This window comes from Polypterus senegalus, chromosome 8, assembly GCF_016835505.1.
Source record: "Polypterus senegalus isolate Bchr_013 chromosome 8, ASM1683550v1, whole genome shotgun sequence".
Lineage (NCBI taxonomy): Eukaryota > Metazoa > Chordata > Cladistia > Polypteriformes > Polypteridae > Polypterus > Polypterus senegalus.
The window spans coordinates 128,411,892-128,483,980 of NC_053161.1; positions in this window are offsets into that span (position 1 = coordinate 128,411,892).

The following is a 72,089-nucleotide window of genomic DNA, read 5'->3' on the forward strand; positions in this document are numbered from 1 at the left end:
TCGATACACGGGTATATATATATAAATGTATATATATACCCGATCTACAATACATACTTTAGCATAGACAAGCCACACGCTGTGGCTAATTGTAGAGTCTTAAGCCTCTAACGCCGAGGTTCGATTCGAGAGGGGTGTACTGAGTATGTACGCTAGCTACCGATTCATTTTACCTTCACATCTCCTTGGTTTGGGACGTATGAAAAATATTAGGTTAACGCAGAATCATGTTACGTTATTTTTAAAATTTTCCCTTTCTTAGCACAAGCACAGCTGAGAAGCTTCGATGCATGTACTCCATAACGCGTTAAAAATAACGATTTAATCACACTTTCAATTCCAAGCAAACGGAACTTTTGTCAATGCATGATTTCCTGGTACATCCATTACACTGATGCACACATCACAGCTACAAAAATGTTAGAGTCGGAATAAAGCGCGTTCCTACGACTGATCATTTCGACTACCCGAAATAAGCCTTGATAAAAGCATGGTTTTGTGCACACTGAAAAGCAAGCAAAATTAGATGCATTACAGAAAGCGGACTTTGTGGCTCTTACTGGGGATCATTGGACTTCCGTGACCGTTAGTAATTCTAAATACATCTAATTACAAAATGTTCAATGATCACACTGTTTTAGCCTAATGTACAAAATAATTTTGGCTAATGTTACTCAGAGTTTAAAGAGTAAGCTGGTCAAATTACCTTTTATGTTTCTGACTTATTTTTTAAGAAGAAAACTGCACTTTATGGTGAAATTTTGGTTATTATTATTTAAAGACAATACTATTCTGAAAATGTACTTAAAGTACTTAAACTACCACTTTATTTTTAAGTCTGCCCAATTTTAACCAGGGATGATATTTTTGTTTCTGTTTTGAATTCAAATGCAGTTTAAAAGCTTTTTTCAGAAATTAAAACAGCTTCAGTTTACAATATTCATGTCCATGTCTATTATTTGATTCTGTCCCCACTAAAACCGTTTTAAATAAAAAAAAAAACATTTGCATTTGGGGCAAATTTACGTGCGATTACATACGATTAATCAAGATTAATTCTTACACAGCCTCTAATTAATTGGATTAATTTTTTAATCGAGTCCCACCTAATATATATATATGTAGATATATATATGTAGATTTGTATATATATGTGTATATACAGTATATATGTAGATATGTATATGTTGTATATACAGTATGTATATATGTGTGTGTATATATACAGTATGTGTATATATGTATATGTATATATATGTATGTGTGTATATGTATATATATATAACTGTATATATATATATATGTGTATAGATGTGTATATATATATATATATATATATATATATATATAGATAGATATGACAACAACACTCATATCAATGACAAAACAATTACATTAACAATCATCTTACGTTATATTTAAAATGTTTGCTTTTCTTTTCATAACTTCTTTAACACACTACTTCTCCATGGCTGGTATTCTGCTATATATATATATATATATATATATATATATATATGACAGCAACACTCATCACTCACAACAGTGACAAAACAATTACATTGACAATCATGTTACGTTATTTTCAAAATGTTTCCTTTTCTTTTTCATTGCTTCTTCAACACACTACTTCTCCGCTGCGAAGCGCGGGTATTTTGCTAGTTTCTAATAATTTCGAAAAGTCAGAAGAATTACAACACATGAATGAGAGGCAGGAACGCAATTCTTAAATAAGTAAGAATCAAAATCAGTAGAAAAACAGGTCAAGTAACAACTCCTTCTCAGTCACCATAAGAGTTCAAAGGTATTGCTAGTAGGGAAGTGAGATTAAAAAAAAGAACATCCACAGCAAGTAAATACCTCAAATGAACTTATTTTAGCAAACTGTGGTCCTGGCCAATAAATTCTCACTGTATTTGTAATGTGTGGAAGTGCTTTTGTTTTCTGCCAAGCAGATACGTTATCAGGATAATTGGGACAGCTTAACATAATATTCAAGTAACTTCAGAAACAGAAATATATCTGGTGTGAAACAGCTACGGTAATAAAACAGGATACTACAATAAATTTTTAAGATAAGTATTCCACAGACTTAAACCCAAACTCTTTAATCTCTGGATAATTTAAATGAATCAAACATCTGAGTAGATTCTACAGGCTTTTACTATTGCTTCTCCATCATGACTACATATTCCCTATGTCTTAATTTCACTAGAATGGTCAATATGTGTGTATGATATATTTTTGTTAATATTTCAAAACATTTTCCCATTACTCTTTTTGAATACATGGTCTACAGCCAACTGTTTATGGGTCTGTGGGGTGATGCTAACATTACTGAGCTTCACATTAATGGTTGTTACTTAAATATGAATACATATGAACCTTTCATGATATGAGATTTATCATCAGAGACCAAAGATTAAACTGTCTGACTTAATGTAAATGGCTAATGGTATTGCTCCTAGAAAGTCTAGAAGAGGAATACATTTCTAAAGTGCATTTCTATGTAAAAGAACAATGTTATGAGACAAATTAATTTGTTAGAAAAATGTACTTTGAATTCTGTAATTCCATTAGGTTTACCTTTTACCATTTTATTTTCAAACTCATTTTATATTGAGATATTTTACCAAATTAAAATTCTACTCAAGCACAAATTATTAAGAAATAGAAAGCATAATATTTATCCATCCTATTTTTCTGATCCATCCTTGTGTGTCACTTGGATCACAGGGAGCTGAGGCCTATTCAAGTAAAATCAACAACCCTGAAATGGACATCATTCTCGCACAGGGCACACTCGTACAGATGCAAATCTGCTTTCCCAGAATACACTGTACTTCTGTTCAGCTTCACAAGACTTTGAAACTTTGACCTCTTACCTGAAATCTGTCATTTTGTTATGGATTAGGAGTCCCGAACACAAAAGAGTTCCAAATCACGTAGTCCAAAACATAATAATGTCCACTAACAGGTGATATCACTGTGAGAATAATAATGGATGGTATTGATTATTTATAAAATAAAAGATTTATTTTTCTCAAAAGTATTTTTAATAAGAATGAAGCTCTGTAGGAGCACAAAAGGCAAAATGTATTGCATGTGACAACAATGTCATTACAAAGCAACCAAATCCCAAAAAAGATATTCATAGAATCATCAAAATAGAGTAAAGACTTGAAATATAAAAATCCAATACATCAAATGTAACACAATAAACAGCAAAGAAACTCACCACTCCGTAGCATTCAAACTTAACCACCAGGGACCGTGGGAGACTCTCTGCATTCATAGGGCAGAACGTAGTTACTGGCAGTGATTGGCAGGTGGCCTCACCTCTTGGTAAATGGAACATAACACAGGCAGTTTACATACAGTATGTTGGGAGCATGCACTGTTTACAGCCCATTGCCACACCCACCACATGGAGAGCTACCCGGATTAAGATCCGAGTACAGCCATGCAACGGGTGACGCCTCAGCACCACACTGAACAGTGTGAGGTTTTTTACAGTGGCTGGAATACCAATCCTGCCGTCAACCCCTGGGTTTTCACTGCAAGTTGGATGATCAACTTGCAGGGCTGGATGCAGATTAACGTCATATCCAGGACAGAACAATTGCAGGTTAAGGGCCTTGCTCTGGGGCCCAACGGAGTAAAGTCACTTCTGGTGTTTATGGGATTCAAACCAGCAACTTTCCCATTGGTAGCCACAGAGCCATAAAGCATGAATTTGAACCCCTCGCTCTAGGGTTGAGACATGACATATACAGAGAGGAGGAGGAGCCCATCCAAATGCAGATGGCAACAATCAGGGATAGAGAGCAATGCTAGATCACACAGCATCACTACTTAAATATGGCTTAAAAGCCAAAGTTAAAAGCTTTCAGCATATCTTAGCACAGCGTTTCTCAACCTTTCAGTATTTAATGTTTTTTTGAATGGAGCCCACTAATACCAATTTGTTCATTTTTAATTAATGATATATCATTGATGCATATTTTATTATACCTACTTGACTTTTATTGACATTTATCTAAATCTATATTTATTTTTCTATAGAATGTAGTTTCAGTTAATTTGTTTTGGTTTCAATAGATGTATTTTTCATATTTTCAATTCTTGTTTTCTTTTTTTCACATCTTTGCTCCCCCCTTTTGTTACTTCGCGCCCCCCTAGGGGGGCCTGCCCCACAGATTGAGAACCATTGTCTTAACATAACAGTCAGTGAGCAGAATACCCTATGGTAACCTGGGGGTCCCGTTAGTGCTGCCATGTTGGCTGCACACTGAAATCTTATTTCAGATTGGTACTATATAATATACATTTCTTCTTCTTCTTTTGGCTGCACCCATTAGGGGTTGCCACAGCGGACCATCTTTTTCCATACTATGGAATATACATTTAATTATGTAGAATTCCGTCAATTTGTAAATAAATATCTTAGGTAGACAAACTGCGTCATACATGTATACGTAATCTATAAACAAAAGCCACATCACTTTGCACTTCTGACCGGTATTATGCACAACATACACTTTTCATGATGCATATGTAATTCTGTGCAATAGAGCAGAAGCCAGCAATTCACTCACTGTAGCAGAAGCAATAGTTATTGTTTTGGTTAATTCTTTTTTTCTTTAGTGATATTTCATTGTTCTACTGAAATTTTTGGAAAAGTAAATCCAAAATGTTTTCATGTTGAAGAGGAGTTAGGCTAAATGAAGCATTTGTAGCGAAAATGGATATGTCATTTTGAGGACTGAGATAATTGTGTGCTGTGAACCAATATGTTATACCACTGCCGGCCATAAGTCAACACTGCAGCTCTAGTTAGTTAAGAGCAGACAGGAGCATGACCATTCAAGGGCAGTCCAACCTAAAATAAAAGGAAACGCCTAAACAATGGCCATACCATACCATTTTCTAAGCCGGCTTAATCCTTAATAGGGTTGCAGGGGTCTGGGGCTTATTCCAGCATGCATAAGGTGCAGGGCAGAAAAAAACCCCTAGACAGGGTACAAGTCACATACAATCTAGGAGTAATTTACTGTCACACATTCACGTAACCTGCATGTCTTTAAACTGAGGAATAAAAATGGAGTACCTGGAGAAAACCCATACAGATACGGGGAAAACATGCAAACTCCGCGTAGGAAGGACCCGGGATGTCTTCTTACAGTGCTACCACTTGTCACACACGTGCGCTTAGGAGGCAGCCAACAAGCACAGAGGTGAGTGAAAGTTCACAAGACAAAGGGGTTGTTTCGGGTATTAACACCTCTTTCCTTTCTCCATCAGAATTCAAGAAGAAAAATAATGAACCAATGCACTCACCGGGTATTCTGGATTCCTAAAATGGCTCCTCTTCCGATACATCATCCCCACTTCCATCTCCTGTAGACGATGTCACTTCGGGGTGCCCTCTGATGTCATCGCTTTCGGGCCCATTTTATGATGTCACTTCCTCATCTGTCACTTCCGGTTGCACCCTGATGATGTCACTTCCTCATAGTCACATCCGGCAATGTATCTTCTGGTGTCATCCCGATGACATCTCTTCCGGTCTCCTTTTGATGACTTCATTTCCAGTCCGACAGTTATGACATCATTTCCATCAATACTTCCTTCCGGTTGCCATTTTGTATAAATACCACCTTTCAATGTCTTGTATTATCAACTGTTATGTTTTTGATCATCATTTTTTTCAATCATTTACAAAGAAGATTGCTGGATATTATACGGGGACAATTGCCCCACTCTGATTTTTATCTCTGAGACTAATTATTCCTACACACTATGCCACTAAAATAACAATGACCTTTTTTTGAATTTGTATGTTGCCATATTTTCACTTAAACTCTGGTAAAGAGCACTAACTGACTGATAACAAAATAACATTATTAAAATTTATTTTCAGGTGCTCCACACAATTTTGATTTTGAATTTCTGGGTTCAAAGTCCTGGGATCCCTGCTAGTCCCCATATTTTGCACCTTAATGAAAGGTTATAGTGGAGTGTACTTTGTAATTTGGTTAACAGTTCTATATACAGTATATTCTTTCTAAGTCTATACATATTTTTCCTATTCTATTTTATCTATGTTGATAACTAAGATTATAGTCAGTTTATAAATCAAAAGGCCAGTTGGATATATCTGTCCCAAGGGAACTGGATACAGACAAATAGTGTTGACACGATAAGATGTTTTGTGCATACATTTATGATTAAAGCTTCTGGAACAAGCAGTCCACCATCAGAGTAGCTAACAAGTTAACTGTGTGTAACATCACAGGGTCTGGATCCTCATGTAGGAAAAGTGGCATAAAGGATTGATTGCCAAAGGCTAGGTGAACTCCATCTATTTGGACTTCAGACACCCTGTCCATTCACCAGTCCAACTTCTAAATTGAGACACGCTGCATGAAGACAAGCACCCTCAAACAGATGCTCCCTTTGGTGCTATTCTTCAGCTTGATGGAAAGTACTGTCTGTTATTTCATTGGCGTGAATCTTTTATGATTTTGAAATGCAGGTGAATTTTTATTATGATTTCATATCCAGACTTTTCTGTTATTCATTTATATTATAGCTCTATTTTAACAAATACTACCTGGCATTAAATTTCTAAACCTTGTCTGCACATCTTGAGTGACTTAAGTAATATAAGGCACCTAGTATGGGCAGATTATCATTTCTCTCCCACAGAGATAGGGGCTGAGGAGGGATGCCTTCAATAGTAAGCAGCCTGAGAAGGAGTTGCATTGTTAAGTGCCAATAAACAAGCTGCAACAGCTTCCAATGCCTTGGGGATACCCTTCTGGTCTTCACAAGCCAAAGCAAACAAGTCCCTGCCTGGAGTACTAAGTGACAGGTTGTGCAGGGGTCATTCATAGTGTTTAAGTGAACGTATGTGTAGTTTCTGTGTGTGTGTGTGTTTGTGTGTGTTAAAGCTTAGGCTGCATGAGAGTAGGCAAACCCATAATGAATTTATTGAGCTGCATTTTCATAATACAGTCATGAATGAAATGTACCATATGCTACATTACAAATCACAGGATCCTAAAAACATGCAAGAAAAACTTACAGCATATAATATGATAGTAGCCTGGTAGCATGTCAGTTACCTGTGTCTGTACTGCCATAGATATATGTTTGCTTCCTAGATAGTCTTGGCTAGTTTCTATACTGATAATGGATCCTTGCATGAATTGTGCAACAAGATAGCCTGTAGGGTGCTGGCGTTCCAACAAATGTAAAGGTTTTTGTTGCAGTTCAACAAATGTTACATGTTTGTTTCAAGGAGATGGTTTTAAGATTCACCTTGTATGACATCACACTTTATAAAGATTATATACAGTAAACATGTGTCACACAAGTGCAATTGGAGACTTTTCGAAGGGCTCAGGTAAGCCGAGAAACATCACCACCAGGCAGGAAGGGGTGCTGTCACCAACCATGTCTCTGATTCCTCCACAGTGTGGAGTGTTCACCATGAAATAACACCTACCTCTGTTTCCTCTTGTTGTTGGAGGCTCTACCCAATTCGGGAGCAGACCAATAAAAACAGAGAGCCTGAAGATGGATGTTGTCTTTAGACCTGAGTGATACAATGAGACAGAGCTCTCTGTAAAATCAATTGTGAGATGTATGAGGAGCATTAGTTCTTTTATTTTGGTTTGTGTCCTATGGGCCTCTGATTTACTTTATTATTAGCTTTGTGATACGGCGTTATATATGTGCCCGACCCAACACAGATTGGACATGGAGGCAAACGTATAAAATAAATAAACTTTTATTTTTATTCAGCCTGAGGCCATGTCTTTGCCATGTCCCCCAGCCACAACACAGTCCCAAAGCACCAACACACAAAAGTAACGCACTCTTCCTCTGCACCACCACTCCTCCCAGGCAACCTTGTCCTCCTCCACCTGACTCTGGCCGCTGAGTGGTGGTCACTGGCTCCTTTTATTGGGCACCCGGAAGTGATCCAGTTGCTTGATTGCCGACATCCGGCTGCACTTCCGGGTGTGACGGAACCAGTGCCCAGAAGGGTCCAGCAGTTCCTGCTGCCCGAAACCCCCTGGCGGCGCCTGCGGAACCCAACAGGGCTGCAAAACACTCCAACCCTCATGAAGCCCTGGGGGAGTCCGAGGCACCGTTGCAACCCAGGGAGGCTGCCATCTAGCGTCCAGGGGGAGATATTGTGTTTCCTATGCTTGCTCCCCTGGAATATATGTTGCAGGGGCGTCCCGGCTGGGCATGGGCCCCGGCATTTAAATTGTTCCTTTTTGTGTTCATATATTTATTGACACAAAGAAATTCTAAAGAAATACTGTATATATATATAAAGCTAAAAATAAAATCCAAATAAGTAGAAGGTCAAATTATAAAACAACATTTCCATTAGTTGATAACTGCTTGAAGGAGTTTACAAGCTTAAATCAGACAAAGGATAGTGGAGGTTAAATCAAGCTTTAGTAGAAAAGTCTAATATCAAAGATAAATCTTTTGTGCTTTTTTTTGGAAGAATAGACTTTGAAATTATTGGAGCAGCAGATAAAAGGGTCTCATTTATTTTGAGTATTCAAAGGTAGATGTCAGAAAATCCATTAGTTGTAAGATCCTTTAACCAAAATCAATATAATGTACAATTTGTTATCAAAATTCAAGTTGAAATTGTAACCTTACAAGACTTATTATTTGTTTAGTTTGTTCCTCAGTGTTCTAGAACTAAACTTTAAAATGTCTTTGCCTTGATTATTCAAAATTTAGAAGCCAGTATCTCTGCCCTCCTGTCTTTTAAAGTGACCATGTGATGATATCACACTTTCATCTGATGTCACCTGTCCTAGTTAGCAATGGGAGCCATTGTTGTCAATAACATTTGTAAATATCACATATTTACAATAATAACAACAAATAAGTGACGATTGTCCAGGATATGCATGAGGGAGTTAGAACCCAGGTTAGAAGTACTGCTGGGGTAAAAAACAAGATCCTAGTTAGATTAGTCTTCACCAGGGATCTCCTCTAAGCCCTTACCTTTTTGATCTGATTTGATGTGTTCAGTCATGGGAAAAAAGACCAATCCTCCTGGTGCAAGCTTTTTGCGAATGTTATTGTGTTGTGTTAAACCAGAAAGGATGAAGAGGATAGGAAGTTGGAAGAATGGAGAAGGGCTTTGGAAGACAGTGGGTTTTAGATAAGTAGCAAGAAGACAGAATATCCAAGGTTTAATGAGGGTCATGATTCAGAATTTAGCCTGCAGGGAGATCTGTTGAAAAAAGTGGATAACTTTAAATATATAGGATATGTAGTAGCTAAAGACTGAGAATTAGAGGCATAGATAACCCACAGATTTCAGTGTGGACAGAACAATTGGAAGAAGGTATCAGAAGTATTCTGTGATCAAAGAAATATAGCAAAGGTTAAAGTTGAGGTTTTTTAAGAAAGAAGTAAAAGCAGCAATAATGTGCAAAAACCTTGATTTCACTGAGTCTCTAAATGGAAACTAGAGCAATGGGGTGCTGAGATACCTAGGACCACCAGAGAAGGGAAATCCATAGAAGAAAGGCCCCAGAACCGCTTTGAAGGTGCTCCTGACCTCAGAAGTACTTCTTGCAATTGCACCAGAATACCTCCTGGGTGAGGTTTAAAGGCCACCACTTGACAGAGATCCAAGAAGCACGAAGTCAGCAGGTGAGTAAAGACAAATTCATCACTGATAGAAAAAAAGCTAAACCAGATAGAGAAGGATGGAGGGAGTGATAATGTTTGAACATGGAGGGTGTTAAAGGGACTGGTACTTTGTGAAGGCGAAAAGGAAGAGCTACTCCCACCTGATAGACAGAGTTTCAAACCCATGTGAGAAGCTCCAAAAGGACAATATGTGTGTTAAGCTTAAATAATTAAAACTTAATTATTTTAACCTTTTGCTAGAGTTCTTTAAGCGTTATCAAAAGACACTTGGTGCATGTCATTACAGTATTTTTGCACTTCAGGTATCATCGTGACTTTCTGAAACAAATACTGAAATAGTGTTCAACACATTATATAAAATAGCTGGTTTATTTTAACAAAATAATAAAAAATCTACCATTCTTAGGCATGTCCTTTTAAAAACTAATTTATATTAGGACATTGAGGGTTTATTCAGTATTATTGCAACAGTAATTAAGCTGATTTTTGGATTAAGCTTTCAATGTGTTCCATTCCATAAAGTAAGAAAAAACATATAAAGGTAAAGAAGTTAAGCTTATTATGAACATGTCAAAAGAAACATGATTAGTGACAAACAGTCTGCTTGCTACTTTCAAGTGGTAATGGTAATTTTTGACATTTCATATTTAAATTTCTTCATAGAGCTTTAAGCCTTGCTTCCATTTGCAGAAAACCTGTCAACCCAGAAGCACACATTTTTAGTATATTACGTTATAGTTTTAAAATATTGATAAATAAGAAAGATTGACTGCATACACCATTATTACCAAAACTAATTCAACTAGATACATTCATAGTATTTAGTGGCTATACAGTGAGGTTTTTATGACTCAAATCATACTTTTGATGGCACACTACAGTGATTTAAAAGTCAATAGAAATCAATAATAAACTGTTGCAGTCCTTGGGTTTTACTATACTGGACATGAAACAAACTGCCTAGTGGCATAAGTAAAAACACTACCTTTGAGACTTTCACATTTCGACTTGACCTTTGGTTAGACAAAGAAAATAAATAAGAAATGATGACATGTATTTGGCTCAATGACCTTTCCCTGTCAAAAATAATTTTATTTTATACTATCAAGAGTCAAAGTTTCTCTGTCCTGCAGTGAGCATACTACAGCAGAGAATTAGTTGCTAAGACCACTGCTTAAAAGTTACACTGTTACACTATTAGCTATTAGTGTAAGAATTTTTATACTTACACTTAAATGTGACTTTCTGTATATCTGTTGTTTCACAAACAACAAACCAAATCCAGAAAGAAATAACATACAGAAATGTGCCAGATTTTCCTCATCTTGCACCCTCCTCCATGCCGGAAAAAATATTGCTCAATTTCAAGGACTTAGACACCATCTCTACAATATATAAAATCATTTTACAATCCCTCCCTTTCAAAGATCCAAGAGGACACTGGGAAAAAGATCTCTCAATTAATATATCAGAAAAGGAGTGTAAAGTAGCAATGCAGAGAATTCACTCGAACTCCATATGCGTAAAGCATACAATTATTCAACTCAAAATTATATATCGAGCACATCTAAAACTCTCCAAAATGCTTCCAGGGCAAGATCCAACCTGTGAATGCTGCAATCAAGTCCCAGCCTCACTGGATCACTTGTTCTGGGCCTGCACCAAATTAACATCATTTTGGACCAAAATTTTGAATTACCTTTCAGACAGCCTTGGTCTCACAATCCCTCCTAACCATTAACAGCTGTGTTTGGGGTTCTTCCGGATGGGCTTAAAGTGGAGAAGGACGAACAAACTGTAATTGCATTCACTACACTTTTGGCACGCAGATTTATTTTGCTAAACTGGAAGAATCCTAACTCTTCTCTTTTACGTCATGGGAAACCGATGTTTTATACTATCTGAAATTAGAAAACATCAAATATTCAGTTAGAGGATCTGTACAGAATTTTTTCAAAACCTGGCAGGATCTAATCAATAATATTTTAGAATACGCTCTTAAAGCACAGAGGAAGCAATTATCTCCACATTTCTTTTTCTTCTCCATTCATCTCTACTGCCCTATTAAACTCATCAATTAAGGTATGTTTACAAGCCTTAAGTTTTACTCCATTGGCCATGCTCTCTCTCTCTCTTGTTTTTCAATCCTATTTTTTTGTAAAAATGTATCTATTTGTATGGAATGATTACAATAAAATGAATAAAATTAAAAAAAAGAAGAAATGTGCACATATACCATCATAGCATGGGTATAGTATAACACAAAATAAAAGGAAAGAGCAATATGCACATACAATACATAAACATATGCTATATATACAGTTTATTACTATTTTTCAGTATACTGCTGCTGGATTATGTGAATTTCCGCTTGGGATTAATAAAGTATCTATCTATCTATCTAACATATTAGTGAACCATTCACATTCAATTTAAAAGCTTCTAAAGCTTAATAAGTAAATGTTTAAGTGAGAATGGCCATCACAAACATGTGCAAACCTTGATTGTTGTGTAGTGGCTTGCATGCCTCAGCAATCCTCAGATTTACACCATGTGGGGTCCTAAAACCCCTATTAGGTTTAACAAAGCCAGACAGGCCTTCACAGGGCAGAATCCAGACAAATAGTGCTCCCTAGTCCTCCAGATTGGTGGTGGTATAATGGGCAAACCACCCATTAAAATAAAAAAAAAAAAACAGTGTTGTAGATACACCTACGAGTGTGCAAGACAACATAGTCCTAGACTACTCTTCTGTCAAGCAGGACCATCAACATAGATATCAATTATCAGAACCATGTTTAAGACAGGAAAGACTGCACAAGTTGCAGCAGCGATGAGGAACTGCAATCTAGGCTTGCTTGGGATCAGCGAGAGTCATTGTCTGGACTGCAACAATTCATCTTAAGAGACATGTTGCTGTATTCATAAAAATAAGAAGGACAATACCCCACACAGTCAAGGAGTGGTTCTAATGCTGTTAAAGACAGCAAAGAAAGTGCCTATAGGATGGGAAGCCTGTGGCCAAAGAAGCATTGTAGTATCCTTCTGATCCAAGAAGAAAAGGATCAAGCAAAACCTGAATCACCGTTATACACCAACCAATCACAGTTAAGAAGAAGTCAGTTTAAGAGATTGGACGGAGCGATACTTGATTAAGATCCAGAAGAAAAGTAACCTTTAGCAATCCTGTTAACTGCAGAGGGATCACGCTCCTGTCTGTTCCTGGAAAGGTGTTCATCAGGATCATCCTGGAAGAAATGAAAGACAAAGCTGACACTAAATTTAAAGATCAGCAAGCCGGTTTTCGCAAGAACTAATTGTACACAGACCTGATTGCAACATTACAGATCATCATTGAGCAGTCAGTGGAGTGGAATTCCCCCCTCTACATCAGCATCATTGACTATAAAAAGGAGTTTAACAGTGTAGACAGAGAACTCTTCAAAATCATCAGGAATTCATATGAAAGACTTTGACTTGTGTTTCCGGAGTGTTAGCGGAATAAACCTTTATTTAAATAATTATAAATTATAACGTGTTAGCTCCTTGGAAAATATGCTCTTTTATATTGCGGCTTTTTTCTGTTTTTTGAATAAACCTTTATTTAAATAATTATAAATTATAACGGCGATATCCCTCCTTTCAGCGACTGGTGGCGACAATGTCACAGGAAAGACAGAATATACCTAGCTTGTTTAATGCGGCTGAAACTTGCTCGACGATTGTGATCCTGTACAGACAGGGAAGACCAGCCAGTTTCATCTTTAGCAGTTAATCAGCAAGAGGTCTTTTTAGTTTCTTTTGCTTTTTAGGGGCCCTGTAACTAAAAGCTCGATTGTTATTTTATTAATCCTTGGAATCGCAGACCGGCATCTTGAGATAGAAACTGCTTTTTCTGTCTGCCCTAAATTTAACTGGGAGCCAGTGTAAAGATTTAAGAACGGAGGTGGCTTTTGAGTCAATCGCATTGCCACTCACTCAGGTCCTCAAAGGCTGGCAAGGTGCCAGCCTCTTTGCTGTGATATTCCCTCCAACAATTAACATCTCTGTGTCCACATCCATTCCTTTAATTCACTAACACAACTAATTAAAGACCAAATCCCCAGTATAATTACCAAAGAGAAGGTAAAGTGAAAACAGTAAAGGTCCCAGTACTGAGCCCTGCGGACACCATATTCAACTTCTGTGTATAATGATGGAGTACTGTCAGCACATTTCTGTACATACTGGAATCGATTTGATAAATAAGAACTGAACCAAGCGAGCACGGGGCCTGTAAGCCCAACATCGTTTTCTAGCCTGTGCAGTAAAATAGAATGGTCAATGGTGTCAAACGCTGCACTTAAGTCCAACAACATAATTACAGTGGAATTTCCTTCATCAGAGGATATCAGAATGTCATTTACAACCCGTGTTAGTGCCGTTTCTGTACTATGACCAGTGCGAAAGCCAGACTGGAATTTCTCAAATAAATTGTAATGCTAAGGTGTGACTGAAGCTGACTGGCGACTACTTTCTCTAGTATTTTAGAGAGAAATGGTAAATTTGAAATAGGCCTATAGTTATTTAGTATGTGTGGGTCTAGGTCTGACTTTTTAAGTAAAGGTTTAATGACTGACAAACAATAATGAACTATGCACTTTTACTAGTTTTGTTGGCACTGGATCTAGGGAACTAAGCAGTATTTGGTTTGTACTGTGATGCTGAGATCTGGGATCTTATATTTTTAATTTTCTCATTGAAGAAGTTCATAAAGTCTGTACTGCTCATTTTGCACTGTTGAAATTTAGCCACTGCTCTAAAAAGTACAGGTTTTCGACACTCTAATTTAAGAGCTCGAGTGTTTTCATTAAACAGGTCAAATAACAATCTAGATGTCTGTAATCTGTCCTTTTAAGAAGTGATCGGAAATAACTACATTTAATGGACAAAATCCTACTGAATTTAACAAATAAGTAAAACATTTGCTAAAAGTGTCAGTTTCCACATCAATGTGTACTGACAACAGAAGGTTGCTAAATTCAGTAGGTAGACAAACAAGGTAGACAAACTTGTGCTAAGCATCAAACAGGCAGGTCAAATAACACTTAGTCCTTTTAGGGCTGACAACAGCTGTCACTGTCTGTCTTTATGCTTTGCTTGGCCCAGCAATTCTGACTGCTGACACTCTGTGCTAAATCTGGCTCAGCTCTTCATGGCATAGTACACAGAAAAAGAATGAATATACATTAAAAAGATCTAAAACAGATACAGTGACACAATTCTTAATATTATAACAAACTTATTATAACAACTTGCAAAGTTATCCATGATGGACAAACTTACTAAGGTTTCTTGCTAAGTGAGAACCAACGTAAGACAAGGCTGCCCACTCTAACTGTTTCTATTCCTTCTTGGAGCCACAAATGCTGATGTTAAGGCCAGAATTGGCAAGAGCAACATTTTTACTGCTAAAAACACCTGGAGCACCAAGGAGCTGATGGTAAAAACCCAAGTCAGAATATTTAAAACATAAAATCAGTACTTGTTTATAACTGAGACCTGGATAATGAAAGTTATGACCTTTAAGAAAGTTCATATCTTCATTAACACATGTGTACTGTGATGGATGGCTGGCAGCTCATCCCTGCAGCATGGAGGTGCCCCGGATTCCCGCAGGTCACCATGGGAGATGGAGTTTGGCTTCACAGCCAAGCTGAGTGCCCTGGGTGCCATCATGGGACGGTGCAGGGAGGCGCAGGGATTTTTATTTTCCCGGTAGCCCGGAAGCACTCCCCAGTCACGAAGACGGAAAAACATAAGTACTTCAGAGCTGAAGAAAAGCACAAGTCTTCGTCTGACCCAGAAGTGCTAGGGAATCACATGGACAGAAGAGCAGGAGCACTTCCGGTTCAAGGACTATTTAAAGTACGGTACGGTACTGACCCCTACTCTCTTTTCTGTTTCTTTTTCCGGTTTCTTTGTGGTGGTGGCCTGCGCCACCTCCACCTACTCAAAGCTTCATGATGCTCCAACAATGATGGACGGATTAAAAGGAAGAAGTCTACGTGACCATCATCATCATCAAGCCTTTCCGTGAGAACCCTAAATCCAAAGAGGACTGTTTCATTTATGTTAGGTAGAATGCCCAGAGGGGACTGGGCGGTATCATGGTCTGGAATCCCTACAGATTTTATTTTTCTCCAGCCGTCTGGAGTTTTTGTTTTTCTGTCCCCTGGCCATTGAACCTTACTCTTATTCGATGTTAATGTTGATTTATTTTTTATAATTATGTCTTTCATTTTTCTATTCTTTAATATGTAAAGCACTTTGAGCTACTGTTTGTATGAAAATGTGCTATATAAATAAATGTTGTTGTTGTTGTTGTTGTAAAGTACTGGTTGAAACCCAGCAGGCTGAGCCGGAGTTGGGAGGGAGTGTGACAGAGCTGCTGGGAGTGGAGGATTGGTTATTTGTGATTTATTAATTATTGATTTATTGTTAATGGTGGTGGAGGTGCTTTTGGACACTTTATTAAAGAATATTAAAATACTTCTGGGTGCTTTTAAACCAGTGTCTGCATCTGTCTGTTGGGTTTCACGGGGCAATAGTGCCACCAAGTGTCCATTAACTTACAGTGCAAAGGATCTTCTGGATCAGCAACTATAATCATTTATAAAGAGCAAACCAGGGGCCTCATGTATAATGCCATGCATAGAATTCACACTAAAGCATGGCATATGGATAAAAGTGGAAATATGCATGCACACAAAAAAATGAAAATTCAGAAAACTGTGCGTAAGCCAACTTCCATGCACTTCTGCTCCATAAATCCCATCAGCTTGAAATGTAATGCATGTGCAAGTGCCTGCCACCCCACCTCAACTCCTCCCAGAATTTTGCATATTTTAATGTGCAAATCAATATAAATATCCCCTTCCATTCAGTGTTTGGCTAAAAGATAATGGCAAAAGCACATGAAAAAAAAAGTTTCAGGGAAAGCGAAGTAGAGACAAGGAAAAACGTACTATTTGTTCGCTTAAGCAGTGGTATAAACTACAAAAGCGTGGTGGAAACACTCGAAAGCTCAAGTTCAGAAAATCACAAAGTGTCTGAAATAAAAAAGAAGTGGTCGGATATCACAGTCAACATGAAAATCCGAGTCGCAGCAAAAAGTAAAAGCTGACCCCCATGCAATGGTCAGGGGGTGATTGTGCTGCTGTGCCACTGCATCTGATTACCTGTTTTTACATTCTGCTAATCACATTCAAACAAAGTTGTAAAGCTGTCCTATTTGACTGATCATTTAGTGGGTCAGGGTCAGGTTCATCATACAGCATCTCTACAGATATGGGTAAGCCACGATTGTGTGTCACATTATATATGCAGCACACTACATGCTTGCACAGTGTGACACACGTTTTGTGCACTATAGAGAAGCACATTAATAGAGTGGAAATGCTTGAATTTACACAAGCAAATTTATTCTCTGACGGTGCCTTTATACTTTAGCGTTGGTGCTGAGTGCCACAACAGATTCTCTGCTCTTTATCCTTAAAAGCACAGCTTGCCTTTTGCCACACTAGTTGGAAAAAGCACCTGTGTGTGCAGAGCTGCCATTTTTATAGACACTCCTGCTATATATGATGTAATGCCAGGTCATTGTTTTTAGTGATTCATTCCTGGCTTATGTAACTTGTCTAGTGCTGTTTCAATAGTAATATGTGTGCAGTTGACCACACCGATAACATTTGGAAAAACAGACATTGCTCTCTTTGATATTTCCCAGTTCAATCACAGTGTATGGAAAAGAGGAAGGCCCAAGAGAAGGTTTATAGATGTGGTGAGAGAGGACCTGCAAGTGATGGGTGTAACAGAACAAGATGCAGAGGACAGAAAGATAGGAAAAAGATGATCCGCTGTGACAACTCCTAACGGGAGCAGCCAAAAGAAAAAGAAGAATCACAGTGTAAGGAAATCGTATATACTGTATCTGAATGATAAGCAGATAATACCACCCTATACTTCTGGCTAAAGCGACTCAATGATGACTGAGAAATATCCGATCATTCAACAAGTTCATATTGAAAAGCTCCTGTGGTTAAAAACCCAAGTGGACATAACATGCAAAGGAGCAGGTACAGCACAATTCCTTAAAGTCTGCCTTTGTAAAGCTGGCGCAAGTTCAGCACACAGCTCAAAAAGGATAACTCTTGGAAATCGAAATCAACTTAGAAGCTAGTTGTTATTATATAAATACGCACTCTCTTTGATTTTTTCATTTGCAATGTCTTCCAGCAACGCTAAAGCACTCATGGTAGTTAGAATAGTTTGGCCATTCCGTGCACCATTATATTGTTACAGAATGATTACAATCAAGTGAATTAAATTTTTAAACAATATGCAATTAATTTTGGTGTATTTGATAAAACCCACATCATAGATGTGAATCTAAAAAAGAAAAGCAGACCACAGAAGCCATAGCACTGCTTTGATGCTGGGTGCTGCCAGTTTGCAAAACCGAGCAGAAACTTATGTACGCAAGGGGGGTACCCTGTCTTGAAAATGTGCGTGGCTTTACAGCAAGTTTAATTTTTAAACATCTCAAAGTGATTTTGGAAATGGTTTTTTAAAACATTTTTGTGCTTATGAACCATTTACACATGAGGCCCCAGATGATTACAGAAGCTGAGCTTTTAAAGACGAAATGGGGATGGGTTGAACACACCCTTAGAAAACTACCTACCAGAATCACCAGGCTATCCCAAACCTAGAATCCCCAAGGCAAACGGAAGAGAGGAAGCCTAAGCAACATGCAGTACTGTACCTTGGAGGTAGATAGCATGATGATGATCCTCAATTGCAGCCAACTGGAAAGAAAGGCACAGGACAGAGATGTTTGGAGAACACTTGTCAGCGATCTATATCTGAGTATGGTTAGAAGGTATAAGTAAGTAAGTGAGAATGAAGTAAAATAATTCCCGTTGGCAATGGAGAGGCATAAAGCAAAATTCTGTTACTAAAACTCCTGAGAAAACATACTGGCTGCAAATTTGTGAATATGTTACACAGCACTTAATGTGCACAAAACCAAGTCCAAAACAGATCTGAGGCAATAGGGAAAAGGTGGAGGCTTTTAAAGGGGAAGACAGGAAGTGAGGTCAAAGGGGTCGGGATCATAAGGGTCTTCAGTCATAGGCTCGAGCCTGGACATGACATCATAGGGGCTGGAGCCGGCAAGGTCTTCTTCCTGAGAAAGAAAAAAAGACTTACAACATTATTAGCTTGCATTTCTTTATGAGGAAAGACTGACCTTTGATACTATCAGAAGACCCTGTGAAGATTGTAAGATCTTTTTAGACTATAAGAATGTTTAAATTGATTCTAAGTGTGTAGAAATAGAAGGGTATATTCCTTAGGAATGCAAATGGCTGTTTGTTTCATGTTTTAGGACATTCCAGTATGTCATAACTTAAGATTAACTTTATATGTATAACCTCAGAATGAACTGCTAGGGTTTTTTCTTTTCTAGGATATAAAAGAGAGAACGGTTTTCTTTAGGTATTCTGCTAAAACCCAAATCAGTCGACTGAGTTGGAAAGAGGCAGTCTCACATTTTTTCTACTCACCAAGAATTAAGAATAAAGAAATTATTTTTACTTTAATTGGGTTTGAGTTCTTCCGTTGTTTCCAACTTCAGTGCTCACAGTTTTGGCGCCCAATGTGGGGCAGAGACGCCAAGTGACTCCTTGAGCGATCGTCCAGAGGACGGTTGAAGGACCGATTCCGGTCGGGTCGGTAGGACCAGATCCGCAAAAAGTTAGGACTGGCCTGCCTCTGCCGAGTCCCGCTTGAAGAGCCCTTGTCCTCCTCTGATTTTGCTGAAGTCGAGTGAACTGGGAACTTCCAGACGGGAGGAAAATTCTTGGTGAGTACCTGGGGTTTTCTTAACTGGGAAAGATAGACTTAGCGGATTAAGGCGCTTCGGACGGAAATAAAAAGTGCCAGAATAGTTAGTGAGTACGCCTTGGAATTGAAAGAATTATTAAAGGAAAGGAGGGGTGGAAGAAGAGAAAACTAGAAAGGAGCACCTTTTGATCTGGGCCGAATAAGTGAGGTGTTGAGAAGGCTTAGTTAGTACGCTTCCTGAAACGGGACGGAGTCTTATACCGCTCGGAAAAATAAATAAAAGGCAGGGAGTGGGAAGAATAGATAAAAGGGAAAACACCTCACGGGCGGGACAACAAAGCACTGGTGCGGGAGGCGAGACTCTTTTGCCTCTATAGTCTGGTCATATTCCTGCTCCAACGGGTTAATCTGTTGTGGACACCATAAGCGCTAACTAGTTGTTAGACGACTGGAAAGGGGGTTGGCACTGAACTGTCAAAACCCCAGACTCAGTGGTCAATAAAACTGTTAGTCCGCTAAAACCACGAAGCAGCAGATAGTGATCCGGGAAACGGAAGGGACTGGAGGCAGAAAACTGCAGGGGCTGTAACCTTATATTTTGTAGTATTAGCGCTATCCAAAATGGGAAAAACAAATAGTAAACCAGTCAAGATCCCTTTAGGAATTCAAAAGTCTTTGTTGGAAGGATTGTTTTCGGAAGACTTACCACACCCCAGTATGAGTCCGAAGGGAGGATCACCTAGAAAATTAGTGGAAAAGACAACAGGGCTAGACTTTAAAAAAGCGTGTAAGAAATGGAATAAACAAAGCAGTGGTAGATGGCCAGTTGAGGGAACTGGGGATATTTTCGAAATACAAGAAATTAGAAAAATCCTCTGTAGAAACATGCAAAGCTGCTGGAAAATGGGTCCCTATAGGATGGATATGTTTGATAGATGGGAACTAGTAATTAAAGATCGAGCAATTGAGGCGTGCGAAGCGAAATGAGACGCTTTCTGGAAATTAAGACCGAAAAGAAAAAGAGGAGATGTTACTAGCATTACAAAAGAATAAGACAGAGACAGAGCCAGAAAATAGGCGAAAGAAATCGGATAAAAGAATCCTCTTTACCCAATCATTCACACCCCACCTCCTTATCAACCCCTACCACCTCTTCCTCCTGCTCCAAATGCCCCACCGGCTCCTCTTGTAGCCGATGATTTACCCGGAGCAGATTCACAGTTTCACTATGACTCGTCTTCTCATTCAGACCCGGATGACGAAGACCGAGCGCCGCTTGAGATAATACTAAATCCCAGCCACATGCTTCACTCCAATCCCTATTTCTAGTCATACAAGAAGCCGAACATTACAATCACACCAAAACCCCAATTGGGATGCAGCTTTACTTCCCTAAAGCCGCAGAATTCTGGAGCCAATTTTCATGTCCCTTAATACAAGTCCCAAATCCCAGGCACAACCCCAATCAACCCGCAGGAGCTAATAATCCCACCACTGTTATGATACATCGAAATTGGGACATCCAAGAATTAAAAGATGTGGTGTCAGAACTGCCAGATCCAAAGGGAGTCGGCTTAAAATTTGTTGAATCACTTCAGCAGCTGGATGACATGTATAAACCAAATGCTGCGAGTGGACGAGGTGCTGCGCCGAAGCTAGGCACCACCTGGGCAACAGTAAATCATGGAACCAGAGGGGATGGAAATGCTTGGAGATGGGATGAGTCCTTGAATCGTGATAATCAGGAACCCCAATTTTTAGAACAATGGGAATTATTAAAGACTGCAATTGCAGGAAAATACAAAAAAGGAACAGATTGGTCACTTATATCAGCTGCCAAGCAGCGGAAAGATGAGACGGTTGATGAATGGGCCCAAAGGATTCAAGACCTGATGGCTAATCATTCTGGTTTGCGAGATAACGAAGATCGAAACCGCTACCGTTCCCCTTTTGTTTCGGGTTTAAGAAGTGACATACAGAATAAAGTCAGAACGTCTTGCATAGGCTGGGAAAGTGCTACTTTTGAGGAAGTGAAACGCCATGCTGAGCATGCTGAGAGACAATCCAAACAAAAAGAATATGATACACAAACTAAATTGATAGCGGCACAGCTTCAATATTACACCGGGGGAACGGGTAGGGGCAGAGGATTTCAAGGTCGTGGTCGTGGCAACTCCTTCAGATGGAGAGGAAGTGGAAAGGGAAGAAGACTCCAACCCTCCATGCCTACTGACCAGTTCACCCAGATACCTAAATCATCAGAACAATTTCACACACCTTACACCTGCTACAACTGCGGTGAAGCTGGCCATTTCAGACGTAATTGCCCAAACAAGCGTTCACCTCCACCACTTCCACTCCAGGAACCCAGTGATATTCCCTGGTCATAGGAATTAGCAGGGACCCCAGCCATTTTTTCCAGTTTCCCTTGCTCACTCATCATGCTGATGCAGACCCTTTACTAACTTTGATAGTAAATGGTAAGGAAACTGTTTTCCTTGTGGACACTGGAGCTACCGTTCAACTTTATCATTGTTGGAGGTCCCTGCCTCGAAAGACACTGTGAAGGTCCTCACTGCCTCAGGACAACCTCATACTTTATCAGTATCCAAGCCTCTTCAAGTTCAACTGTCCACTGATAGTTCAATTTTGACACATCGATTCCTGTTAAATCATCTGTGTCCAGTTAACTTATTGGGAAGAGATCTCATGACTAAACTGTCTGTTTCAATCTCCTTATCTGAACAAGGATTCTATTGCTCCATTCCTAAGCTCCTGTGCCAAACTCTCCAACCATCTCGACCTTCTTTTGCTGCCTGGACCCTAAACATTTCCCCACAAAAACTCCTTCTTAATGCCCTCCATGCTTTCCCGTCCTGTAATTTTCCCCACCTCCAAGTCCCTGACACTCTTCACTGTACTGCCCAATATTTCCACACTGAAGTTGATATCCCTTGGTTTGAATCTTTTCTCTCCTCAGCCCCTTGTCCAGAGAGTCTTCACATCCCTTGTATTTTCATCTCTCCCACTAAAGCTGCTGCTTCAGTTCACCTTACACACTTACAAAACACTTTCTATTTAGAAGGTGCAGTCCCCCATGTTTCCCTGGCAAAATCTAACACTGCTCGTTGGGTAGAAATTGGGGACTGGGTTGAACAATGTCAAAATAGGACTGATTGGACATACATTGCACCAGGAATTTTGTCACCCTTGATCACCTGGTTACTAAGGTGATAATCCAAATCGACCTGCCAGTTGTTCGTTCCCTGTGTCACCCGTCTCCTTCTCTGTATTCCTTGCAAAGAGACTCTTTCCTTGGCTATCTACAATTCCTGACATTCTGTGGTCTCAGGGAAAAACGATTTTGGCAGAATCGCAAATTGTGAACCTTTAGTGGTCTTCCCAAAGTCATCCTTCCGCCTCGTGTGCACAATATCCTCTTTCTCCCGAGGCTGAACTTGGAATTGCTGCTGTACACAAAGACTTAGTTGAACGGGGAGCTATAATTCCTATTCAGTATTCTCCTGTTAACTCTCCCATTCTGCCAATAAAGAAAGCGGATGGATCTTGGCGCTTCGTCCAAGACCTTAGACAAGTCAATTCTGCTATCTTTCCTAGAGCACCGATCGTACCTAATCCTTCCACTATTCTGTCTACTATCCCTCCTTCTGCATGTTATTTCTCCGTTATTGACCTTGCAAATGCTTTCTTTTCTATTCCTGTACACGCTGATTCACAATTCTGGTTTGCTTTTACTTTTCAAAATCGCCGCTGGACCTGGACCGTTATGCCACAAGGTTATACGGAAGCTCCTTGTATATACGGACAGGCGCTTGCTCAAAACCTGGAAGGCTTCTGGCCTAACAGGGGAAGTGTATTAATACAGTACGTTGACGACTTATTGCTCTGTAGTGAAACAGAGGAAGCATGCGTGCAAGATACGGAATTATTATTAAGATATCTTGCGGAAAATGGCCACAAAGTCTCTAAAGCAAAGCTGCAGCTAATTAAAACCACTGTCAAGTACTTGGGGCATGACATCACTTGTGGTACCAGAGCTCTGTCGAAAGACCGCATAACTACCATCCAAAATCTTCCCAGACCGGTCACAAAGCAACAGGTAATGTCTATATTGGGCATTCTTGGTTATTGTCGACATTGGATCCTAAATTTTTCCGAAAGAGCACAGCCCTTACAAATTCTAGCTAACACTGTCGACCTTCCTCTTACAGGTCGTGTACAGTGGAATGAGCAGGCTGAGAAGGCTCTGTGTGATTTAAAAAGTGCATTATTTTCTGCCTGCTTTAGGACTCCCTGACTATTCTCGTCCATTCACTCTCTTCGTGGACGAAAAGGGGGGATATATGAATGCAGTATTAACACAGCTCCATGGAGAAAAACAGAGGCCAGTAGCTTATTTTTCAAAAAAACTAGATCCAGTGGCTACAGGACTTCCGACTTGTCTTAGAGCAGTTGCAGCAACAACGGAGGCTGTGCTGGCAAGCACGGATATTGTGCTCATGAGTCCCCTGACAGTGAAAGTGCCTCACGCTGTTCACTCCATTTTAGTCCAGGCCAAAACCTCACACCTCACTACTGCAAGGGCAATCCATTATCAAAATGTACTCTGTACCCTGTCAAATGTTACTATTGAAAGATGCTCAACTCTGAATCCGGCTACCCTACTTCCCACTGAGGGAGAGGGGGAACCACACAACTGCCATAAAGAAATCACAAAGGTCCTGAAACCCAGGCCAGATCTCCAGGAAACTCCATTAGAAACAGGAGAAGTACTTTATGTGGACGGTTGTTCCTTGAGATTGGACGATGGGACACTCTCCACCAGTTATGCAGTGGTCAAAGGAGATCACTTACTTGAAGCAAATCGAATCTCTTCAAACTTAAGTGCACAAGCAGCTGAGTTAATAGCTCTCACCCGAGCTTGTCAGTTGTCCAAAGGGAAGGTCATAACTATTTACACGGATTCCAGATATGCCTTTGGAGTTTGCCATGATCATGGGGCATTATGGAAATTAAGGGGATTCAAAACCAGTACTGGTAAGCCCATACAACACCAGAAATTAGTGGAATCCCTTCTCGAAGCTATAACAGAACCATCAAAACTAGCAATAGTTAAATGCCAAGCCCATACTGGGAAACAAAACCCAGTCAGCCAAGGAAATGAATTGGCTGACCATTTTGCTAAACAGGCGCTTATAATATTACACCAGTCTCTTTATTCCAACAGGAAGATGACAAAGACCCTGATAATCAAATTATTTCTTTACAGAGCTGCCACTGACCGAGAAAGAATAAAGTGGTCCCGAGAAGGATCTCTCTCTGCTGGGGTCTGGATCCATAAGCAAACTAACAAACCTTTCCTCCCAAAAGCTTCTTTTCCAGGAATGGCAAAAATCGCACACGGCCTGGATCATGCAGGGAAAGACACTATGACTCAGGATGTCGAGCGGCATTGGGAAACCACAGGGTTTTCTACATATGCTGAACAATTCTGCCGACGATGTGCACTATGCCAAAGGTTTAATGTAGGTAAAGGTACTCAGGTAAGCCCCGCCATCACTTCTAACCCAATGGGTCCCTTTGAACACCTCCAAATGGATTTCATTGAGTTAACACCGTCTAAAGGCTACCGTTATTGCTTGGTAATTGTTGATGTGTTCTCCGATGGGTGGAAGCTTTCCCTTCTAAACATGCAGATGCCAAAACTGTGGCTAAAGCTCTAATAAAAGAAATTATTCCAAGATGGGGAATACCACAGAAACTGCAGACCGATAATGGAACCCATTTTGTGAATTCTGTAATAAATGAGCTGACTACTTGGCTCCAGATAAATGTGCATCATTACTGCAAATACCATCCCCAAAGTGGAGGTATTGTAGAAAGATGCAATGGTACCCTAAAATCAAAATTGGCAAAAATCTGTGAGCAGACAAACTTAACCTGGCCAGATGCTCTACCCTTGGCCTTGATGGGGTTGAGAGGAAGAACACATCGGCAGTTGGGACTATCACCTTTTGAAATTTTAACTGGACGCCCATGCCTGTTGGCATGGTTATCGAAATGTTACTCTGCATACTGTGGACAATGATCTTCTTTCTAGTCTTGCAGGTCTCCGAGCCTCCCTGAAAGAAGTCCACGAACAAGTTAACAAGGCTTGGCGGACCGGTCCCCCACCAACGGAGTTCAAGATCCCCCTTGGAACCTGGATACTGGTCAGAGACACCCGAAGGAAACATTGGCATCAACCTCGCTGGAGGGGACCATTCCAGGTGCTATTATCTACACCTCACGCTGTTAAAGTCGAAGGACTTCCTGCCTGGATCCACATCTCACATTGCAAAGAATGGCATTCTTAGTTCTATTATTAATAACTTCTTTTGTCCCCTTGAACATGGGACAGCGAACTTATGGGGACCTTCCCACACTAACTTTCCAAGTAGGGAAGACTACCTCACTCCAGATTGACTTTTGTACTGTTGCTCCTTGTGGAACCGGCAGCCATGAACAATGGACTAAGGCTGAAAAATATGTGTGTGTGACTACTGACTCCACTCATTATGGTAGTAATTGTGAAAAATGGCAGTGGGTATTTGCCAATACAGGTACCTATGACTGGGGTTATCAGCCCTGGAAGGCTCAGCAACATGATCTCAAGACAAGGTTCTCTATCATTAAGGGACATACTAGCAGAACATGTTTACATGATAATTGTAATCCGTTAATTATCACTTTAAAAGATCCGTCACCTTATGATGGGGGTATTTACATATTAGGGGCAGATGTCTCTGGAAAAGATCCTCTTGGAAAATTCGTTATTCGAGTCACAGCACCAACACCCGATTCTGTCACCCCTACCTCTTTAACCTTCCCTACCACTGTCCTTCCTGATGACTCTCCATCGCACCCTGTGCAGTATTTAAATATTACCTCCTTGTCCTCTACTTTCGCAGTTGAGACTGGATATGGGGACCAGAACCGATGGCTTCAGTGGGTAATTTACTCTGCTAAACAGGTGAACCAATCAAATTGTTATGCCTGTGCTATGGCCCGACCACATCTGGCCACTACCCCTTTCCCTTAACAGACCTATTGCACCCTGCAGGTCTCTGTTGTGTGTTGCAGCTATTTTCCTCCCCAACTCCCCTAAGGACCCCTTATGTACATCTCTACACCATCTATTCCCTCCTTTTCCCCCTATGACCCCGCCAATGTACCGTTCATACAAGGCCAATTATACTTGTTTTTCGCGAAATGACCCTGATTCCTTGAACTTCGTTGGTAAACTACCACCTGAATGGTGTCATCGGACCTATAATGTCTCCCTCGGCTCAAGCACTCATGAAAATCTTTCTCATTCCTGGTTTTCCTCCCATAATTCCCCACGTGCGATATATGGTGGATGTGTAAAAAGAACATGTTACTCTCAATCCTTCCCCCTGACTGGAGTGGCCGTTGCGCCCTAATCCAATTACTTATGCCTTTCTACCTCTTACCTCTGCACCCTTCTGAGTCAGGTCACCCAGGTAAATCCCGGAAACGTCGTTCTACCCTTGAAATGTTTGATTCTAATGTATATATAGATGGTATTGGAGTCCCCAGAGGAGTTCCAAACCAATACAAAGCACGTGATCAAGTGGCTGCTGGATTTGAATCAATTATATTCTGGTGGTCAACAATAAATAAAAATGTAGATTGGATAAATTATCTTTATTACAATCAACAGCGATTTCTAAATTTTACTCGTGAAGCCATCGAGGGCATCCATGAACAACTAGACAAAACTTCTCTCATGACCTGGCAAAACCGGATAGCACTTGATATGCTTTTAGCTGAGAAAGGCGTGTATGTGCCATGTTTGGGGACAATTGCTGTACCTTCATCCCTAATAACACTGCTCCTGATGGCTCAGTATCTCGTGCACTTGCTGGTCTTACTGCCCTTTCTGTAGAACTTGCAGAAAATTCTGGTATCTCCAATCCCCTTGATGAACTATTTGAACGGTGGTTCGGAATTTGGGCCGGATGGTGTAAAACTATTTTCACCACTGTCCTCATTTCCCTTGCAATCATGGTTATTTGTGGTTGCTGCCTCATCCCCTGTATTCGTGGCCTTCTTCAGAGGCTTATTGACACCTCTCTCACAAAAGCCTATTTTCTTTATGCTCACAGTTCCCAAAACCCTGATTACAACCCTTTGCTTTCGGAACTTTCTCCCTCTTCTGAATATGATGATACTATTCCCGATGATTGGGTCTGATCATTCACATGTGCACATTTTTTGTGCAAAAGGGGGGAACTGAGAAAGAAAAAAATTAAAACATTATTAGCTTGCATGCCTTTATGAGGAAAGGCTGACCTCTGATACTATCAGAAGACCCTGTGAAGATTGTAAGATCTTTTTAGACTATAAGAATGTTTAAATTGATTCTAAGTGTGTAGAAATAGAAGGGTATATTCCTTAGGAATGCAAATGGCTGTTTGTTTAATGGTTTAGGACATTTCAGTATGTCATAAATTAACTTTTAACTATGTATAACCTCAGAATGAACTGCTAGGGTTTTTTTTTCTCTTTTCTAGGATATAAAAGAGAGAACGGGTTTTCTTTAGATATTCTGCTAAAACCCAAATCAGTCGACTGAGTTGGAAAGAGGCAGTCTCACATTTTTTCTACTCACCAAGAATTAAGAATAAAGAAATTATTTTTACTTTAATTGGGTCTTGAGTTCGTTGTTTCCGACTTCAGCGCTCACATTCCATAGGCTCAGACCCTGAAGTGACGTCAAGAGGGCCAGGTGGAATCTCCTGAGAATGGTCTACAGGAAAGGGAGAAAAAGAGTCAGTGCACTCTGCCACATCCCGGTCTGGTCTGGAATTGCCCTTACTCAAGCCCTTCAGCTGCCTACAATGTGCACATGTTTGACTATACTGTATATATATATCCATCCATCCATCTATCCATCTTCTTCCACTTATCTGAGGTCAGATCACGGGGGCAGCAGATTGAGCAGAGAGGCCCAGACTTCCCTCTCCCCGGCCACTTCTTCTAGCTCTTCTGGGAGAATCCCAAGGCGTTCCCTGGCCAGCCGGGAGACATAGTCCCTCCAGCGTGTCCTGGGTCTTCCCTGGGGCCTCCTCCCGGTTGGACATGCCTGGAACACCTCATCAGGGAGTCGTCCAGGAGGCATTCTAATCAGATGCCCGAGCCAACTCATCTGACTCCTCTCGATGCGGAGGAGCAGCGGCTCTACTCTGAGCCCCTTCTGGAGGACTGAGCTTCTCACCCTATCTTTAAGGGGAAGCCCAGACACCCTGCGGAGGAAACTCATTTCAGCCGCTTGTATTCGCAATCTCATTCTTTCGGTCACTGCCCATAACTCATGACCATAGGGGAGGGTAGGAACATAGATCAACTGGTAAATTGAGAGCTTTGCCTTATGGCTCCGCTCCTTTTTTCACCACGACAGACCGATGCAGAGCCTGCATCACTGCGGATGCCGCACCGATCTTCCTGTCAATCACGCGCTTGGATTTGGAGGTGCCCATCCCAGCCGCTTCACACTCAGCTGTAAACCGATTCAGAGAGAGCTGAAGATCATAGCCTGATGAAGCAAACAGGACAACATCATCTTCAAAAAGCAGTGACCCAATCCTGAGTCCACCAAACCGGACCCCCTCAACACCCTGGCTGTGCCTAGAAATTCTGTCCATGAAAGTTATGAACAGAATCAGTGACAAAGGGCAGCCCTGGCGGAGTCCAACTCTCATTTGAAACGTGTTCGACTTACTGCTGGCAATGCAGACCAAGCTCTGACACTGGTTGTACAGGGACCGAACAGCCCTTATCAGGAGATCTAGTACCTCATACTCCCGGATATCTATATATATACATACAGTATATACTGTATATATGGTTAGACTTAGGGTTAGGGCTATGTAATAACACACAGTTGCTCCAAAGACATAATTGTTAAATTAATATAGTAATTCAGAAATTAGTGCTGTTTGAAAGTTAAGAGAGATGATTCTTACCATAGGAGAGCAAGGGTTAAAGATTTAATAATAGCCAAGCACAACCATTTCTACTAATACTGAAAATAAATATAAAGATATATAAATATTTAAAGGTATGTAGAGAAAAAGTACACTGCATGGAAGTGAAGTTCCTCTCAAGTAATATTTTATGCTGTATACTTTTTTTAACCATAAATATGGCTATTACATGCAAAATTTAATTTTCTTTTTTTAATTCACATGTAATACTTTAAACTTCTTTTGTAAGGATAGTGCAAAAAGAAAGTAATTATCTTGTTCCATTTAAAAAAAAAAACTTTTCTCAGATTTGAAGTTCATTGGTTATATTTGCTGCAGCAAATCAATATTAATGTTGGAAAATTATACAAAGTATATTAAAAACACATTATTTCCCTCCAGATTGAGCTAAAAAAGAAAAGAAACACTATTAAGCCTACGCTATCAGTTCTGGATCATTTCCAAGCACTGAAAGTGGCTCAGAGCCGCGTTTGGCGTATAGTTTTGGACTGTGCTTTAAATGCAGGCTCATTCACACTAAGAATGAGAAAACAAACCCCTTCTAGTAGTCTCAGATGATTTTTGTTTTTAAGAGCTCACATATAAAAGCTTCTGTTTATAATAGTTGATTGAACCTGAATATATTTAGAAGTATTCCTGTTTACCCGACATCTGCCAAAGTCTGTGTACAGCACCAATAAAAAATAGATGGAAATGGTGAAGTATTATTTGTTATAATTAAAAATGATGAGAAAACACTGAATGTCATGTCAGATGATCTTGGAATCTGACCATGTTGTGATGATAATCTACCTTTGTTTGAAATATACTTCAATCAACCTACATTTTATAGTAAATTGTTAGTAAAAGAAATCCCACAGCTAGACACATTTTAAAATTTAGAAAACTTCAAAGAATAAAACAAATGAAGTAAAATGGTGTTACCAATATGTCATAACCTACAGAATTACACCTTAAGCATTGTGCTTCTATGAGCTCGCAGTCATTAAGAGTAAATTATTAATTTCAGAAAAACCTTGTTAACTAATACTGAAGTACAAGAAAGTATCTATCTTGAAAATGCTATTTTTTCTGCTCACTAGCATGCACTGCAATAATCAACAGTGTATTAAAAATAAATATAGGCTAAATATGTTTTATATTTACAGTAATGTGCATGGTAGTTACTGTGGTTTATAGAGTGGAAATAAGAAATATTCAACCTTTCCCTCCCCATCTACCTTTTTCATATTTGACTGAGATGACATATGGAAATATAAATGTGTTTAACTGGAATTTGACAACATTTATCAAAAGAAAAAAATGTAGTATCAAAGTCAAAATAAACTTGTATAGACATGATTGAATTATAATGTTTGATTCAAGGGATATTTATGGCACTTCTATCAAAATTTGATTAATATATCCTTTATTAATTTGGACAATGCTGTATTCATATTTTATTCCTTTAGGTTTCCATAAGCTTTTTGGAAACATTCCTGAATAGTACACTATCAACCAAGATAGTCACTTTTATGCACATTCACAGTTGTGCCATATTTAAAAAATATTTATCAAATAATCAATCAACCATATTTTTTTATTGTATACAGCACCTTTGACAGCAGCTGCCATCACAAGGCACTATACAGATGAATATAATGTCAAATTTAATATTAAGTTGGATAAAAAGGGTGTTTTGATCATCGGGCAGATATTTGACTGCAGTATGTTTGATTTCCCAGCTTTGAAACTATGGTAAAGCAACCTAGACATTATGAAAGGGTAGTTATTAGAATGACCCAAGACACAGAAAAAGACAGATGGAGAAACCCCACTTACAGTAGAGTTACTGCAGCACCAAACCTTCTGAATGGATCTGCTGCAGTTCAAAACTGTAGGAGGTCAAAGTGGGCATTGCCCATTTTGCTTGGATTTTTAGTGGCACACACAGCCTGTTAAGACAGCAGACTTAACAGGGATGTCGCTTTACCACCAATCAGCATTCCTAAGAAAATGGCTTAACTGCAGCTCTTACCATACCAGGGTCAGCCTGTACTTCATCTGATGACAAAGGTGTAAATCAGAATTAAAATGACATGTTTGTAGAGGCACCTTCAAAGCAGGAGGCACCAAATCCATATCGAAGTCTGAACAAAGAGTTATAATTCAACAAGTGACAACTGTGATGTATGAAATAACATACCTATGAGCAGACACAAGTTCTGTTACTGGAAGGGACTTTAATCCAGTCATCACAGATTACATCTTCCTTTAAAACAAGCTGCTTCTATCACTGAAACTTCTTACACACTCAGATATCAAAATCTGATGGGGAGCTGAAAGCTGAGATCCACTCTGCCAAGCCAAGCACTTTGGTAATGACTGAGCCCAGTCTGAGAAGGAAGGAAACTTCAGTATGTAAACTTTTGTGCCAGAAAGTGTAATGCTTTTCCCTATGAAGATGCAGAAGAAATCTTAACAGTGAGCTGAGGAAAGCACAGCACACCATGAACAAAGGACCACATCACAAAAAGAATGAGGGCACTCCACAATGCAAAAAGAATCTGCCACTTGAACCCTTAGCAACAATAGCAACAACTCCACACATTGTACATCATCCTTAAAAACCTGACATTGTAAAACTGTTTATCTGTGCCAAGATAAATTAGAACTCTTCTGTGTTATATGTTTGTCTGTGTTGTCTGTCTTTAGAGCAATACAGATGAGAACGGGCCATTCAGCCAAACAACGCTTGCCAGTCCTATCCAATTAATCCTTCCAAAATAACAACAAGTTGGGTTTTGAAAACCCCTAAAGCACCTATTGTCTACCACACTACGTGGTAGCTTATTCCATGTGTCCTTCTAGTGTGGAGAAAAACTAATGTTTGTGTGAAATTTACCCTTAACAAGTTTCCAACTGTGTCCCAGTGGCTTTAGCACTGAACCCTAGCATCCCGACTTAGTTATCATACTTCTATAATTATTGAGTTTATCAATAAGTTGTATTATTCTGTTTTATAAAACGAGTGTTCTTTCATTAGTTTGATACAAGTCTAACGGTTGGAAACTGCCTCCTACAGGTAGGGGAAATAAAGTAAGAGTCTTAGAAAATGATTTAATCAATTACCGGCATCGCAGAAACCAAAACTGATAATTAATTAAGTGAATTAATACATTCCTCCTCTTTCCTACTTTATTTTGGTGGCTCTGGCTGGGCATGTTAAAAAAAGTGGAGAAATGGAGAATACCAAGAAAAACATAACACTAAAATACAAGATAACATTGTCATTTTTGTAGTATATAGTATGGTACTAGTACTGTCTCAGTGAATATGAGATGCTTATACTGGGGAATGAAGGGAGAAACATGTAGAACAGACTGACTTAAGAGCAAATCTAGGAAAGCAGCTTCCTGGAAAAAAGGGGAACAGAGCTGAAGATGTGGGCTTTTCACCAAATACAGTTAAAAGAATGTGACAAATAATGTAGCCTACAGTATGAATTATTTGAGCTTCATAAACTATATTTATTATTGCTAGGTGACCATAGAGCGACTCAGGAGTAGCCAGAAATATCTAATGAATTTTGAAATGCCATGTAAATCTAAACAAAAATCACCTGTTTTCTGAATCCAGTTATTCTTACTGCAATGTATCCCAATGGGAGCTAACCCCTAAGAGTACACAATATCCATGTAGCTGCCCTTACTCACTCATGTAAGTATCCAGAGAAAAAACACGCAGGCATAAGAAGAACAGATAAACTCCACAAAAAAGATGAATGGTCCAGAATTAAAACTCATTTCCATGAAAGTACAAAACAACAGCGTGCCACTGCTTATGCTAAAAACAAAAAAACACTATTGATGTAAAGAATTAAAAGAAAATAAACAAAGTGCAACAGCAGTAATGAAAGAGGAAAAGGCCAATATCACAATTTTTAATTCATTTAAATGCAGTTTTAGGCTTACTTGAAATATATGACCTTATGATCTAATATATTTACCCCTTTACAGTATTATTGTTGTATTTATACTGCATATAGATTTATTTTACTTAAGTCTGGCAAATTATGTTTTCTAGAGTTCCACTAAAAAATTGCAATAAAATTCAATATATGCATCACTGGCTAGGTGATATACTGATCAGTAACAGTTTTGGCATAAAAATTCTGGTGGGACCATGTGAACATGGGAGAGAGATGCTGTTAGAAGAGATGGAGCCAACCTGAGAGCGTGAGTGAGTGTCAGAGAAGAAGAGAAAGAGAGGATCAAGCACTTAAAAAGCAGAACGTACGGGACCCTCTTCTCTGCATGTATCCATTGGCTTTGGTATGTGGCTGCCAACGATCTCAGGAAAGATCCTGACTTGGATCGGCTAAACTCAAGGAGTTCTTCAAAGTGAATGCAGAGGATATTACCTCTGATCTCATGTAAGTGGTGTGAGATGGAGCTGGCCGCATGACTGTGCGGTGAATAGACACCGTAGACAAACATTAATGAAGATATACAGAAGAAGTTGTGAAAGATCAGCTACATTAGGGAGCAAGGGAGAGACACTACTCTCCATAATGTATTTTTGCTATCAAGAACTGTGATGATAAAATGTTAGCAAAAGAATGGCATAAAAAGTCATGCAAAATGAAGAGCTATTAAAATATGTTTGTACAACCACCAAAGGAAAGTATTAAAGGATATCTTAATATCAAATAAAAGAAGAATGCAAATGAATGTTCATAAATTTCCAGTTTTTATTCAGTGGGTAAAGTGCTAAGTCTTATTGTACATAAATAAGCAATGTGGTTTATAATAATGATGATAGCTACTGTAAAATACTAAGAGATATGTTCATGCATGTTTTAAAGTTTGTCACAAAAACCAACCAATATGTCACTTAAAAAGCCACAGGCCAGTGCAGCTTGACATACAGAAAATATCACATACTCCAAAAAGAAATATTTTTCGAGGCAGGAAAATGTAGCTAAATATTCTGAGTACTTTTGATAATACTATAAATTATTGAAATGAGTTTACTAATTAATTATTTGTTGCACAATACCACCAGATTGGGGGAGGCAGTGCCCCATTTGCCTTGAATGCTGAGATGCCACTGGCCTTGACCAGTTTTGATTTTGTTGCTAATAAAGGTTCTGCTTTCTCCCCATTTAAATCAACAAATGCTAATATACTATAGAATTATTATTAACAAGTTTTAATTTATTTTTTCCATCGTTACTAAGTAGTAAGGAACAGTATCAAGTATGCTTAAATAATACTGAAATAACTTTATTTTCATAACAATAGACTGCACATGTTTTCATGTTATAATTATTGAAATTATGTTTATACATAGCAACCAATTACTATTTACTTTTGTGTCCCTTTCCATAATAAAAGCTTATGTCTATGTTTAAATATTGTGAAACTATAGGAGGCATCCCATACTCCAAACCCAGACCACAACTTCATCAGCACAAGTCCCAATGTGTCTGTATTAGTAACTTGATTCAGATTGCAATAAAAGGTATAATACTGCCTCGAAAACATCTTGGCATCTTAAAATAGTTTTGCTAAATATTTACTCTCTTTAAACTGACAATACAGTATTAGATAAAAGTACAAAATGTGATGTGTCCTCTTGCCTGGCTTAATAAATATGACACTATCCCTTTAGCTGAGGTACAAGTAACAGACCGCTAAGGCTATATTTAATGTTAATAATTAAATTTGGCAGTCTTTTATCGACCTTACTGAAACTATAAATTATGAATTAGTGTTGATGGCACATTTTAATATCCACAAAGATCGAAAACTGACATTTTTAGGAAAGCGTTTACTCATTTGCAAAAACGCTAGGGTTTTACCACATTGTCAATGTGCTGACTCATTGTTATAATCACACAGTGGATAATGTATGTCACAGAGTTTAAATTCAATTTTTAAGTATTACCCCACTAAATGAATGTTATGATTGGTATTAAACATTTGCCTCTTTATCTTGGAAGCCAAAACAATGAGGTTATGTCTGATCACTTCTTAATTATGTTTAATTTGTTTTTGCTCTTACCAATACAGCTGCAGATTAAAATGAGGACAATGCAACATCTAGATTGTAACTCTGAATCAAAATTGGTAAATATTCTGGGAAACTCAAACTGATTTATGGAAGATGATCTCAATCAGCTACAACAACAACATTTATTTATACAGCACATTTTCATACAAAAAATGTAGCTCAAAGTGCTTTACATAATAAAGAATAGAAAAATAAAAGACTAAGAAATTAAAATAAGTCAACATTAATTAACATAGAAAAAGATTAAGGTCCGATGGCCAGGAAGGACAGAAAAAAAAACCCTCCAGACGGCTGGAGAAAAAAATAAAATTTGTAGGGATTCCAGACCATTAGACTGCCCAGTCCCCTCTGGGCATTCTACCTAACATAAATGAAACAGTCCTCTTTGTATTTAGGGTTCTCATGAAAGGACTTGATGATGATGGTCATGCAGACTTCTGGCTTTTAGTCCATCAATGTTGGAGCATCATGATGCTTTGATTAGGTGGTGGTGGCGCAGGCAACGCAGAAAAAGAAACAGAAGAGAGAGTAGGGGTTAGTACGGAATTTACAGCCAACCATGAATAGTTATTATAATGAATTGAACATACAGTGTATCAGGATTAAATTAAAGTGAAGTTATGAGAAGGTCATGTTAAAGTAATGTGTTTTCAGCGGTGTTTTAAAGTGCTCCACTGTATTTGCCTGGTGAATTCCTATTGGCAGGCTATTCCAGATTTTAGGTGCATAGCAGCAGAAGGCCGCCTCACCACTTCTTTTAAGTTTTGCTCTTGGAATTCTAAGGAGACACTCATTTAGGATCTAAGGTTACGATTTGAAATATAAGATGTCAGACATTCCGATATATAAGATGGAGCGAGATTATTTAAGGCTTTATAAACCATAAGCAGAATTTTAAAGTCAATTCTGAAAGACAAAGGTAACCAGTGTAGTGACATTAAGACTGGAGAAATGTGTTTGGATTTTCTTTTCCTAGTTAGGATTCTAGCAGCTGCATTCTGCACTTGTTGCAAACAATTTATGTCTTTTTTGGGTAGTCCTGAGAGGAGTGTGTTACAGTAATCTAGTCGACTGAAAACAAAACAAATGCGTGAATTAATTTCTCAACATCTTTCAATGATATAAGAGGTCTAACTTTTGCTATGTTTCTTAAGTGAAAAAATGCTGTCCTAGTGGTCTGATGAATATGCGATTTAAAATTGGGGTTACAGTCAACAGTTAACCCTAAGTTTTTTACTTCCGTCTTGACTTTTAATCCTAATGCATCAAGTTTATTTCTGATAACCTCATTAACCAGGTTTCCATCCAAGGAGTTTTTGCGAAAAAATATTTAGCGCTTCAAATTTTAGCTGATGGAAATGCTAATTATCGATAAAATGTTGTACATGTCGACATAATATTTTTCCGTTTAACTTTAGCGCATAAATTCCAATTGGATACTTCAGATGTCGCAAAAACTACATTGGAAACACTTTTTGTCGGAAAAAAAGGGCTTTAACGCAAATAAATGTGTCACATGGTATATTTTCATCACGTGCAATCAAAACGAGAATAGCGGAGCGGTTTGCATGATCTGATGAAGAGACTCGTTATTTCTCGTGATGAGCCAATGCAGTAGCGGATAGGCTGGGTCTCCTGCTACTAAAAGGGGTACCTGAACTCCCTCCACATCAACTGTAGCCTGGGGGTGTCTCTCAGGATGTCTAAATAATACAAAAACCGCAAAGGTAATTTACTGTGCCAGTCAAAATATTCAATAAACCGTGTGCTTCATTATCTAAACATTTTTTTCTTATTATTAAATGGCAGATGTTTTTGCATATATGAGAAATTCTCTCATTAATATTAACTTTAGTTTTTTTTTTGATTAAACGTTATTTTGTATTAATTAAAATTTCAGTTTTAATTAAAAACCTTAAGGGAAGCAGGTTACAGTACTAATTCAGTTGTTATCACACTGAGAAGGGATGTTGAAAGGTAGGCTCACCTGTACAGATCCGATGCTGCAAACACAGCTGCATCATGGGCACTTCCAGGCACATTTGCCAATGCAAATGTCTCGTATCATGCACCTGTCATCAACAAGGGCCTGGAGAACAATAGATGGCCATCCTTTGCGATTAATGTAATCGCGGTAGCCTTCCGTCGGGGGAAGAATAGGCACATGCGTGCCATCCAGCGCACCGTAAATCTGTGGCACAAGATGTACCAAGGAATTGCGGTATGCAATTTCATTGGCCTCCGCTACAGTCGGAAGTCTGATATAACGCCGCATTAATTTTTCTTTAATAGCGGTGCACACAGCATATACACATCGATGGACGGTAGTTTTACTAACCCCGAAAGTTTCTCCAACTACTCTATACTCGGTGCAGGTTGCTAGCTTGTAAAGGGCGATTGCAATCCGCTTTTGGGTTGGAACCGGTGGTCCGTGGCAACTTGTGATGGGCGCAACATCAGGACTGAAGAATCCACACAACATCTCAAACGTCGGCCGTGTCATTTTAAAATGTTGCAGCCAGAGATTTTCTGTGAAGTGTCTCTCCACCACCTCCTCCCAGAAGGTCTTATTCCATCGTCTCTCCCATACCCGTGGGTTTCGTGACACTGGGGTACTTTCTTCGAGCTCAAGGGCTATCGGAGAAGCAACTGCTTCATTCTGCTGTCGTCTTCGGATATTACATACAATTCCAATTATTTGTGAAACTGAAATAACAGTAAGCTGGCAAATTTCAAAAAACTTGCTGAATAATCTCTCCATTTCTTTGTTTAGTGGAGGGGGTGTAACGTGGAAAACAAAAGGTAGATAATTTGTGACATACACAAAATTATGTATGGAAACGGCTCAAGGGCAGATTTTTTTTCGCGATACAACAAAACTTATGTGACAGTTCATTTCGGGTGGGATGACGTCATCACGCAAACCATTTAATCGATAAAAAGCCAGTTGGATGGAAACAGGCTGGAGACATTTTTTTTAAGTATATTCTGTTTGTCGATAACAAAACGTCGCAAAAAACTGGATGGAAACTTGGCTATTGAATCCATTATTCCCAATCACTAAAATTTCAGTTTTCTCTTTATTTATCTTGAGATAATTACTATTCATCCATTCAGAAATACAAGTTGTATTAAGACAAGACATTGTATTAGTGAATCGAGAGAGTCGGTGTCATCAGGTGGTATTGATAAGTACAGTTGTGTGTCATCAGCATAGCTGTGGTAACTCACGTTGTGCCTCGAGATAATCTGACCTAACGGAAGCATATAGATTGAGAAGAGCAGGGGACCCAGGATAGAGCCTTGTGAAACATCATATAGAATATCATGTGTCTTTGAGTTGTGATTACCACAACTAAGAATTTTCTCCCTGCCAGGTAGGATTCAAACCAATTTAAGATACTGCCAGAGAGACCCACCCATTGACTAAGGCAATTTCTAAAAATATTGTGATCAATGGTGTCAAATGCGGCAATCAGATCTAGGAGGATGAGAACAGATAAATGGTCTGCATTTACCCGCAAGTCATTAGGAGGATCCGCAGTGTTGGGGAGATGTACTATGTTATTTCTAATATTAATTTTTTGATTGAAAATACAGCAATAGCCTCACAGGTTTCACTGGAAGTATTTTGGAGGCTTTCCTTTGTTTTACCTGGGTTTAGCAGACGATCAATCATAGAAAATAAGACTCTGGGATTACTAGCATTGTTATTTATAATCTTAGAGAAATAGCAGCGCCTCTCAAGAAGGACAGTGGCATTGTATTCTGTTATTTTAACCTTCAATATCTCAAAGTGGATAGTTACTTTAGTTTTCCTCCATTTACGCTCAGCTCTGCGAAATGATCTTTTTAAATCAGACACTCTTTGGGTGTTCCATGGAATAACAATGCTAGAAGATTTTTTAACTGTCTTTTTAGGTGCAACTATGTCAACAGCAGCTCTCACTTTAGAATTAAATTTTTCCACCTTACTATTTACATTATCCTCGCTATCGTAGTTAGCATTATAAACAGACTGATTGCTTAGAATGTTTGTAAGTTTTAAAGCTGCTGCTGAGTCAAAGAAGCGTTTTTTTAACAATATGCTTCTCATGAATGTTTTCTATCATTATTTCTATATTAAATAGTAGAAGAAAATGGTCTGATAGACCAATATCAATGATCTGCTTTACATCAACTTTTAGTCCTTTGGTAATTACTAAGTCTAACGTATGACCTGCTTTATGTGTAGGCTGACTAACGAGCTGTCTCAAATCAAAAGAGTCCAGGAGGTTCATGAATTCCTTTACTTTTAGGTCACACTGATTATGATCAGATATGAAAGTTAAAATCACCGACTATTAAGAGTGTGTCATAGTTTGTAATTATAATTGACATTAAGTCTGAGAATTCCTCAAAGAAAGACGCGTTAAATTTAGGAGGTCTATACAGGGATAAAACTAGAACGTGAAAATCTCCATGAATAGCAACGGTGAGATACTTAAAGGATTTGAATTTACCAAAACACCCATCTGACATCTTTACACTTTAACCGGCAGAAATAGATGTTTGCCAAGCCGACCCCCTTTTTTCCCTGGCGATCCGCATGAGTAAAATTTTAATCTGGAGACGCAAATTCGATTAAAACAGCTGTGCCATCTGAGCTAAGCCACGTTTCACTTGGTGCAATGAAATCAATTTTTCTATCACTAATAAGATCGTGTGTGAATTTTTTATGTAATCTATAATCTGTTTTTGCAGTTTTAATGCATTGTTCATCTAAAGCAGTAATTGCAAATAAATTATTGCTGTTTATGCCGCACTGCCTAGATTTTTTATGTGCATTAAGATTGGTAATTAAAGTATTAATGTTGTGCACTTTTACGGAAGACTTTGTTAAGTCATTTTCATGTCCTAGCAAGGCAGTAACATTACGGAAGGGGTTTAAAGTACAAATAGACAGTCAAGATAGACGAATTACCTTAGCAATGTTTTCGGAGAGGACCCAGGCACCGAATCTATTCGGATGCAGGCCATCCCGCTTGAAGAAATGCGGTCAGCACTTTTAAGTCTGGGCTGAAGAATCAGTGCTTTAGTGTAGCATACCCTGACTAGAGCTGCAGATTAGCTGTGCACACTGCATCTCTGTTTGTTAATCATTTTCATAAAAGTATAACTAATTAAATATATATAAACCATTCCTAACCCTACTCTATTTTGTTTCTCTATTTTGTTCCCTGCTTTGACACTTGATGGTACGGCTTTACTTCCAAGCTGTTTTCCCATGATAGTGTAAAATATGTGGTCATCATATAAGATGGCCCAGGACATACTCTACTATGGAATGCCCAGGAGGAGGTGGACGGCCACTTGACCAAGGTCTCCAGGGTTGTGACTGCGTCTGACTTTGTGTGTTGTAACTGACTGTGGACCGTCTAGAAGTGTATTTTCTCCACAGATATTGCTGACTGAAGATTTGGTTTTCCTTTCCTCTACTGTCAACTAGCCGTAGTCCAATGATAATGTTAATGGACAGATACTGTATTGTTGGGTTTCATTGATTATATGCTAATCAGTTTAAAACCAATTTATTTTACTGTAAGTTTAAACAAGTTTGTATCTTTGTGTATACATTACATATTTAGCAATTTGTAAAGTGGTAATTGCATTTTACTTGTGAATGTGTCATATTGCTTTGGGCCTGCACTCAGTGAAGTATACAAAAATAAGCTGGACTGAATTGAACTTTCATTATTTTTGTTTTGATAATTGTTTATTTATCTGCTAATAAGCTTAATTAGTCACTATTGTCACTAGTAAGGGTTCAGGTGAGGATTAGTGAAGAATTCTAGTCTTTTGTGTTTTATTTGTCTTAACCGGGTGTGTTCATAGGAAGGCAAAAGTCCCAGCTTTCTGAGTGCTATCTTTTGGGCTAATGATGTGCCTTTGTTAACATACGTTTCACCCACTATGCCACACCTAATTATTAGATTTGGGAGACAACAAGCATGTTGGAGGCAATCTGTGGTGTGGCTAACTTGGCTGAGGGCTGTGGGTAGATGGTAGCTTTCTTAGCAGTACATAAAGAATTTCTTAATAGTTGGATGCAAAATCTGTTCAAACATAACAATAGAGGAGGCCATTTTGACAGTAGTCCATAATGTAACTATTTCTAAGTCTGTCAGACTATTATAATCATATTTGTCACACCATAGTTAAAACAAAATCTGTAGCTATCATTCCAGAAACTCCCCGAATGCTTAAAAAATTTTGTCTGTTGACAAAACAAAACTTGCATCTCATGCTTTGTAAAAAATGTGATCATGTCATCATATCATATTTAAAAGGTGTATTCAAAAAAGACTATGAGCAGACATTCAAAGATAAAATATTTATTATTGTTGATTGTTGTGGAGAGTATATCAAAGGAACATTTTATTGAAAATAAATGCAAAGATACAGTAAATCGTGATGTTTTCAGTGTGTTTTGCATGCAAAAAAGTCTATCTACTATTTGGTAGAAACAATTACTGGAAAAATGGCTTGGTTGGGACAAAAAAACTAACAGTTGAATCAAGACATCAGAGATAAAATATGCATACAGAAGAAAATTGAAAAATGTCTAAAATGAGTAATTCTGCAACTCTAGCAAACAATTAATCTGCAGAGGATTATTCCTAACAATATAATAGCATACTTCACTCTCAATTTAGCCAAGACAACAGAAAAATCAAGAGACTGTGATATGGCATTGGTATAACTGACAGACCCAAAACTGTTTAAGTCACACACTGCATCCGTCAGTTTACAGTGATGAATAAGTACATTAGGTCTACAAATTAGATATTCATCTTGAACAAAGGATATTTCAAAAATACAGAGGTGCTGTCATCTAAAATGAACAGCATCTGAGACATAACTCCATCAGCAGAACACGGGCCCTATTGGTGAACAAAGCATTCTGCTTAATGTGAATGTAAAATTAGATTATATTTTGGACTTTAATCTACACAATCGATCTAAAAAGTCACCTCACTCAGCAGATGTTACAGGTAAATTCTACACCATGTTTGTGTTTTTGGATGTCACTGAACCTTAACTTTATGCTAATGAGCATAAGCTGTTGCTGAAATGTCAGCATAAAAGATGAAGACAGTTCAAACATTTCGGTCAAACTGTATACTGTATAATACACTACATTGATATCAGATCTGAAATAAAAATGGAATAGGACAAACCAGCTACATTTCAATACAAACAATAATTACCAAGTTCCATTTTCCTCCTGCAAAGCCTATCCATTTTTAAATATTGTTGTAACTAAGACTATGGTGATAAAAGAAGAATTTGCAGTATATTTAAAGCTACCTTTAGAAAGGGAGTGCCCCAGCTGAAGTTACTTTGGGAAGCATGTACTGGTACAGCGCGTTGCCGCACCCACTACATGATGAAACAGCTCAGGATCCTGGGGGTGAGCCCCCAGGCAGACAAGCGGTCCAGTCCCACCCTATGGAAATGACCATGAAGCTCTCATACCCAGGTGTTTTGTTGGCGTCCCCTTTGCTTGGTCGAGCTGCTCAGCTCCTGAACGATGAGGGTCCTATGAGCTGGATCACCCTCAGGGAATAGTGCCACATGGCCATAGTGCCATAACTGACACTACCTCACAATGCAGGTAATGTGCCTCATTTGGGTCTCCGTGAGCAACCGCTCATTCGACACAAAGTCAAACCAGTGGTACCCAAGGATTCCCCAAATAGACACTGTACCAAAGGAGTCCGTTCTTTGTCTCAGGTCACTGGATAGCATCCATGTCTCACAACCATATAGCAAAACAGGAAGCACCAGGACTGTACAAACTTGGACCTTTGTCCTTTTGCAATGATATGAGAAGCGCCACACACCCCTTTCCAAAGACCTCATTACATCCCCATGCTCTCCCAATCCGTCTACTGACTTTATAGGAAGAGTCACCAGAGAAATGAATGTCATTGCTGAGGTAAGAAACCTCTCAACAAGGTTGACAGTCTCTCCACAGACAGAAACACTGCAGAATGCTGTGCCCAAGAGGTCATTAAAGGCCTGGATCTTGGTTATATCCAGGACAGTTGCAAGGCCAGACACTCAGACTCCTCGCTCAGTCTCTCAAGAGCCCTGATCAGAGCTTCCATTAATCACAGCATCGTCAGCAAAGTCAACATCAGTGAATCTTTCTTCACCCATAGATGCCCTCGGCCGCTGAACCCCACAGTCCTCCCGAACACCCAGTCCATGCAAGAGAATAGAGTAGGAGCAAGAACAGACCCCTAATGAACCCCCAAATCAACAGGAAAAAACACAGAGGTTCTGCCTCCACTCTGCATAGCACTTACAGTACCAGTGTGCATTTATATCCAGAAACTTTGGGGGAATCCCAAGAAGTCTCAGGATTTCCCACAGGACAGCTCAATCAGTTGTGTAGAATTCTTTATGAAAATCAACAACGGCTACAAAAAAACCCTGCTGATATTTGCATTTGCACTCCATCAGCACCCTTAGTGCTAGGATGTGGTCAATGGTAGACTGCTTAGGCATAAAACCAGACTACTCCAGTTGCTGGTAGGTGAGCAAGTGATCACGGATCCTATTGAGGATTCCTGTTATCCCCTTGTAGTTGCCACAATCCAGGCAATCACAGTGCCCTTTCAAGATAGGGACAACAAGTCCTCTTTTCCAGTCAGCTGGGACGACACCTATCTTCCAAATGGAAGCAAACATTGGTTGCAAAGCCAGGAGGACAACCTTACTGCCATCCTAGACCCCGGATACCACAGATCCCTGCAGCTGGTTCACAACTAATTGGAGGATCAGCATAAAGAACCCAGAGATGTCCAACACCCTAGCTGGATCAACTTTAGTGAAAGCTGAAGTGAGAGCAGGAAATTGTTAAACTACTTGTGCAATCTGCAGCAAGAAATACTGCCACTAACATCACTGGAGACATGGGACGTGCTAGAAAGACCAAAATGTCAATTCTCCAAATAGAAGGGTCAGGCTGTGATAACCTGAGATAGCTCCATTCTCCCTGGGTGCTTCTGGGACCCTCTTGAACCCGAAACCATTTAGCAAAGGGTTGGTGCAAAATTATTCAGTGCTTTATTTAAAACACAAACAAAAATGAACAGTGTCCAAATAGTGCAGTGTAAAAAGCAGATCTTCAATAAATAAATTATCCATTAAATCAGGTGCCAAAAATGGAATTTAAAATCCAAATAAATATTCAAATAAAAATGAAGTTTAATTCATGGCAGGGTCCTCTAGTAAAAACAGAAACAAGCACAAATGCCTCTCTCTAAAATATGCCGTCACTTCAGCATATCCTATCAGGACTACTTTGCATCATGAGGAGACACCTGCAGACAGGTGCAGTCTTCTATGTATCCTGTGTTTGGGGTCCTACTTCCAGTCTGTCAGCACTGGTAGGGCTCTCCTCCAGACCCAATGCACGTCTCCCTTAGCCAGTCCATCTACTTCACCCGGAAGACTCCAAATCCTTTCCGTAGTTGCACTATGGAGTGTTCCTTACTCTAGCCCTGCACTCAACAGCATGCCTACTGCTCGCTCCCTCAGCACATACTCCCGACCACCTGCCTCCTTTCCAGATGACACAGGATCCTCATTTTCCTGCCCGTCTTTCCTCCTATTAAATCCATCTTTCTTAGATCTCATCTTTAAGTTCTTTGATCTTTCTTTGTTTTGGTCCTCTGCTTACCCTGAGGTTCGAATGAGGCGCCTAACTGATCCACTTGCATTTTCATTTGAGTGCATGATCAGCCAAACACCCCAATCAACCCCAGAGCAAGGTCCATCATACAGACACCGACACCTGTTTGGAGCCTGCACATTTCATGTCCCGTTTATTTAAAATCACTCTTTGCCATGGACCTCTTGTCATACAGGATTGATGAGTATAAGGGAGGTATTAAAAAAAAAGATACCTATCATATGTGTTGCTGATGGGGGTACCTACAGAATGTGATAGAAAATCAGATATCAAGAGATCAAAGAAAAGCAAACACTCTGCAAAATATGAAAAAGGCAGTCAACAAAAAAGGACCCTAAACAAGAAAGAGCTTCCAATGAAGTATTTCAAATATGGTCATTAACAAACTGTAAATCACATGAAAGTTAAAGTGTCAGTTTTTAAAGCATTGTCGGAAAATGACCCTCTTGTGTTTTTCATTGCTGGAAACAGCTTATGTGGATGTTAACAATACTCTTTACTGCCTTATCTGTAGAACAAATAAAAAACAATGGAATACACATTACTGAAGATGGCCGGGTGAGTCTGGTAAATTACCCGATTACTTCCCTGTTCAATTTATGTTAACATTACAGTGGGCAACAGATGTCTCCGTCAGTGCAATAATTATTAGGCTTTTAAGTGTGGTGGTTTATTTGGATGGAAAATAGTTCATTTGGAATGCTGTAATTTTTTTCAAAATATTTTCAGTTGGTGGAGAACACTGAAAACAAAATTAAAGATAAAACACTTTTTGTGGATCATGAAGAGTTTGCTAATGGGTTATGGTCACTGGGAGACATCTTGGGGTCACAAAGCCTTGACACAGCTAAAAATACACCCAGGTTCAAAAGATATTTTGTTTTAAGAAATACCTTAAACAACAATAACAAATTGTTTTTCTTTTCTTTCTCCTCCACTTCTCTCATCTCTTCCTCCTCTCCTGATTCCTACTTCCCTGAATGAGGCAAGGCAGCTCCTTTTATGCTTGACTCAGAAGTACTTCCAGTGCCAACACCTTGCACCGAGGGATGATGCCTTCTAGCGCATTTGGGGAGTTTATAACCATCATAGACAGTCTTTCTCATCCATCTACTGACATTCTTTGTCCATTACATGGGCCTTTTTGGCTTAGCAGGCAGCCATCAATCCCAGTTAGGAAGCCTGTTCATCACTGCCATCCATTACTTTGGATTTTAACCAAAGTATAATTCATTCATTAAAACAGGCAGGTTGAGGTCTGAAATAAGATTTGATGAACCACAAAAAGATTATTATGATTACAGTGATTATGATACTACATGCTGTGTTTCACAATATAATTGAAATGATTATGTTCCATCAAGTTCTGTCAATCATAGTTAAAACCTTACACAAGCCAAGGCAGTAGGCGCTGCCCTCTGAGGTGCTGAGGACTAGGTTTGCAGCAGGATGCCTGACACATGCCATTTTTCTGGATGTGTTTCCCATTTGATAAGATGTAGAAACAGAAACCGAGTCCCAAGCCTCTGTCAGTAATTGTTAACATAGATCGGCATAATAAATCTAAAAAAAGATTAATTGCAATTTATGTTATTGATCATACAAAGGATGAGTTTTTTATATAGCTTTCCTCCAGATGGAAAAATGTTTCTTAAAACCATTATTCCATTTCTCAACAATAATGAGGACTGTATCTTATATAGTTCCATTCAGGTACATTATTTTTCTCCAAGACATCATTGTGTTTTTTGCCTGATTCAAAAAAGCAAATGACTTACTTTGAGTCAGATATTGGACTTGTCTCCAGGTTAAACATCTATAGGGTTGCTAAGTTTTTCATCAATAGGAAATGGGGCACACTAAAAAACTAAAACTGGTCATGTTTAACTTTAAAACATAAAAAAAAAACAGTTGTGTGTTTTCGCTGAGTAATATTGTAATCCTGTTTAATGCATTGCTTTTAAAATTAAATGTTAACAAATGTAGCTGTTTGACTATTGTTATATAGTGTAACAAAGGCGCTATATAGGCACCTGACCCGACACAGATAGACACGGAGGCACGTATAAAAAGTACAAAGACTTTTATTTTCAGCTGTGGGACACGTCTTCCCCGTACCACACAGCCCAAACACAGTCCCAAAGCACAACAAACACAACCCACAATTCTTTTTCCTTGACCACCACTCCTCCTCAAGCTTAGTCCACCTCCTCCCGACTCTGGCTCCTTGAGTGGTGGTGGCTGGCCCTTTTTATAACCCACCCGGAAGTGTTCCAGGTGCTTGACCACCTGGTCCTAATTGCACCTCCGGATGGGGCTGAAGATTTGTCCAACCAGGCTGCTGAGTCCGTGCAGCTCCACCTAGCGACCATCCGAGCCCCCAACCTGGCTGTGGAGGACTCCATCTCCCATGGAGCCCTGCGGGTGGTTGGGGAATCACCGTCAGCCATGGAGGCTGCCACCAAGCGTCCCGGGGGAGGTACTGGAGTGGCCATGGTGGCTCCCCCGGAACATAAGCAGCAGGGGCGTCCCTGCCGGGCATTAGACCCGGCTGTCCTTCACAACAGAAATATGAAATAATGAGACTGGGAAGGGAGTCTACTAAAATACACTACCAGTCAAACATTTTAAAACATCCTCATTTTTTTTTTTTAGTTTTTACTGAAATTTCAGCAGCTCAAGACCAGTGAATAATCTGAAATGATGCAGAGGTAAGCTGTAAATGGCAAGAGGTTAAAAAAAGTTTGTAAAAAAACTGAAAAGTAATGCCATTTCCAGAGTTACACAATAAGGTCTTTTTTAGGGAGCAATTAATGGTATAATTAAGTCTTGAAAGTTGATGCAAACATTTCCTACATGTGTCCCAACTGTTGTTGATTACTTACAAACCCTCTGTCAATATGAAAGCAGTGTTGGAACAAACTGTGTTGTTTCACCCTTATTTGGACAATATTGCACTGTACCTTGCTATCATATATGCGAGAGAAAAGAAATTGACAAAGAGACAGACTGTTATAGCCCTTAAAAGTCTAGGTCTTTCCATTAGAGAAATGGCAATGAAAGCTAAACTGTCAGTGAGTACAGTTTCCTACACCATCAAAATGGTTTTGAAAACTTGTGGAAACTCTTACAAGAACAGGTTTGGGAGACCCAAAATTACAACAGAATCATGATAAGTTTCTGCGGGCCAACAGCTTGCGTGGTACACTCTGGTTATTACGCAGGTATAATGTCAGGATTACCTTGTCTGCTTCAGTCTGAAGCAGTCATACTCAGAGTGTTTTAGACCAAGTATCACTTTGCTAACATCAAATCTAATAGCAGAGCACTTGACCCTGGCAGTCACCTGTAGGCATAATTTTGGTTGATTTTGCAAAATAAATTTGGTAAATGCATTTATGAGAGACATTGTAAGATCCAATATTGGTACATTTCACAAAACAGAGGAGCTATGTAAGAAAGGGCAGAGGAGGCTCTTTGTTCTTGGGAGTAACTGCTTTCCTATACCTTCTACACCTGTGCGCAATTTTCTGTGCTGTGGTGTGCTGTGTTGGTAACATCACTTCAGGAGAGGCCCACTGAATCAACAGGGTAAATACAAGGGCAGGCGATATAGCATACACTCTCGACACCCTAGAGGTAGTAGCAAAGGAAAGAATTAAAACAAAACTGAGTGCCATTATGAACAATGCTGCACATCCTCTCTCTGACACACTAACACTGAGGACTGTCAGCCAACAAATCATTCAGCAGAAGTGTGTCAAGAAACACTACTGGGGCTCCTTTATACCAACAGCAATATGTCTGCATAATGCCTCACTGAGACGGTGACAGTCAAGTCAGAAATTTTCTTTCATTTTATTTTTCTTTCTTTTCAGTCATTCTTGTGTGTGTTTGTGTATCTATCTATCTATCTATCTATCTATCTATCTATCTATCTATCTATCTATTGATTGATTTATTTAAAGAGCTTCTGTAAAATGTCAAATTTTACCCTGGGACAAATAAATAAAGTTGTAAATATTTGCATTTCAAAGTTTCAGTTTTCATCCAGTGATCCATATTAACTATTTCACCATGACAGAAGGCAGTCTGTCATCAGTAATGCACACATCTTCTATGGCAAGGAGTGAATGGACTGTCTTGACCAGAAATAGAATCATCAGGCTGACATCACAGTGAGTTTAGAAGAGAGACCTGTACACTGACTGAGATTGATTGGACTGGAGAGAGAGCCTGATGATGAAGAAGTATTAAATATAAGAGTCTGAGAGAGAGAGAGAGAAACCACCACAATAAAAAAAACATGAGCAGACCAGGGAGGCATGGAATTAAAGTAAAAGTTATTACTATCTTCAAGAAAATTAGATGCTGTGCTCCATGGTGCTACTTTTGGACCCATTTCTCATGTATCTAAGTATATTGATTTTCTAGCACAAATGTTACATAGCAGTCTTGACTAAATTAATGCTTTATTAAGTATGTAACAGATTAACATATGTCTGTGATTTAAAAGTCACTTTGCTTTGATGACTGTCAGCTTGCAGACCACTTGACTCATTCTTGACTGTAATTATCCAGTGAACCGTGGAAATGCAATGACAAGTAATTGACTACTAAAACCAATAAAGACCATCACCATCTCCGTTGTCAATACAAAAAATACAAAATTCAGTCTTTACTTTATATGGCACAATTAATAGCCAGTGCAATCACAAGGCACTTCAAGCAGCAAATATCATTACAATAAATTAGCAAACTACTGATCAGTACAAAAATTAAAATACATTACGGTACTTGCAGGAGGTTGAAAATGATTTAATTTAGAAGTAGAATAAATTAACTTCAAACACTGATCACTGATAAAACTATAGACATTTATTTTACAATATGTAAATACACCTCTAACAGTTTTCAAATGTTCCTATTCAAGGTGTGAGGAGCAGGAGGTTAACTGTGCAGGAAGAGATGCAATGCAGGTACCTGCCTTGGGAAAAACACCAATTCAGTGAAGTTTTGCACACTATATTTATTTTATAACTTAAAAATAATATTACATACATATGTCTTATTTTTATTATAACTTACAGTAGTAATATTTTAGGCACAATATAAAAAATAGACACTTACTTTAATGAACATATTGTACTGTTTATTTAGTTCTTGATCAATAGCAGACAAATTAATTTATAAAGCATTTTTTATAGTGTGTATGATCCCAAGACACTTCACAAGTATAGAGTTATAGTACAATTCATTACAAACACACACACATATGTCCATATACAGTGTGAAGCCAAACCCGGATACACACAGACAGGACAAAGGTTCAAACACAACACCTGGTTTATTTACAGTGAAGTGTGCACAAATCTCCAACACCTCAACACACAGTTCAGTCCCATCCTTCCCGCCAGTCCATCCACCTCCACTTCTCAGACATTGTCCTCTTCCTCCCGATTCTGGACATTGATTGGAGTGAGGTGGCTCCTCTTATTCAGGTCCCAGGAGTGTTTCAGGTGGCTCACCAGTATTACCTGGAATCTCTCCCAGGTATACTGGAGGTCCTTTATAGGCCTTTGCAACTCCCCCTGGCGGCCTCCATGGAACCCAACAGGGCTGTACCAAACTCCAGCTCTCAGCATGCCCTGCAGGTATCCGTGGTCCCACAGCCACACAAGAGGGCCGCCCTCTAATGTCCTAGAGGAGGTATTGCATCATCAATGCCCTCTCCCCTGGTCCTTCCTCTCCATTGGCATCCCAGCCAGGTAGTGGCCATGGCTGCCCATCACTATGCCCCTCGAGAGCAGTTCTATAGGATGGGGATCTGCACACATCCAGGCCTCGGTTCCATCCTGCAAAATATAAATACAAGGGGGACGGGGAGGCACTGCACCGATGCCTTCTCCTGGCTTCTATGAAGATCTTCTCCCAGCAGCTTCTTCACCTGTGATCAACTTGGTGGCACTTGTAATAGTGCCGTTCCTCACCGCACATCCATGTCAGGTAGTGGCCGAGGCCGCCCATCACAATAGTAATGTGCCAAAAGGAGGCCATTTTTTAAAGGTAGTGTAACCAGCAAGAAATGACTCAGGGCTACAGTCCTGAGTAAAAAAATATGTATTTTTTATGGTACCTATTAGAATGCTTCCAAGCTTCTTGCAGGATTTGCCCTAAGTGTTTGACTTTGGCTATAGTTTGTTTTTCCAAATGATCCTGCATGCTTTCAGTTAAGCTGATATCAGGGGTGGCCAATCTAAAGCTATTAGTGTTGTTTTTCACTCCAAAGTCAATTCAATTTATTATTTGTATAGTGGACTCACTGGGTGCAGACAAAGAACTCTGTGACAAGTTTTCAGGTTAATTACAAGTACAGATTGCTTTTTGCGCTCAATAATCTGCCTTTCTCTTTACATTTTAAGTCATAAGCTTAATATCTTCTTATAGTGTCCTACTTATTTTTCTAAGAGTCAAAAAAATTTTGTAGCTACATATTAGTTCTGCTCTTGATAAACTAGATATAAATAAAATGATTACACTTTTCAATGAATCTGCAATCATTAGTAAGCTTTGCTTTTTTCTCTTTTCTTTTCCAGGTTGTCTGTGGTGAAGTTTTGTGCCACCAGCACCCGATCAAACTCTTGTGCATCTGCATTTGATGTCTGAATGAAAGTGGATACCCCAACTTGCCAAGAGACCCACTCTGTTGAATCCTCTAAGACAAAGCCTAAAAAACAAATAAGAATGTCTAATTGGGGATAAATAGTCTTTAGGACCTGGATTTGATCTTTTTCTGAAGCCTAACTGGAGTTTCTTTTAATGTTTTTTTTTCTGCCCTCTCTGCCCATCTGACCTTAGCATCAGACTCGCATTTAGAGACTTCTAAATAATTCTGTAAAGTTTATTCATTATTATTCTCATCTAAGTTTAATGTGTTCTTTCTTTGCTTATAACTTTCTTTGATATTTTGTAAAGCGCTTTGAGCTACATCCAGTGTATGAAAATGTGCCATAGAAATAAATGTTGTGATTACAATTATGTAATTAGAGCATAAAGACACAATGTAGTTTGAAACTGTTTAAGATAAACAGAGTCCTGCACTGTCTGTCCATTAAAAAGCCTAACATATCATAACTATGTTTTCTTTGGGTTGGGGGTCATTATCAACTTCAGACATTACATTTTTGCCAATAAATTATGTTACCAAAGGTACAGCATGATTAACCAGAAGTTGTATACATTTCTTAGCATTAATCATTCCATCAAATTTGACCAGACACCCTACAATCTACACTACACACCCTACACATCTAGACCATGACAGACCAAGCTGGTTTCAATGGTCTTGTCACCAACTCTTCTGACATACTGATGTCATTGTGAACAAAAAAATTAAATTTAGATTTTGTCTCAGTAATCTTTTGTGCCACTTATTGTCGCTCTTGTCTTTTGCATACCACAGTCTCTTGTTTGTTATCGTTCCCCAATAATTATTGTTTTACCATGTTGGGAGGTTTTCCTAACACAAAAGGTACTAACTAACCTCTTTTGTTCTTTTCTTAATGGGGAATGGAAAGAAATGTCAAAATCAGCTATACAACTGTTACTTATAACATCTTACCTGTCTTGCTGTCTCTATTGTGCCATGAACATTCAACCCTAAGGACCTCTACATTAGGTTAAGTGGGATGTCTTTCCTTTTCAATGCTTTACTTCAGCCACGTTTACCACTTATTCATTACTTTATCCTTATCCTTTGTGAGACTTTAAGGGACCACAGTTATGCAAGGAATGATCATGAACTTCTTGGCTCATTAATAGCTAGCATCAGGGACAATGATTAAGCAGCTTTTACTTAAAAAGTATATTTATTAGCATCAATACCAATAGTACTACATTTAGAAGCATTGCAAAGAATTATACAAACTGGGATATGTGACCATATACTGTAAATAAGACTTTCCAGGTGGTCCTTAATTGAAAATGAAAAGAAACATTTCTTGTCAAAGAGGGTCAAGCTCTTTTTGAAAGTGTAGTAAAAACGGCAACTGAATTTAAAGCTCAATGATAATGTCCATGTCATTAACTGAACTGAGAGAACTCTTTATCAAAAAGTTTAATAAATGATAGCCACTCTCACTCTCCTCTTGTCCAAAATGAACACACACACACATTAAACACCCACCTTTTCTTCATTAGCTGAGAGTCTACAGAGAGTCTACAGTTTCACAAAACATAGAGAATCATTATGAATACCTCAAGGATAGTTCCCTCATTGGAAATAAAAGTTTCATGCAGCTGCAAATATATATATATATATATATATATATATATATATATATATATATATATATATATATATATATATATATATATATATATATAAACTGCTCAAAAAAATTAAAGGAACACTTTGATAACACATCAGATCTCAATGGGAAAAAGAAATCCTCCTGGATATCTATACTGATATAGACTGGGTAATGTGTTAGGAACGAAAGGATGCCACATCGTTTGATGGAAATGAAAATGATCAACCTACAGAGCCCTGAATTCAAAGACGCCCAAAAATCAGAGTGAAAAAATGATGTGGCAGGCTAGTCCATTTTGCCAAAATTTAATTGCAGCAACTCAAAATTGTACGCAGCACTTTGTATGGCCCCTGTGTTCTTGTATACATGCCTGACAACATCGGTGCATGCTTCTAATGAGATGACAGATGGTGTTGTGGGGATCTCCTCCCAGATCTGGACCAGGGCATCACTGAGCTCCTGGACAGTCTGAGGTGCAACCTGGTGGCATTGGATGGACCAAAACATAATGTCCCAGAGGTGTTCTATTGGATTTAGGTCAGGAAAGTGTGGTGGCCAGTCAATGGTATCAATTCCTTCATCCTCCAGGAACTGCCTGCATACTCTCACCACATGAGGCCAGGAATTGTCGTGCACCAGGAGCCACTGTACCAGCATAGGGTCTGACAATGGGTCCAAGGATTTCATCCTGATACCTAATGGCAGCCAAGGTGCCTTTGTCAAGCCTGTAGCGGTCTGTGTGACCCTCCATGGATATGCCTCCCCAGACAATCATTAACCCACCACCAAACTGCTCATACTGAATGATGTTACAGGCAGCATAATGTTCTCCATGGCTTCTCCAGACCCTTTCACTTCTGTCACGTGCTCAGGGTGAACCTGCTCTCATCTGTAAAAAGCACAGGGCACCAGTGGTGCATCTGCCAATTCTGGTATTCTATGGCGAATGCCAATCGAGCTGCATGCTGCTGGGCAGTGAGCTCAGGGCTCATTAGAGGACATGGGTCCCTTGGGTCACCCTCATGAAGTCTTTCTGGTTGTTTGGTCAGAGACATTCACACCAGTGGCCTGCTGGAGGTCATTTTGTAGGGCTCTGGCAGTGCTCATCCTGTTCCTCCCTGCCCAAAGGAGCAGATACTGGTCCTGCTGATGGGTTATGGACCTTCTATGGCCCTCTCCAGCTCTCCTAGAGTAACTGCTTGTCTCGTAGAATCTCCTCCATGCCCTTGAGACTGTGCAGGGAGACACAGCAAACCTTCTGGCAATGACACGTATTGATGTGCCATCCTGGAGAAGTTGGACTACCTGTGCAACCTCTGTAGGGTCCAGGTATCGCCTCATGCTACCAGTAGTGACACTGACTGTAGCCAAATGCAAAACTAGTGAAGAAACAGTCAGAAAAGATGAGGAGGGAAAAATGTCAGTGGCCTCCACCTGTTAAACCATTCCTGTTTTGGGGGTCATCTCATTGTTGCCCCTCTAGTGCATCTGTTGTTAATTTCATTAACACCACAGCAGCTGAAACTGATTAACAACCCCCTCTGGTACTTAACTGACCAGATTAATATCCCATAAGTTTCATTGACTTTATTCTATACTCTGATTAAAAAGTGTTCCTTTAATTCTTTTGAGCAGTATATATATATATATATACAAAGCTATCTAATGTCCTGCATCACTTTCTTAATATCTACAATACTCTGAATGCTACCTTGCTTTTCATCTTTACCAGAACACACTGCACATGTTCATCATAACAAGATTATCAAGTACCTGAGATCTGTCAGCTGGAAAGGTTAAAATGTATCCCACACAGTGGTTTACTGGCTGCAACATACCAATAATTTATTTGAAGGCTCCTTCAGACGGATGAAGATTGCACTTTGGTGCTCGATGATTCTATCAGATGCTAAGTAAGCACTTTACTGAATTTCCTTCTGTCCCTTAAGAAACTTTAATCATGATCTTTATGTCTTCTACTGTGTTTTCTGCATTTAACCTGCCCTGACTATAGCCTTAATGATACAAAATTACATTGTTATGTCTGTCAGAGTGTGTTAGTTTGCCAACCTTTGAACACCCCAGTATTTGTGACAAACACACATTTACTTGTGGATGGCACTCCAGCACACCTGGTTTGCCTTATTAATATGTTGTTAACTTCATCATGTTTCAGTCAGGATTCCTTCCCTGTTTAGGGAGGAAATGTCACATTTATATATAATTTGTTCAATTTTTTGTTAACTTTGTTGATAATTTAGTTTCTGTAGATTTCCTTTTGCATGTTCCTTGTGTTTTGTGGGTGGTCTGCTTAGGCAGGGTCAGCTACGCACCACTATAAGGGACTGCCCCCAGACCTAGCTGAGGAAAACCCATGGTCCTTTACAGTTCATTGATTATGCTAGCTGGTTGGTGAGTTTCTTCTGTATTTTGTGATTTTCTTTGTTTCTGTGGCCTTTTGCTCTGTTTTTACACTTTGCCTCTGAGATTTCTTATTGGTACTGTGTTTGGTATTGGTATTGGATATTTTGAAGACAACGTGTATGTACCTTTTATGTTCTTCAGTGCTTCTTGTCAAACAGTGTTTGTTTGAATATTAAACATTTTAATTATAATGATTCTTAATTGTCCTTCTTATTTCTAGCTAGAGGGTAGCTTGATGGTTCTTCCCCCTCAAAAGAACATTTTTGGGATTTTTTGGGACTGGCATGCTTGGAAACTTTGTAGTTCATAGCAAATTTGAATCGGGTGTTCTGTTGGTGGAATCTAATAAATACATCCAGTGACAGAAGTGCCTAAAGTAGGTTTAGGAACCAAATCTATTTTTTCTAGCTGTCTCAAAAGATATAAGTACATTTTTGTAAACAACAAGAAATTCTTATTTTTTAGGATATCAATGTTTCTTTGTACTTACCCTAAAGTTATATAGTGTTTTCATGAGAAAATATTTATATAGATTACAGTAGAACCTCGGTTTGCGAGTAACTTGGTTTAGGAGTGTTTTGCAAGACGAGCTAAAATTTTTTTTTTGAAATTTTATTAATTGTATTGCAATCATTCCATACAAATCAATCAATTTTTACAAAAGTAGGATTGAGAACAAGTCGACCCCCACCCCTGAGAGAGAGAGCAAGCCAACGGAGTAAAATTTAAGGCTTGTAAACATACCTAAATTGATAAGTTTGATAAGCCAATAGAGAGGAATGGAGAAGAAAAAAAATACAGAAATAATTGCTTCATCTGTGCTTTAAGAGCTTATTCTAAAACTAGACATTAAGCCTGTTACAATAACGGGCGCTAGAACAGTGGTGCATAAACATTAGTAGGAACAGTCTATATTAAATGGCAAGGGACCTTGACCTCATTCTGTTTCTTGTCTTAATTTTTTTTTTGTCAAAAATATTTTTTCAAGAAGCCTAAAGTAAAATAATAATAAAAATAAAATAGAAACGTACATGACAATATAGTAAGTATAATTAATATTGCCTTAGTGTAAAACTTTGTAACAATCTGTAAGACACAATATCTGAAGAAGATATTTAGGTAAAATTTTTTTACCTCATGAAATTTTTCTGTACAATTTCATTATAGACAACATTTCTTGCAAATATTCTGCCTGAGTTTGGCAACAGTTTGCCTTGTTCAGGAATCTCTACAACCTTGACAACAACATCTGGAAAACTTCTAACTCTTGATAATGCAACATAAAACTGACCATGGCTGAATTCTGGTTCTGGCAAGTAAATGCCAACCTTTTCTAAGGTTTGCTCTTCTGAGTCTTTCTCTTTTAGCGTTTTTCTGACAGTCATTTTTTTTTTCTTCAATCGATCTGTTTGCTCGTATTTTTCTTTGTCTTTCAGTGTTTATTTTGTTGATGTTTACTTGTTGAGCTGACCGTTCTTCCAGGAGATGTTGCTTATATAGGATTTGATTGTCTGTGTCTTTTGTCCTACTTGACGTGTCCTTTTTTTGGGTGGCATGTTGTTAGTAGATACGTTCGTAATATTTTCTCCTACAGTAATACTGGCTTGTATGTGGCTGTAATATGCATCCTTTAATATGTCTTTAATTTTCTCTCGCAGTAATACTGGTTTGTATTTCCATAAAATGCCTGTAATTTTCTCTGACAGTAATACTGGCTTTGATGACCGTAATATGACTTTAATTTTCTGTCACAACAGTGGGCAATCAGCAGAGTGTCTCCAGCAACTGATGTAATGTGTGGCGTGCTGCTTATAATCGTGCCTGCGGCGTCTCCCCAGCAAGTACTGTGCAGTTCCCCAGCAAGTATTTTAATCTGTGGGGGCGTGCAACTGATTATTTTGTGTGGCGTCTCCCCAACAGCGGATTTTATGTGCGCTGCCGCAACTACCCAATCAGCAATCTCCCCAGCAATGGTGTCCTTTATATCTTATCATGCGTGGCCGTGGCAAGGCCATTCACTGTGTGCCCAGCTTCCAGTGTGTGTGCTTTATTTGCTTATCGTGCGGCGGCGCTAGGCCATTCACTGCGCGCCCAGCTTCCAGTGTGTGTGCGTCCATGTGCCGAGCGCATGGGCGGGGCACAGTACAATGTGTGGCGCGGCCCGCACATGTGCACTTCACCAGAAGACACACACACACGGACACCTGGACGTACACAGGGGTTTTATTAAAGAGGATATTACTGATTAGATCCTGCCATGTTTTGATAAAAATCTGTACAGATCCTCTAACTGAGTACAGTGATGCCTCGCTATATAGCGCTTCAACTTTCGCGGCTTCACTCCATCGCGGATTTTAAATGTAAGCATATCTAAATATATATCACGGATTTTTCGATGGTTCATAGATTTCTGCGGACAATGGGTCTTTTAATTTATGGTACATGCTTACTCAGTTTGTTTGCCCAGTTGATTTCATACAAGGGACGCTATTGGCAGATGGCTGAGAAGCTACCCAATCAGAGCACGTATTATGTATTAAACTCCTCAGTGATATACGTTATGCTTCCCACGCGGTGCTTCGCACACTTCAAAGCTCTAACAGCCCGTATTGATTTTTGATTGTTTGCTTTTCTCTGTCTCTCTCACTCTCTCTAACATTCTCTGTTCCTGACAGAGGGGCTGTTTGCACAGAGGCTGTTTGCTTAGAAGATATGGACGCTCCTCTAAAAAATGCTGAAAGACTACCTTCACATTGATCCCTTCATTGCAGCCGCTTTATCACGGTGCTTCGTTTACTTAAAAGCCCAACAGCCTTATTGATTTTTGACTGTTTACTTTTCTCTCTCTCTCTCTGACATTCTCTGCTCCTGACGGCACTCCTTTGTAGAGGAAGATATGTTTGCATTGTTTAAATTGTGAGAAAGAACTGTCATCTCTGTCTTGTCACAGTTTAAACTTTTGACTAAAGGGTGTTATTTCATGTCTAGAGGGCTCTAATAATGTTAAAAAACGTATTTAGAAGGTTGTAAGCAGGTTTTCTATGCTCTAACTGCGAAAATTTTAGACTTATAAATAAAGAATCCTACTTTGTGGAATTTCATTTATCTGTCTGGAGCGGATTGACTGTGATACATTAGGGTTTACTGCATAACTGTGCACAGAATATTTATAAACAGTGTGGGAGAGTTTCTAAGGGCTTAAAATATATAAAAATAACCATACAAACATATGGTTTCTACTTTGTGGATTTTCACCTATCGCGGGGGGTTCTGGAACGCAATCCCCGCGATCGAGGAGGGATTACTGTATTTGATTTTTTCCAATTTCAAATAGTATAAAACATAAGTTTGCCACTGACTTAAAAGAGGAGAGTTTGGATTCTTCCAGTTTATCAAAATAAGTCTGCGTGCCAATAGTGTAGTGAATGCAATCACAGTTTGTTTGTCCTTCTCAACTTTAAACCTATCTCGAAGACCCCCAAACACAGCTGTTAATGGGTTAGCAGGGAGAGAAAATTTTTAATAAATTTTGACTTGATAAATGAGCGACGTCTTGCAATATGAGTAGTATGTATACACTTTGTCTGCTGAGCTTAATGTAATCACAACTGAGCTGATGGTTCTTCTCTCTCTCTCTCTCTCTCGCTGCAGGATTGTGGGCAATCGTCTCCTATTCTCCATCTGAGTCAGCGTGCCTCATTCATATAGTCAACATCTGTATGAGTGTATAGTGTTTACTACAGCATTGTGACTGTGTGTGTGTGTGCTGTGACATGCGAGTCCCCGTCTTGCACCACCAGCTTTATTCAGCTTGAAACAGCAACAGTGCCGTTATTTATTGTAGCGGGATCTGCCACTCTCCTATACACAGACACAGCAGTCAGGAAGGGTTGTGGCCAAGTAGTACTGCACCCTGCACATTTATAATGTTCCTTGTTCCTTGTATCACCCACTGACGGCAGGCGCTTATAGCATATTTGCGATCTTTCTGGATTTGCTTTTTACAGCGAAGTGCTACAGCACTGGGAGACTGCGATTGCTTTGGGACGTTCTTCCGCATGTCATCCTGTTGGGTGGAATCCCACAAGAATTTAGAAACTCACTCACACCAGCCGTGATTCTTTTCAAAGGTAAAGTGCAGGTTAATTTGTTTTATGTATTTTTACCTTATATTTTGTATTAATTATTTTATATGAATAGTTTTGGGTTGTGGAACGAATCATTTGAGTTTCCATTATTTCTTATAGAGAAATTCACTTTGATATACGAGTGCTTTGGACTGTGAGCACGTTTCCGGAACAAATTATGCTCGCAGACCGAGGTTCCACTGTACTTTAAAAATGTAAGTTTATTGTTAATTATAATTAGAATATGTACTGTGTGTGTATGAATGTGTGTGTGCATGTGTGAACCTTCTTCAGATAGAAGGTCAGTCTGGAAAAATTAAAGCTTTTTTAAAACTTCTTATTTTTCCCATGATACCCAATCAATACCAAAATTTTGTCATGCTTTTGAACCCTCAAATATTTTCACTAGACATTCTTATTCTTCCTGTACAAGATATTCTGATAATAAATGACAAGATAACTTTTCAGCACTGTAATTTTTTTATAGTGTGAAAAATGATTTTCATGCTAGGTTCTTTCCACTAATTTAGCATAACCTACTTCACAAAACATTTTTTTCATTTTTTGTCAACACAACCTAGAAAATCTGGGTGAGATCACAGTAAAATGTAATTAATAGAGTTGAACAGGATTTAACCTAACTTATACAGTAAAGTGCTACTTTGTTAATTGATAATAATATCATTAACAAAAGAAAGTAATTTTCTTTAATAATTAATTGTTACCTTCCTTTAATATAAATTGAATATCCTTTAAAGTTGCACTAATGTTATCATCCCTGAGTTAATTATCTTATGTTAAGTGAACCACAGTGGATAGAGTTAAATGTAATTGTTTTAATTTTGAAATGACTAAACTTATTTAAGTGGAACCTGTAGACTTAAGTAGATTAAGTAATTTCAGCATTTATTTATTTTCCCATGTAGGATGTTGATCATGGTCATGTACTGTATCTCTTGGGCAGACTTTGCTTTTTATAAAGACAACTGTGCCTTGCATCTTGCCTCTTTAAAGTAATTTCCCATTTTCTTGTAAATATTTGTAGATACTGAATAAAAAAGTACACTTCTAGAGTATTACATTTTTGCAAATCTGTCTTTCCATTCACTTGAATATTTGTTGCATTTCTGTACTCACTTTTCTTAATTCATAGTTGCAAGGGCTGGATAGTACGTATGTTGACAACAATGAGTGCAAGGTAGGAATCAACCCTGAATGGAGCACTAAACTACTGAAAGATGCAGTTCAATTTAATTTCACTTTCAAGTCTACTTTATGGGCAATTGCTTGTCACACATTTTATTGATTTTATTTATATCAATTATTAATTAATATTACAAGGAAGGAAAAATAACAAAACAAAGGAAAAGAAAATATTTGGACATTTCCTGAGGAATTTTGTTTGCTGGAATTGATGTTTTTGAAAACATTCCAGCACAAAGAAGTTGATGGGAAATGGTCAGCAACTCATTTCTGAGTAACTAGGAGATGTGTAATAAAGGAATCCTGAAGGCAGGGGATACAAAGAGGAAATCTGTTTGGTGGAGAAAGAAGAAAAAGCATAGTCATGCAGAGGATGGTTGGGAATGAGGGCAAACAATGTATTCCTCACGTCCTGGGAAAAGATTTAATATGTAGACAGAAAATGAAGGAGAGAGGAGAAATTGCAAATTTACCCCTAGAAAGAGGCAAGCCGAGTTCCTTAAATAAATCACTCTGTGTGCTGATACCCCATGAAGCCCAGATTGGATAGAAGATGAGTTGTCTACCAGTGTTTACTGAATTATTGTCAAATAGTGACATAAGAGAGTGCCAATGTGGAATAGAGTGGAGGTAGTTTTCTTCCCTGTGGCTGACATTTACATGATAATATATCAGAGAAAAATATTCAACTTTTTTTGCTTTTATCCCAATAAATTGTAAATGATGCAAAGTATGAGGAGTTACAAGGGATCTCTAGGTCCATGGTTCTTGAAGTTGATTCTCCAATTAGCTGTGAACCACCCTGTCTCCCTGACAGGTGGTGAACCAGTTGAGGGTAGGGAAGGCTACAGGAATTTGTGGTATCTGGGGTGAACATCTCCAGGCTGGTGGTAAGGCTGACCTCCTGACATTGTAAACAATCTTTTTCTTTCATTTGGGAGACTGGCGTCATCAACTACAGAGGGATAACACTGATCTCGGTGCCAGGTAAGGTCCTTACTAGATTCATCTTCAGTAGGATCCATGATCACTTGCTCACCTATCAGTGACTGGAGCAGTCTGGTTTTATGCCTAAGAAGTCCTCCATTGGCCCCATCCCGGCACAGAGGGTTCTCATGGAGCGTAAACGCAAATATGAGCAGAGTTTGTTGATTTCCATAAAGCATTCAACTCATTTGGTCAAGCTGCCCTGTGGGACATCTTTAGACTTTTCAGGATTGCCTCAAAGTTGCTGTATATCATGGCTAGGCTGTACACTGGTACTGTAAGTGCTGTGCAGAAAAGAGGCAGAACCTCTGCGTTTTTCTAAGTTGATTCTGGAGTTTGTCAGGGATGTGTTCTTGCACCTACTCTGTTCGATGTTCACAGAGTCAATGGAGGCTCTGATCGGATGCCTGAGTGTCTGGGCTTGTGACAGTCCTTGATAAAAAAACAAGATCCAGGCCTTTAATGACCACTTGGGCACAGCCATCAGCAGTGTGTCTGTCTTGGGAGAGAATGTCGACCTTGTTGTAAGGTTTACTTACCTCGGCAGCGACATTCATGTCTCTGGTGACTTTTTCTATGAAGTCAGTAGAAGGATTAAGAGAGCATGGGAGGTCATGGGGTCTCTGGAAAGAGGTGTGTGGCACTCTCAACATCTTTGCAAAAGGACAAAGGTTTAAGTCTTTAGAATCCTGATGCTTCCTGTTTTGCTATATGGTTGGGAGACATGGCCACTATCCAGTAACAAGAGACAAATAGTGGACTCCTTTGTTACAGTGTCTATTCAGAGAATCCTTGGGTACCGCTTGGTTTGACTTTGTGTTGAATGAGTGGTTGTTCACGGAGACCTAAATGAGGCACATTACCTGCATTTTTAGGGTGTGTTACAACGCTATGGTCATGTAGTGTGATTTCCTGAGGGTTATTCGGCTCATAGGATCATTGTAGAGGATCAGGCGAAGGGGATGCCTGTGTAACACCTGGCTGTGAAAGCTTCATGGTCATTTCCGTAGGGTGGAACTAGACCGTGTATCTGCCTGAGGGGTTGCCAATGAGGATCCCAAGCTGTTTTGTCATGTGTTGGGTGCGGAAATACGCTGTACTAGTGCATGCTCCCCAACCTGACCTAACCTGATCTGACCTGCTGGGATCTATTTTACTAATTAACTTCATAATTTTAAACACTTTGATGTCATATTGTAATCTTAGTTTTGTTTCTTTTTTGTAATATGGACACCAAAACGGAACACAGTATTCCAGGAGAGGTCTCACTAGTGCATTATGTAACTTAAGCATAACCTCTCGTAACTTCATACATCATAATATATAACCTATGTCATGGGTGGCACGCCTGGGCTGGAATCCCTGCCAGGATGGGTCCCAGTCTATTATCTGGCTGGGAGGCCATGAGAAAGAAAAGGTAGGAGACTTCTTGTCATTGCCATGAGATTGACCAGAACAACATAATGAAACAGGGAGGACTCCATACTACAGATGGCAGCATTATTGGGCTTTGGTACTCAAATGGACACCTGCAGGGCATGCAGGAAATTTTGTAATGTTGTGGGGGTTTATGCTCACTGCTTTCAGGGAGTTCCACTTGACCTGGATGTACTTCCAACAGGATATGCCCTAGCACCGGAAATGCTCTAGGGTCTTGTTTTAAAGGAGTCACTCTGCCTTCCCCAGGTGAGTTAGAGATGGGTGGAAGAAGGAGAAAGCTTGCCTGGGAGGTGAGGACGAGGAGATACAAAAAGAAGAGAAAAAGAGCTGTGTTTGTTTGCCACTATTATAAAGGTGCTTTTTGTCCAGGTAATCTTTCAAAATAATCTTTTGATTTGAACCTGGGACTTGTGTGTCTGGGGTTTTGCGATTGTGCAATGCACCCAAGTGGTCACACCTAATATCTGTAAGACATCAGACAGACCACAATAAAGAGTTGTGGCACCACAGCAAAGAAAAACATGCAATAATTGTGAAGATGTCTTCTCAGGTACAAGTTCTCAAATAAACTGATTTCAAGATTATGGACCTTCCAGTCTTACGTCACTTGGAGCAGGGAGAGGCAGTGACATCAGTGGTGTTATTGCCGCCAGTCTTCCAGTCTGTAGTGGGAAGAAGAGAAAAAGCATTAGCATACAGTGCCAACCTATGTAGCAACAGAGAATTGGCAGCCATTCTAGCAGCTCCATGTATGACTTTATCTTTTTACCTTTTTTTCTCTATTTTTCTCTATTTCACTGATTTCACTATTTCAGTGATCACTTCTACCACTTTCTTTTATGTGGAATCGCTCCCTGGACACTTTTTACTATTTTTACTACTTGATTTTTACACGCCGAGACTCGCCTATTCAAGTATTCAACTTAAAGCACTGAGAAGAACTGCCCACGCCGGTGTGGTTCCCTATTTACCTGACAAGGTAAGAAGACGATATCGGGCAGCCGAGCCGGCGCAAAGATAAAAGCCAAGCAGCTGACTAAAAAAATGGCTTTATAAACTGTTGGTGCCTTCTGTGATCCTTGGAAATGTGAACTCACTACCACATAAGATCGACAAACTGGCTGTGCTGGTGAAAAATGTCACAACCTACAGAGAATGCAGCTTGCTGTGTTTTAGTGAAACATGGCTAACAACTACTATCCCAGATGCTAACGTGGAGCTACCCAGGTTTAGCACAGTTAGAGCGGACAGAGATGCAAATACCAGCAGTAAGAAGAAAGGGGGGGAGTCGCTCTCTATGTCAATACAAAGTGCTGCAACTCTGGACATGTAAACGTTAAAATCTCCACTTGCTGCAGGGACATCGAACTGTTGGCCGTAAGTCTGCTTCCCTATTACTTGCCAAGAGAGTTTGGACACGTGATTGTTGTTATTGTTTACATCCCCCCTCGAGCAAACGCGGAGATAGCGATTGACGTCATCCATTCCGCAGTTGCTAAGTTACAAACACAGCACCCCGAGGCACTTGTGCTAATCGCTGGAGACTTTAACCATGTAACGCTGGATAAAACATTATCTGCCTTCTCCCAGTATGTGGACTGTAACACCGGGGAAATAGGACTATTGACCTACTGTATGCAAACGTTAAAGACGCATACAGCGCCACCCCGCTGCCTGCGCTAGGGAAAGCAGATCATAACCTGGTTCTGCTTCAGTCTCACTACAAACCAAGAGTGAGGGCGCTACCTACAACCACACACTCATTCAGGAAGTGGTCCCCTGAGGCAGAGCAGGCTCTGAGAGACTGCTTTGGAACTACAGACTGGGATATACTGCAGGGGTCACATAGTGAGAACATTGAAGAGGCTGTTGACTGCACAACTGATTACATCAACTTCTGTATGGACATTGTAGTTCCAGTAAGAACAGTACGCTGCTATGCTAACAACAAGCCATGGATTACAAGTGACATCAAGGGCCTTTTGAACCAGAAGAAAAGGGCTTTTAAAGGCGGTGATCAGCATGAGCTCAAGCTGTGCAGAAGGAACTCCGAGTCCAGCTCAGGGCGGCGAAGGAGCAGTACAGGAGAAAGCTGGAGCAGAAGTTGCAGAATAACAGCATGAAGGAAGTGTGGGATGGGATGAAGATCATCACTGGCTGCAGCTCGAAGCAGGGTGCCACCATCGAGAGAGACGTGGAGAGAGCAAACCAAATGAACAACTTCTTTAACAGGTTTGACCACCCTAACTCACTCTCACCTCAGAGTACTGCATCCTCCAACCATCCTTCTGCTGATACCAGCATAGGTGAGACATCCCCACCCACAATTACAACAGCACAGGTAAGCAGAGAGCTGAGTAGACCGTGCCAGCAAAGCAGCGCATCCAGATGGAGTATCACCACGACTGCTGAAGGCCTGTGCGTTTGGAACTGGGAAGTCCTCTACAGCGCATCTTCAACCTGAGCCTGGAACAGGGGAGAGTCCCGAGGCTTTGGAAAACATCTTGTATCACCCCAGTACCAAAGGTATCACGTCCTAGTGAGCTGAATGACTTCCGGCCTGTTGCTCTGACATCACATGTGATGAAGACCATGGAGCGGCTGCTGCTTCACCACCTGAGGCCATAGGTCCGCCACACACTCTGCAGATTGCATACCAGGAGAAGGTGGGAGTTTTTTTTTGTTTTTAATGTCCTTCCTAGCCATCGGATCTGACTTTTATTCTATGTTAATTAGTGTTCTCTGATTTTAATTCTTACTTTGTATCTTTTCTCTTTCTTCATCATATAAAGCACTTTGAGCTACATTATTTGTATGAAAATGTGCTATATAAATAAATGTTGTTGTTGTTGTTCTCAAAAGAGTGCAAAAATCACTATATATATATATTGTAACAAACTGAGGAGGAGACAGCACAAAGGTTTGGGGTTTTCCGGCCCCGTATATTGTGCAGGATCCACAATAAACTGTAAATAAACAGGGTCAAAATTACAAACAAAACTGTTCATAAGCGCGACGCCATGATACGGCCATTTTATTAGGGAGGAGCCGGAAGTGGAGGAATGCTGGGAAGGACCGTGAGGGAGGATGGGATTGATGATGTCAGGACTTCCTATGAGGAAGCAGAGGGAGAAAGTTAGTACCCCGCCATTCCCTGCCGGCGAATGTGTTCCCAGGTGCGTTCAAATCCATCCGCGGTCTCCTACTTGCGCGTGCGTGACAATATATATATACGTATATATATATATAAAACAAACTATAAACAACTTTAGCTCAAGCATATATCATTCGATTTTTCTTGCCTTACTGCAAACATATATACTGTATTCTTCTTCATCTGCATCCTATCCTGCCAATTATATTTTACCCATTTCTTCAATTATAACCATATATAACATTTTTATAAACAAAGCATTCTTTTATCTTTCTAGAAAATATATTCTGTACATTACAATTATGGACAGACTCATCATCCAATATGTTTTGATGTGTGTGTGGCTAGAAATGATGCAAGTAAAACAGTGCATAAGCTTGATTTCTTTCATAGCTCTCTACTCCATATTGTGGATGGAAAAGACATTGCAATGCAAGGTGGGAGAAGACAATCCAGAGCTCTTTAAAACTGTCAGCGTTGACTTTAATAACCGTAACTTTACATTTAATCAGTACTGTAATTGTAGCCTTTGTACAACATTTCAAGTGATTCAGGACTAACAAAAAAATCAGTAGCTGTATGGTTGATAGTCCAACCTCATAATCAACTGGCCATACAGAAATTTTCTGAAACAGTGTTTCATACATCTTTAAAACTCTACAAGCAAGAAAAATATTTAAGCATTTATATTAACTGTATTTGATTTCCATATGCATCAGTTGCTTTTAGCACTAATTTAGCAATACATGACGTCAGGACCAGCGGGAGCCCACTGTAACTCTGGCAAGCAGGAAGCATTTGGCTTAAAAGTATCCTGAATGAAATGCCTGAAAACCTTGTTGTGCGATTAGAAATAAAACTTCAGATAAATAAGGATACTTCAAATTTAAGATGAACTGCAAATTCTGCTGTAAGCATGTTAATGAAATTGGTGGATTTTTAGTGACAAGTGACTTCCTTTCCATTTAGAAATCCAGCTTCTGTCAGTTTACTTATGTCAGATCACGGTATTAATATCCTTTCAGTTGTTAAGCTATTCAGTTGAGCACCTGCAGACCTGCCTATCTGCTGCTGCCAAAATTGTTTCTGTATTTCTAGTTTGTGAAAGTTACATTTTAGTATTGCAAGTATTACAATGTTGGAGCCAGACAAAACTTCAGCCTTCCAAAAAAGATCTGAGCCAACATGTTCTGGCAAAACCTTGATAGCTCTGATTCTGATCAGAGCTTGGTTAGGCATCATTAATCATGAATGAGTTCCAACCAGTTTAATTTTTCTACCTCATGACTGATGTTCTTTATCTTGATTCATAAAAAAAGCCATTTCTGCTCACTCTCCTTTATAACGAATTAGAATGTGGCTCGTAAATATTTAAAGTTGGTGTAATTTCCTTTGCCTCACCACTTGCAGAGGCTGTACCTAAAAAGATATTTTTCTTGTGTAAGAATTAAAAGTTAAAGCACTTTACATGTAACCTTCAGCTACTGTTTATAGATCTAATAATTACTAGCTTCTTTTTTAGATTATTCAGATAATTTAATCTCACAACTCACAATTCTGCTGTTTAGCGTGTGCAGTCCAATAACAGTCCATTAGCTCAGCTGGAGTCTGTAATTTGCTCCAGTGGTAATGATCATGTGTGACCACGTACAACATCTAGGCCTGCATAATATATTCTGCCCATTGTTATAGTAATGCTGAATAGAACAGTGGTAACTAGGTAGATGGAAAATGACAGTTTTCCTATATTCAGTGGTTGCTACTTTGTTTTGTGTATTCTAAGTAACTTTTTTACTATTTGCTTGGTTCAGTAATATTTTCTTTGTGACTTTGCATTTTTTTTCTTTAGGTTCTGAAGAGTCCAGATTTCTGTTTCACTTTCATTTTATAGTTTCACTGTCTTTGGAAACTTGCAGTTTTACTTCATAGTTATATTTTGAAATCACCACCAAACCAATTACAGCATCTTGATTTTGTACCAACATCTCTAATGAACTGAGCTATCTGATTTAAGAAAGGATCAGGAGATGAATTAAAGTCATAAACCAAGCAAAAGTTGAAGAACAGAAAATACACTGTTGCCAAAACTAAAAAACTCATAATCTTGATGAGAATCTATATACTCGTAATTGACTATGTGTACCATAGGATACACACGACAGAGCCCTGCCCGCCAACTCTAACCCTCCTCCCGCATCATGGGATACGCACGACAGAGCCCCACCCGCCAACTCTAACCCTCCTCCCGTGTCCACCCTTGCTCTCGAGGCATGCGCACTGCCTGCTAATGTGCCCGCTCGCAAAACCTCACCAAACACAGCCTCAGTTGCTTTTGTCTCTGCTACAGTCCAGATGCATCTCTGAGCCACGTTGACTTTTCATTGTTCTTTTCGGTTCCGGCTGCTTTTCTATATATATAATTGACCAAGTCATCCGACCATGGGGTACGCACGACAGAGCCCCGCCCGCCAACTCTAACCTTCCTCCCGCATCCACCCTCACTCTCGAGGCATCGACTTCTCAACTATCACTCCGGAACAACTTAGTACGTGAGCTATATTAAGCGTCACCAATGAAGACTCGCTACACCTTAATGAACAAGTACTGAAACTTATCCCTACCGACGAAGTAACTTTCACCACCATTGACTCCATCATCACAGATGATCCAGCAGATCAACTTTCATTCCCCGAAGAATTTCTTAACAGTCTTACTCCCACTGGCATGCCTCCGCATAAACTCAAAATTAAAATTGGTTCAGTCGTCATGCTTCTCAGAAACCTCATGCCAGCAAGAGGTCTCTGTCATGGCACTAGAGTGACTGTTACCAGCATTCACTGCAATGTACTGGAGTGTAAAACTATCGCAGCTGCTACCTCACAAACTGTCCTTATTCCCCGGATTTCCCTGACCCCATCAGATTCAAATTTGCCTTTTACTTTTACTTTTACACGCAGACAATTTCCAGTTAGATTAACCTTTGCAATGACAATTAATAAGGCACAGGGCCAAACTTTCAAAAAGATATGCCTATATCTGCCAAAACCAGTTTTCAGTCGCGAACAATTGTATGTTGCTCTCTCCAGAGTTTTATCTTTTCATTCACTCACAATCATATCCTCAAACCCATCCCATTTGGACAACTGTGTCTTTCAGGAAGTGTTCACCCATCAATGAACAATTATGGGTTGGCTAGTTACCAATAATTGTAACCTAAAACATACCTAAATCCCACAAGAACATTTTTACTATCCACATTTACAGATGCTACAAAAGCCGCAGTGCTGGTTTATGAAGTGTTGCATCAATGGTGTCATGCCAAGTGACCTTCAGAATCACACTCTTAGCAACCAAGCACTGTGTCATGGAAATGGGAACACAAAATGCCAGCAAAACCTGAGGGCAAATATTATTTGGTCCTGGAGATTTGTTTGATGGCAGCCTATTTAATTTGTGCAGTACTTCTCCCGTTACAATTTCTAAATCACTTGGTACCTCCTTAGTAGTCTCTTTTACCACTACTTCCCCACATGTGAAGACCTCAAAAAAAAATGTAAATTTTGCTGTTTCACTGTCTATGTTTTGTAATTCCCCTTTACTATTCTTGATGCTCTTCATTTCCGCATTGAGTGTTCTTTAACAACTAAAATACTGACAGAATCTCTTTGTGTCATCTTTCACCTTATCTACTATATTTCTTTATGTCTTTTAGCTTCCCTAATACCCTTTTTAATGGTTGCCTTCATGTCCTCATACAGCCTGTGATTCACATTAGAGTTTTTAGTCTTATAAGCCTTATACAGCTGTTTTTTACTTTGCAGCTTCTTTTAACTCTTTATTAACTCACTGTGGAGTTTTTCAAATTTCCTACTAATTCCTAATTTAGATATGTACCTGTCCTGCATTACATGTTAAATCCATTCCACTGCTTCCACTGCTCCACACTTAAAAACTTATCTGAGTTGTGATGGTGTGGATTGGCTCCACGCTACAGGTTGCATCTTTGGAGGCTCTTGAACCCACTACCGATAATGTTCCTTAAATAAACAATCCCATAAAAAGAAGTGATATTGGAGGTTAAAATTATTCAAATAAAATATTTCATTAAAACTGAGGTTAAAACTTCCACAGGCAAGAATCTCGCCTTTACATACTAGTCCCCAGTGCTTCCCTTGAGCCTGGCATCTCCTCCCTTTATCCTAACAGGACCTTGAAGGAGAAAGATGCCTGCGACAGTCATCAAAATCCTTCTACATATCCTGGTCCCTGCTGCCCCATGGCTGCCAGCAGCACTCCCAATCCGAACCCAGGCACAGGCCCCCATTGTCCATGGGGACAATAAGGTTTCCACCCTGAACCTTGTTGACACCTGCAGCCTTCCGGGACTTATGTGGTGTGTCACCTGCACCACCTGATCACTCCAGATCCCTGAATCGCTCATGAAGAGTATTCTATTTCACTAGCCCCAAGTGTTGCACGTGGCTGCACGTTCCATCCAAAGGGGCTCTCTTCCCAACTGTCTTTTTCTCTCACTTGCTTATTCACGTACCACCTCTCTCTCTCTCCCCTCCCATCCTGCTTCTCTATATCTTGTTTTTGAACCTCCGGCTCCTTCTATCTCCTGCCAAGTCTATGAAGTGAAATCATCTATTATTTATAGTTGAAAACTTTTTATTTTCCATTCTTTATTTTCTAAATACTTCCTTACCCTTATAAATTCTGCTTTCCTCAAATTACACATATATATTTGTTTTTTTTATCAAATATTATCTCAAACTTTAACATGTTCATATTCCTAAAAATATCAATAACTTCTGTTATTATTACACTTTCTTTATTCAAAAAAGGTGATGTGGTCTCTTGCGTTGTGTGAGATGGACATCTAGAGCTGAGCTCCATTAGCAGTAGTGTTATTTTAACCTCTTTTTATAATCACTACTAGGTTTCTTGTATTTACATTATACACAAGCATAATTA